Below are 72,089 nucleotides of genomic sequence, written 5' to 3' on the forward strand. Positions count from 1 at the left end.
ATACACTTTCTCTCTCCCTTTTATTCTCGCTCATGTCCATTCTCTTTCTTGTTGTCTTTATAGAATCATTCTTACCTGAATCTTAAGAGACAAATGGACACAGCCTGAAACAGGCAGAGGTGAGCTCGGGACTCTGTTGTGGCCAGAAACGGCCCAGTGACTTGAGCTCAGCCCTGGGCATGCAAACGGGAGATCTGTGGCGTGCTGGGAACCGCTGACGACGGCTTATCATACAGCAGGGCCTCCCAAAAGCTCATTTACTAGCTTAATGGTCACATTTCCTTCTACTCCCCTTTTTAAGCTTAAAAAAAAAAAAAAGGACTCTGTCAAAACAACAGGAGGCATCACAGATGCAAATCTTCAAGTCTTTCTGAGCAGGCAAACCATTCACTGGCTCTCAAGATGATTGCAAATAATTTCCTTCCCACCTTCCTATAAGCATCAGCTCCTCCTTCCCCCTTGCACAGGGAGGGACTCTGTCCCCCCATCCTGAGTGGACATGTGGTCAGACATCTTCATCCACACTCAGGCTGCAAGCTCCTTGCCCAAACATCACTTTGTTTTATTGTGGCTCAGCAGTAAAAAGAATCTGCCCATGATGCAGGAGAGCTGGTTCAATCCCCTGGGTTGGGAAGATCCTCTGGAGAAGGGAATAGCAACCCACTCAGTATTCTTGCCTGGAGAATCCGCACGGACAGAGGAGCTTGGTGGGCTACAGTCCATGGGGTTGCAAAGATTCGGATGCTATTGAGTGTCTAACACTTTCCCTTTTCAAGGACACCAGGGGTTGTGTTCTTTTATTCATGAAACACCTATGTGATCTGAGAGGGTCAGTGATATGCAGGCTGGGAGCAGACACAGTTCCCAAGACCGTGTCCTGTCTTGGGGGCCAGGGCCCCCTTCACCACCTTCTCCCTCCTCACTGGTCTGGGTGGTACCACCTTCACTGTTCTCCCCCCTCCCAGTCAGGTGCAGGGAGGCACCTGCCAGGTGGCTGCTCTGGCTCTGTGGGACTCTCAGGCATTTTCTTTGGCCTCTGGTTGCTCTTGATAAATACCCCTGTCCTGCTTTTGAGGAAGAAGCCAAGCTGAGCCTGAATTAAACCTGAGTGGAGGTGCTTGAAATGAGAATGGGGTCTGAGATATTTGTTAAGGTCCATAGGAGGAACGGAGCTCAGCCTCTTAGGCTCTTAGCCTGTAAACCTCACTTTTATTTCACTTGATGTTCTGATATTGCCATTTATTAGCAGCTTCATTGGCGCTTCCCAGGTGGCTCAGTGGTAAAGAATCTGCCAGCCAGTACAGGAGACCCAAGAGGCATGGGTTTGATCCCTGGATTGAGAAGATGCCCTAGAGAAGGAAATGGCAACCCACTCCAGTATTCTTGCCCGGGAAATCCAATGGATAGAGGAACCTGGTGGGCTACATTCCATGGGGTCGAATAGAGTTGGACACGACTGAATGACTGAGCACACACAGCTGCTTCATGAACACACACCTTTGCTGAGGGCTTGCTGTGTGGGGCTGGTGGCGAGGCAGTGTGGACGGCTCAGGGTAAGAGCAGCGGGGCCTCTGAAAGGCCAGAAGGGCACGTGTGGTGCTCTCGAGACAGGAAGGAGGCTTGGGTTCGGTTGCAAAGGCAGGAGCTGGGAGGAGTGGTCGGATTCAGGTTTGTTCTGGAGGCAGAGCTGATGGCATTTGCTGATGGCATTGAGTATGGGGTCAAGAAGAGATGAGTTTGGACTGGTAACAGCATGTCTATGCGTGTACACCTGGAAAGCTTCTGTGATCTTCATCACCTGGGGAGATTCAAATGCAGGAGGCTCCTGGCAGGAGATGGGCCATCAGAATCAGGACCTTCTCTGGAGCCACTGCAGCAGCTTCCTGGCTGGTTTCGAGTCTGCTTCCTGGCTTGTCTTTCTAAAGGATGGTTGGGTACTTTCCTTTCCCCCAGACCCGCAGGTTGTCCCTGTGGCTTTTAGACCAAAGTCCAGACTAGCCCAGGGACAGTCACGGCCTCATGCTAACTTCCCACCCCATCTCCAGCCACTTCTTCACCTGCATTTACTGGTGTTCCAGACACATCAAACTCCTCACTCCTGCTTCTGCGCCCCATGACGTCACAGTCACACCCCCTGCCTTCCCTTATTCTCTTCCCATGCCTCTGCCTTTCAGGAGCCTTTGCAAGGTTAGTCAGAATTCTGCACTTCCCAAGCTCATACCCCATATTCTTCCTGATGGAATTATTTCTCTACTGAAACTTGATTTGTACATTTAGTCACCATTTACTTTTCCTCTGTATTACAGTTGTATATCTTTAAACATGTATTATATATCCTTCTCCAGGGGATCTTCCTGACCCAGGGATCGAACCCACGTCTCTTATGTCTTCTGCATTGGCAGGCGGGTTCTTTAAAATTAGTGCTACCTGGGAAGGCCCTTGGATCCCGGCTCCCTGATCAGGGATCAAATCCACATCCCCTACATTGGAAGGTGAAGCCTTAACCGCTGGGCTGCCAGGGAAGTCCCTCTATTCTCAAGGGTGAAGCTGAGTCTTACACTGTATTTCAGTCTAACCTAGGTTTTTAGACCCTCAGTAAATGACCTGCATTGTATTGATTCAGTGAAGACAGACAGGAGCTAAGAGGGCAGTTCAGAAGCATCAAGTGCCCTCTGATTACAACTATTGCTGGTATACATGGGTGACAGTAAAGAGCTTATAAAAACCTGGAAATCAGGTAGCTTTCTATTTCAGAGGCAGCCAGCTCTCTCCAGATAATCCAGTGGCTCCTTTGCACTTAGATTGGTCACATGACTGGCTCTGGTCCATGAGATGTGGACAGGAAGTCAGGTGTCACTTTGAGGCTCTTAGGAATCAGCACTCTCCTCCATCTTTGTCTCTGGCTGCTGCAGTCAGCCCGTTCAGTCAGTTCAGTCACTCAGTCGTGTCCGACTCTTTGCGACCCCATGAATCGCAGCACGCCAGGCCCCCCTGTCCATCACCAATTCCTGGAGTTCACTGAGACTCACGTCCATCGAGTCCGTGATGCCATCCAGCCATCTCATCCTTGGTCGTCCCCTTCTCCTCCTGCCCCCAATCCCTCCCAGCATCAGAGTCTTTCCCAATGAGTCAACTCTTCGCATGAGGAGGCCAAAGTACTGGAGTTTCAGCTTTAGCATCATTCCTGCCAAAGAAATCCCAGGGCTGATCTCCTTCAGAATGGACTGGTTGGATCTCCTTGCAGTCCAAAGGACCCTCAAGAGTCTTCTCCAACACCACAGTTCAAAAGCATCAATTCTTCGGTGCTCAGCTTTCTTCACAGTTCAACTCTCACATCCATACATGACCACTGGAAAAACCATAGCCTTGACTAGATGGACCTTAGTTGGCAAAGTAATGTCTCTGCTTTTTAATATGCTATCTAGGTTGGTCCTAACTTTCCTTCCAAGGAGTAAGCGTCTTTTAATTTCATGGCTGCAGTCACCATCTGCAGTGATTTTGGAGCCCCCCAAATAAAATCTGACACTGTTTCCACTGTTTCCCCATCTATTTGCCATGAAGTGATGGGACCAGATGCCATGATCTTAATATGTAGAACACAGAATGGATGGAGCCTGGATCCAGACACATCTGATGGAGATGGGTCCTGCCATCTCACATTAGACCTTGCAAGGATATGACACAAATGTTGTACTGAATCGATGAGGTTTGGATTTGCTTGTTACCTCAGCATAGCATATCGTATCCTGACTATCATATCCTCTCACTGTGGAACTAATAAAATCTGCATGTGATGGTTTGATTAGCGATCTGAGAAAACGGAGTCAGAAATGGTCTGTTTGTAAACTTGCAGGCATCAGATATCACACCCAGGATGATTCAGTGAATGAGCTCATGGAGGCAGAAATAGAATATGATTGTAAACAAACACACAAACAAACAGCAGAAATCGAATCCATTGTGATGTACTGTGATTCAGAAAGGGGGCACAGAAAGGGCGATGGAGAACCAGAAGTCAGTCATGTCCTTGAGAGAGGATGTCTTGGCTGCTTGGAGGAACAGCATCTGGGCCTTTTGGACTGTACTACAGAGATCCAGGCATCAGCCTGTTGGGGACCAGATGTCAGTTCACATTCAGGTTATGTAACTTCCTGCTTCTGATATGAAACCATGCTTGCAGTTTGTGTATGCTCAGTCGCTTCATTTGTGTCTGACTCTTTGAGACCCCATGGACTGTAGCCCACCAGGCTTCTCTGTCCATGGGATTCTCCAGGCAAGAATACTGGAATGGGTTGCTATGCCCTCCTCCAGGGTATTTTCCCGACTCAGGGATTGGTTCTGAGTCTCCTGTGTCTCCTGCATTGCAGATGGATTCTTCACCCACTGAGCCACCTGGGAAGCCCGTGCTTGAAGTATCACTTCCAGATAATATTGAACTTGCCATTAATTTGTTCAAAAGGAGAGGGGACCCTCTGTGCTATCACACATACTAGCTGATTTAATCGACAGATGAGTTTCACTGCCAATGAATTCTCTAGCAATCTAGTTATGTGCATCAGCCTCTGTAAGGCAGTAAGTTCATACATGGAAATCAGAATGAGATGGATCAGAATCAGTCTGTTGAAACTGTTGAAATTAGACCCAATTTGCTGGTAAGCCACGTTGTGAGGTCTTTAGGCAGCCAGGTGGGCAGCCGGGCATCCAGGTCTCAGACCCCCTCTGGTTCCACCACTCAGCTTTGCTGTGGGAGTTGTGCTTGCTACAGTGTGTATCCTTACCATGTAACCTTCAGGGACTTCCCTGGTGGTCTGCTGGTAAAGAATCTGCCTTCCAACATAGGGGATGCGGCTTCAATCCCTGATTGGGAAACTAAGATCCCACTTGCCTCAGGGCAACCTGTGTGCCACAGTTACCAAGCCTGTGTGCTCTGGAGCCCAAGCACTATAATGAGGAGCCACATAAATGAATAAATTAAAAAAGAAAAAACATGTAACCTTCACATGCTTCCAGAAATGGAGCTGACTGGGAAACACAGTTAGCTTTGTCTGTATAATAGAATGAATCTTAAGTGTAGATTCAGTTCGGTTCAGTTCAGTCACTCAGTCATGTCCGACTCTTTGCGACCCCATGAATCGCAGCATGCCAGGCCCCCCTGTCCATCACCAACTCCTGAAGTTCACTCAGACTCATGTCCATCGAGTCCGTGATGCCATCCAGCCATCTCATCCTCTGTCGTCCCCTTCTCCTCCTGCCCCCAGTCCCTCCCAGCATCAGAGTCTTTTCCAATGAGTCAACTCTTCACATGAGGTGGCCAAAGTACTGGAGTTTCAGCTTTAGCATCATTCCTTCCAAAGAAATCCCAGGGCTGATCTCCTTCAGAATGGACTGGTTGGATCTCCTTGCAGTCCAAAGGACCCTCAAGAGTCTTCTCCAACACCACAGTTCAAAAGCATCAATTCTTTGGCACTCAGCTTTCTTCACAGTCCAACTCTCACATCCATACATGACTACTGGAAAAACCATAGCCTTGACTAGACGGACCTTTGTTGGCAAAGTAATGTCTCTGCTTTTTAATATGCTATCTAGGTTGGTCCTAACTTTCCTTCCAAGGAGTAAGCATCTTTTAATTTCACGGCTGCAGTCACCATCTGCAGTGATTTTGGAGCCCCCCAAAATAAAGTCTGACACTGTTTCCACTGTTTCCCCATCTATTTCCCATGAAGTGATGGGACCAGATGCCATGATCTTCGTTTTCTGAATGTTGAGCTTTAAGCCAACTTTTTCACCCTGGAGACCCCCAAACACCCCTTTAAAGAATCTCCTTGAAAATAAATTTGATTGCTGACTTGAAAACGATAGACCCAACCATGAACAGAATTGATTCTTGTTTGCTTAAATAAATTTCAGGGAGAGGAGTCATACAAACATACTCTAACTCTGCCGTTTCCCCCAGAAATCTCAAAGACGGTTTTGGATCATCAACAATATATATATCTGCAGCTGTGTGTTTGAAAGCTACCAGCAAATTCTTATTCAAATAGTTTCTCACATAAGAATCATGTTTCAGAGATTTTCAGTTCCCTTTAGTCTCCTTCCTGGTTCTAGACTTGAAGTATTGGTTATGTCTCATATCCCAAACACCTAGTCCCCAACTAAAAATAGAACACAAATCTTTGTTAATTTTTTGGATTTATTTAAAATTTATTTTTTGTTTTATTAATTTTGTTTAATTTTAATTTAACATTTTAATTAAAATTAATTTTAATTAATTTTGTTTAATTGATTTTGTTTCATTAATTTACTGGCCACGATGCCTGGCATGTGGGATCTTAGTTACCTGACCAGGCATTTAACCTGAGCCCCTGGCATTGGCAGTGTGGAGTCTTAACCACTGGACTGCCAGGAAAGATCCTGTTAATTTTTTAGAAAAGTTATTTCTTCTTGGCTGTGCTGGGTCTTCGTTGCCTGCGGGCCTTCTCTAGGGCAGCAGGGGCTACTCTAGTTATGGTTCTCAGGCTTCTCTGTGATGGCTCTTCTTGTTGCAGAGCAGGGGCTCTAGAGGATACAGACTTCGGTAGTTGCACCTCCCGGGCTCTAGCGCACAGACTCCATAATTGTGGCGCATGGGCTGAGTTGCTTTGCGGCATGTGGCATCTTCCCAGATCAGTTATCCTACTCATGTCTCCTGCCTTGGCAGGCAGATTCGTTACCACTAAGCCACCAAGGAAGCCCCCTTTTAATTTTTTTTTAATGGTAAAAATAGTCATATAAGAAGAATTTCTAGAAGTATAGAAATAATAAAAAATAGAAAGTAGGACCCTTCCTAGTTCCATCCCCCAGAAAAAGCCACTGTGACTAGTTTGGTGGATATTATTCCAGATTTTTTCCCTACACATATACAACCATATGTTTTATTATTTACAAAAATGGAATAATTTTATGCATGCTGTCTTACAATATGCTTTTTTTCTCTCAGTAACATATCTTGGGCATATTTTTTATGTCAACGCACATTTGTATTTTTTAGTGGCTGTGGAATATTCCATTTTATATGTGTACTATAATTTATTTAACCAGTTCCTATTGCATTGCTCTCAATTTTTCACGTTTATAAACAATCCTGAAATGAATGTCTTTATCTACAGATTTTTGAGTACCATATGGCCTTACTATAGTTAAGTTTCTAGATGAGAAAATATTAGACCAAAAGATTTCTATATCTTAAATTTTGATAGCTTTTGCCCAAAGGTCTGTACAGTTTACATATTCACCACCACCATGCTGACCTCTTGGTTGGATTTGCATTTTGATAGTCTTTGGTAATAGAAATCTCAGGGCTAGAGTCTCCTGTGCAAGGTAGAGGTGTAATTTTTTTGAATTACTAAAATGCAAAAATTACCCCATACAGTGCCATTTTGGTCGTGGTTTCGTAAGCACAAAATGGTAACCATGACTCATGAGTGAAAGGAGAAGTGTAGCCCATTCTGACATTCTCAGACGAGTTCCCACCTTGTGGCTCCCCCACCCCCACAATGACAACCGTACACGTGTGACGAGGTTTGTTGGGCTAACAGGAGTAGGAAGTGCTCTGCTTTAAATCTGCCTTTTACAGAGAAGTCAGTGGGCTGAGATGGAAAAGTCCTTAACTCCCACATTTGCTGGCTATGCACCCTTGGTGCGTCACGAATTCTCTCTGAACTGATTTCTTTATCTGGCTTATGGCATTTTGTGAGAACTAACTGAGAAAATAGATGGAAGTTCCTAACCCAATGCCTGACATGTAGCATTTGCTTGTTTTCTCCATCAGCTGAGCATCCTTCCTCTGTGGAAAATAGAGCTTCTGTTCAAGGACCAAACTTCACCATGACAAACGACTCTGGTTTTAAAGCATTTTCAAGAGAAGGGTAAGTCTTACTTGTTGGGAAACTCTATTCCTCTTGATTTGTTTGCAGTTTATTGGATGTTTAGATATGTTGTTGAACAGGATGCTTTTTTGCTTGTTTTTTCAGAGCAACTTTCTCTAATGGTCTTGTTTTTCAGCTGCTAAGTCGTGTCCGACTCTTTGCGACTCCATGGACCATGGTCTTAGCCATATCCATTTGGTTTTGCCAAGTGCATTATGAAATAGGTCATATTACTGTTTGGCCACATTATGTAGATACATACAGCTCATTATGTTTAAAGCTGCCTATTGTTTTCAAAGGTGGCTCTGTTGACAGTGGTTCCAGTGGGAGTGACTTGAGCTCAGTGAGACTGGTTGGGTCTATGAGGCTTTTCACTCTGTGCACATGTGAACTTATTTCCTGGGTGAGCTGCCCTACCTAAGATTGGAAGAATCTGTCACTCATGGTAATTTCCTTCTACCTAGTGGCTTAGCTAAACCCTTGCTATGTTTCTAGCCATTCAGACTACTCCTGCTGCTGCTGTTGCTAAGTCGCTTCCAGACTACTCCAGAGTGTTCTAGACTACATCTGTCCATCTGGAATATCCACAAGGTGGATATGTGGGAAATGCCTACGGGGGGGGGGATCATTCCTAGAGAAATGAGAAGAGCCCAGAAAGCTGGTGGCAAAAATAAGCCCTGGATTGAAGAGAGGCAGCACAGCTTAATTCATTAGCTTGCTTTTATTGAACCACCATCAAAGGTGGGGCAGGTAGTGAATAGTAACCTTAATTTTCAGATGAGGAAATGGGAATTCACAAATTTAATGACTATGTTTAATGAGATTTGTAAAGTTCCAGATTGAACTCAAGACCTGTGGTCCAGTTCTCTCTCTATTGAGGAAGACTGGGATGGTAGTAGCACCCCCCAAAACCGTCCCTGGGCTGCAGATCCAGGAGGCCCAGATTCAGCATCCACAGCAAAATGACAGGGTTCAGCCAGGTGAAACTCAACGGGGACATGACCTGGTGGTAAACTAGAGGGAAACTAAGGCAGACACTGAGTTCTATGAAGTGTGTTGCTGAAGCCAGAGATGGAAGGACCAAGGATGTCCAGGGGCTCACCTCCGAGATAACCAGTCTGGGAGAGGCTGGAGGCTGTTAACTTATCCTAGTTCATCAGATTTCACTGGGTATGAAGCCTGGCAGAGCTCAGGGGAAATGAGGCTTCATGATTTCTGGTCAGAGGGGCTGAGAACAGCAGAGAATGTATGCAAGGTTCGCAGTTTAGCCCCCAGAATTGCCCTGTTCCAGGTGCTGCTTCTGCCTTCCTTGCTTCCCCTCTGCACTGTTGATTGAGTGCGGCCAGCAATGCCAATGGTGCCGGGCTATGCTGAGCTCCATGCAAGTGTTCTGAGCCCTCTTGACTGCTCTCTCTCCTTTTCTGCTGGACTCATTCAGCTCTTCATTGACGTGTGTGTTGTTCACGTGACAGATTTCTGTTTCTAAGGCCGAGTGGAGTTTAGGCTGCTGCATGGCTTCAGCTTCCTTCAAATTTATACCTGTGCATAGCTCTATTTAGTTTGCATCATGGTTTGTAGATAACAACACCTTTTCTCTGTTACCTTCTCCAACGATCTAGTTACTCTAAATCTCTCCATACAGGTTCATGATCTCAGATCATGCTCATGACCAATCCATGGGGAGATTTTCTGTTACCCTCTCTTCCCTGCCCCTACTCCTGCAATACTCTAGCCTCAAATTAATATCTGACATCTTTCTTGAAGGCTGATAACAAAGTATTTTTGTAAAGAACAAAGGCTTTTTTTTTTTCTTCTTTTTCTAAAGCTGACTTTTGGTTAACCACATTTGTTTTCTGTTGGGGCAGAGAATAACTATAGAAGGCACAGGCCTGGATGCTCAAATTATTTCTCTTAAAATGAATGTTTTATTGCTCTAGAATAGAATATGCTGAGAGTGATAGAGTGGGAAGGTCCAGGCAGGGCCTGCTGTTTAGCTAATCTGTCCAGTTTTTGCAGTGCTTTGGAGAAAAAGAAAATCATATGTTGAAGGGCAAGGGGATCTTTGCAGCGATGCTGTGCCATTTTCAGTCCTGTTTATCTCCTGGTCCTTGTTTTTATTTTTAAGGAGTTAAAGATTAATAATTTATACTGAAATATATAAGGATAAATATTGGGTAGAGCTTCCCTTGTAGCTCAGTTGGTAAAGAATCTGCCTGCAGTGCAGGAGACCTGGGTTCCATTCTTGGGTCAGGAAGATCCCCTGGAGCCGGAAATGGCAACCCGCTCCAGTATTCTTGCCTTGAGAATTCCATGGACAGAGGAACCTGGCAGTCTACAGTCTATGGAATTGCAAGCATTGGACACGACTTAGCAACTAAACCACCATCAAATATTTGGGCAGGGTGTTTCCAGACAACTTTTTTTTTTTTTCTGAAACTTTTGATACTTTTGTTTAAGGAAATCAAATATATTTCCTATGTTATATGAACTTGAAGAAATTGAAAGCCAGGGGAGAAAATACAATCAGTAACATTTGGATTAATCAAGCTTCTAGACCAAGTGACCAGTTTTTAGGAAAACAAATTTATAGGGAAACAAGAAAGAGGAGTGTATTAAGAGACATCATGCAATTAGCAAAACTCAGATATAGGTACTTCTAAGAGTTTCTTGATGAGGGTGAAAGAGGAGAGTGAAAGGCTGGCTTAAAACTCAACATTAAAAAAACTAAGATCACAGCATCTGGTTCCATCACTTCATGGCAAACAGATGGGGAAAAAGTGGAAACAGTGATAGATTTTATTTTCTTGGGCTTCACTGTCATTGCAGGTGATAACTGCCTGCATGAAATTAAAACACGTTTGCTCTTTGGAAGGAAAGCTACAACAAATCTAATTAAAAAGCAGAGACATCACTTTGCTGACAAAGGTCTGTATAGTTAAAGCTATGGACTTTCCAGTAGTCGTGTATGGATGTTGGACCATAAAGAAGGCTGAGTGCCAGAGAACTGATGCTTTCTAACAGTCATGCTGGAGAAGACTCTTAAGTGTCCCTTGGACTGCAAGGAGATCAAACCAGTCAATCCTAAAGGAAATCAACCTTGAATATTCTTTGGAAGGACCAATGCTGAAACTGAAGCTCCAATACTTTGGCCACCTGATGCAAAGAGCTGATTCATTGGAAAAGACTCCGATGCTGGGAAAGATCAAGGGCAAGAGGAGAAGGGGACGCCAGAGGATGAGATGGTTGGATGGCATTACCGACTCAATGGACATGAGTTTGTGCAAACTCCAGGAGATAGTGACGGACAGGGAAGCCTGGCATGCTGCAGTCCATGGGGTAGCAAAGAGTCAGACACTGCTTAGGGACTGAACAATGATTGAACAACAAAGAATAGATAATCTAATTTCTTTTTCTCCTTTGATAACAATAATGACAAGAAGACATGGGAAAAAAGAAATGGAGTAACCCATAATTTAAAAGAGAATTAAGATCTATAACTAATAATAGTGTATAGACCTTATGTGGATCCCAGTGCTAAATTCTACATAATAAAAAAAAATTTTTTTTTTTAAGGATAGGTAAATGTGAACACTTACTCAATGTTTAATTATATTGAGTTAATGTGATTTTTAAAGTTTGTGGTCATTTCAATTTACACATTTAAGAAGATAAAATAGTTTCGGGGATTTACTTCACATCATAAATCATTGGTGTTTGTGTGGACAAAAATGAAATAAAAGGGGCCACTATTGTGTAAGTTTGAAAATTTCCTAAATTAAAGGTAACATAGAAAAAGTAAGCTAGACTGTAATTGAAAAAAAGCAAGGGCTGCAGCTTAGAATAATTAATGTAAAAATACCTTGTGTCCCTGACTAAGTTGGAAGAAAGCCAAATGTTCATTTTTATTATTATTTTTCATGCTAAGATTTTGGATCATCAAAATCAAAACCTAAGCACAAATGCACTTAAAGTAAAATTGATAGAAATATATAAACCTGTTGACAGTGTTCTTTGTAGCAATCCTGTAATAAAACAAGGAATTTCTCAGCCCCACTCCCTCCTCCTATATCATTTGAAGGTTAGTGACGCTGTTGTGATTGACTAAGATTTCTAGTGTCATTTATATACACTGCATGCTAAATCATTTCCGAAGTTAAACTTGACGTTTATCAGAGTTAGACTTTGAAATTCATACAAGAGAAATAGGTCAAATCACATATTACAAAAGAGAAAAGATAAGCACCCATTCGTTTAAGCTTTAAAATGTCCTGGAAGGGGTTGTTGTTGTTGTTGTTATTGTTGTTTTTTAAATCAAAACAGTAGGAGCTACAAAAAAAATATGACTTGATTATATAAGGTCTTCCATTGTAGATGCAGAAAAGTAGATGGAGGGAGTGGCAGGAAGACATTTGGCAAGGTCAGAGTCAGAATTTGTGGAGTTCAAATATCTTATTCATTCTCCATCCTACTCTGCTCTGGTTGGAGATGTTGGGAATCTAAAATTGATGCATGGCAGATGTCCTTGCGGTGAGGATTCTGAATGAGAATTATGTTCTTAAATTATACGCTCCTAGGCTTTGGAACTGGAAGGCAGAATGAGCTTTGGTTTTTCCAGTAGTCATGTACGGATGTGAGAGTTGGACCAAAAAGAAGGCTGAGTGCTGAAGAATTGATGCTTTTGAACTGTGGTGCTGGAGAAGACCTTGAGAGTCCCTTGGACAGCAAGGAGATCCAACCAGTCCATCCTAAAGGAGATCAACCCTGAATATTCATTGGAAGGACTGAGGCTGAAGCTGAAGCTCTAATACTTCAGCTACCTGATATGAAGAGCTGACTCTTTGGAAAAGACCCTGATGCTGGGAAGGATTGAAGGCAAGTGGAGAAGGGGGCAGCAGAGGATGAGATGGTTGGATGGCAACACTGACTCAATGGACATGAGTTTGAGCAAACCCTGGTGGAAAGTGGAGGACAGAGGAGCCTGGTGTGCTGCAGTCCATGGGGCCACAAAGAGTCGGCCATGACTGAGGGACTGAACAACGACAGAAGCCGGGGGTTGTAACCTTCCTGCCTTTTGGTTAGTTAGTAGGAGACAACCAAGGAAGAAGACCTGGGAAAAGGCTGTAAGGTACGAGTGAATAAAAGGAGACAAAGGGAAGTGGAGGTGAGCTGCTGGTGCTGGTGCTGTGGGTGGCAGAGAGGGCGGCACCCTGGTGATGCTCGCTGGGGCAGCGAAATCCTGGTGGGCCTCACGGTGCTGGTTTGTCTGCTGCTAGAGCTCAGAAGTAAGGCAGTAGATTGAAAGCTGCTGAAAGATTTGTTGTGACACTTAGCCTGAGCTGATTATTTCTGCTCACTCCTTTAATTCTATGATGAACCTCCCTCTGCAGTAAGTGAAGATGCTTCTTTCTGATCCAGCAAACCCCACACAGCTCAGCCAGGCTGCAAGGTTGAGGCCTGGACCCCTGTCCTTTCCCTGTGTGTAACTGACCCTCCAGTCATAGACTTGGGCCTCCTGTGTTCTGCTCTGTAACTCTGCTGGCTCCAAAGAACCAACATGTGACTCCGTGGGTGCTGTGTTTCTTCCCCTTCCCCCTCCCGACCCTCAACCAACGGGCCTGGGAACCAAAAAACACAGCTCCAAAGGCCAGTTCTGCAACCTTCTGTCTGTGATTTTGGCTCAGTTTTGTAACCTCTTTGAGCCTCTGTTTCCTCATCTCTGAAGTGGGGGGAAATAGCACTACTTCACAAGGTTAGAATGTGGATAATAAAGTGAGTTAATTATCTAGAATATGGCAGGTGTTTGTACACAGTATCCATTATATATGTTGTACACACTCTGAATGGAGTCAGTGCATCATTCCACTTGGGGAAACTGATGAGAGAGCAGGTTGGTATCAAAGGGCATTTCTTCACTGATCACAACAGACTTTCCATTGAGAAATTCCCTCTCACACATGTGCAGAACAGTCCAGTTCCTCTCAAATGAAGTGTTGTTTTTTTGACTTGGCAAGGGCATGGTGTACTCTGAGCCGCTTACTGTCTTGTGTCAACAACAAAACAAAACAACACAAACAATTGGTGTTTGGCCTTGGTGACTTTGATCTCGGGTTTCTGCCCACCACCTGATCCAGCGCTGAAGTCTTGCCTCATGTAATCCTTAGGTAAATACAGTATTATTTCCTCTTAAGAGAGACCCATCAACCTAATGAATTATATTAAAGCAATTTCTGCTTACACACTTGCCAAATGTTAAATGCTCATAAACTATATTCTGAACAACGCAGGTGCCATTAGACTTAGAGTTGTTATAGTAATTTTGTCATCTCTCCTAGTTCATAAATGTTTGTCTTTACTTAAAAATAATTTACACAGGGACTTCCCTGGTGGACCAGTGGTTAAGACCCCTTGCTTCCACTGCAAAGGGCACAGGTTTGATCCTGGTTGGGGAACAAAGATCCCACATGCTGCATGGTACTGCCAAAAAAATAATAAAAACTTAAAATAAATTACACAGAGCTGAGAGCTTATATTTTCTAAAGGGAAGAAAAGCATAATCAATTGTGTATCTCCCCATTTCTATTTATAGACCATCTCACAAAATATCTAGATCTGAAACTCTACAAGATTGATGATATGAAAATAATCTCTGCTATCGGAAGTTGAAACTAACGTGTTTAAGTGGGTGTTTTATATGAAGTGCTCTTACACTTTTTGATTCAAAGTTAACAACTGGTAAATATCAGTTCTTTTTGAATATTTACTAGAGCCTTAGATTGATGATTCTAACTCATACTATGAACAGAAATTGTGTTTTCTTCATTTTGAGAGGGATTTTTTTTTTCTTTGCCATCCACTGGATATTGAGACTGTGTCATGATGTAACTTAAACATGACGTAACCTGGTGGGGGAAGGAATTATGTGGTGTTAAAGAAGGTCGGGTCGAATGGAATGTTCCTAGTTCCTGAAGGAAAGGAGATATTGCCTTTTATTGGTCTACAAGTTATATTTCAAGTGTTTTCTTTGAGGCTAGGAGTTAGGTCATCCCTTTGCTATACACTTAATAATTTGCTAATTCAGTCCCCAAGCTTCTAAGTAGTATTTAGACAATCTTATCTGTCTCCAGTCCCCATTATAAAGTGAGTTGTATGCCTACTTTCCAGGTGCATCATGGATATCAAGGCATACATATTTGCTGGGGGCTTATTTTAGCAAGAAATACACACAGTCATTAAGACATGGCCCCTACCTTCATAGATGTGACTATCAAGCCTTAGAGACAAAGTGAAAGAAAACATTATGAAATTTCTTTTTGTTGTTCTTTGGGGATTGGATATAGATACAGATGCAGCCGCTACTTCGGTGAGAACGTTGAGTGCACGTCCAGCTCCCTGCCTAGCCTAGCCGGGCTCCTTCTCAGCCCAGACCTCTTGAAGCTGTATGTTGGGTTTGAGATGACAACCTTTCCAGGTAAAGCAAGATCATTCTTTTTTGTCAGTATACATAGAGCTGGCCTCCCAAACCAGATGTTTCCAATAAGCACTCAAGATCCACTCAAGGTACAAGCATGTGAAGTGAAATCGGATCACAAGCTGCGGGTTGAGCTTTTGGGTCTTGAGTTGTGCTTAGTGGCTAGTTTCTGAGAAACCTTCTGCTCCCCCAGCTATAGCACATGTTGGTCTTCTCCGGGTCCCATCAGAGTTATGGTCTCCAATGAGGCAACTCAGTTTTTGATAAGGTAGTACGTGGTGGGTGGGAGTCAGGAAGCAAGGGCAGAGGATGTCCCCTTGAACTACGAGATAAGAAAACAAACAAACCCATGTGAGGCAGGAAGGACATTTGTTCTGATGCCTAATTTTAGAAGCAGACGTGAAGAGATGAGTTGGAACACACATTGGCAGCTGCAATAAAATGTTGAGGTGGAGTGTCCTTGCTCTTACTCTGAATGCTAGACTGTAGGACTGACATGTGCAGGGTTTTGCAAAACAGGTAATTGCTGATATATTATTGTTTTCTACTAGAAGGTCTGAGATCATCTGGCTCGTTCTCTGTGAATAAGGATATAGACTTGATAGGAACTGAAGGAAATGGCAACCCACTCCAGTGTTCTTGCCTGGAGAATCCCAGGGACGGGGCAGCCTGGTGGGCTGCCATCTATGGGGTCGCACAGAGTCAGACATGACTGAAGCGACGCAGCAGCAGCAGCAGCAGCAGCAGCAGCAGGAACTGAAAAGTAACTTTCCTGCATTAACCATGTAGGAAGCAACTAGGAGGGAAGTAGAAACTCCCCCCAGATTGAATCTTCATGGTGCTCTGTAATTAGGGGCCCTGACGGGGTGTCTGAACATTCAAAGGAAACTGGAAGGCTGAAGACGATCTAGACAAGGATGGCAGATACATGGTATAAAGACCACTCTCTTTTTTTCCCATGTCATGGCAGATCTTACCTGTGAACCACGGCATTTTTTTTTTTCCTGCTAAGAGTTTCAGTTCTTTTATGTTGAGATCTACAAAATTAGGAAGACCATCTCACCCTGTGTGAGTTCTCATTTTATACTTCTGGTTGTAATAAATTAGAAGTCACAAGACATCAAGAAACTGATATAATTCAAAAGGTTTCACTTCTTCTTTATTTTAATTTATGGTGGTGATCATGAAGTCTCTTAAAGTGAAGTTGATGTTGGTGATTTATTCTGGTTGAGGGACTGGTCAGATTTTTTTGTTGTTGTTGTTTTTACCTAATGAGATTAAGGTTAATTTTCAGAAATAGACTCATACTAACCAAGATTTCAAAAATTACATGCATGCTCAATTGCTCAGTTATATCCAACTCTTTGTGACCCCCATGGACTGTAGCTTGTCAGCCTCCTCTGTCCATGCAATTTCCCAGGCAAGAATGCTGGAGTGGGTTGCCATTTCCTCCTCCTGGGAATCTTCCCGACCCAGAGACTGAACCTGCGTCTCCTGCACTGGCAGGTGGGTACTTTACCACTGAGCCACCTGGGAAGCCCACTTAGGAAACTAACATTGTGTTATAATAAGAAATATACTTGGTCTCTGCTCCCAGTTCTCGGCACCATTTGAGTTCATGCCAATGCGGTGACTTAAGGCACATCCCGTGGATAGCCTGGGATGGGGCAGGTCATCAGAAAGACCGAGTGATTAGTGAGTTGAGACTTTCAGCTCCCCAGCCACAGCCTCTAGAATGCTGGAGATTAAATCTCTATAAAAGCTCTCAAACAGTGAGATTTGATGAGCTTCCAGGTTGGTGAACACGTGTTGGTGCTGAGCAGTGGTGCACCTGGAGAGACCCTAGAAACTCCATGCTCCTCCCCCCCATGCCTTGCTCCAAGCATCTCTCCCAGCTGGCTCTTCCTGAGTTGTATTCTTCTAGAATAAATCAGTAAATATAAGTAAATGTTTCCCTGAGTTCTGTTAGCTATTCTAGCAAATTATTGAACCAGAGAAGGAGGTCAGGGGAACCTGATTTATAGGTGGTTGGTCAGAAATGCAGGTGACAACCTGACTTGCAGTCGGCCTCTGAAGTGGGGGTGGGTATGGGTGGGAAGGGTGGCAGGGAGTCTTCTGAGACTGAGTCCTTAGCCTGTGGGATCTGCTATAATCTCCAGGTAAGTAGTGGTGTCAGAACTGAATTTGTAGGACATATTTGTGTCTGCTGAGACTGGGGAGTTGCTTGAAGTAGGGAAAGCCTCCACATAGGAGAGAAATAGTGTTTCCTTTATGGATAAATAAACAGAAATGTCACTCTATTTAAAATCAGTGAATACTATCTTTGCATTAGCCTGACCTGATTCTTACCTACCTGCGAAGTAGAATCATAATGAGAAAGTTTCTCAAGAATTATGGAACCGAGGGCTTCCCTGGTGGCTCAGATGGTAAAGAATCCGCCTGCAGTGCAGGAGACCTGGGTTCGATCCCTGGGTTGGGAAGATCCCCTGAAGGAGGGCATGGCAACCCACTCCAGTATTCTTGCCTGGAGAATCCCATGGACAGAGGAGCCTGGTGGGCTGCAGTCCCTGGGTTCGCAAAGAGTCGGACATGACTGAGCAACTAAGCACAGCATGGAACCAGAAGTAAAAGAATCCGTTGCATGAATTCCTTTACTTGTTTAATGTTTTGATCATTCTACACTGAAGACAAAGTGTCTGCTCTCTTAGGGCCTACATGGTGAGAAGGTGGCTGATGATCAACAAGGATACGATGAATAAACATGGTCATTTCAAATAATAATTGATACGAAGAGTATAAAACAGGATGTTGTGGTAGTGAATCAAATGTTTAATTGATTCCTGCTCTATTAGTGGACTGGCCTTTCTGCAGCTGGTAAACTCCTGACACCAGAAGCAGAATGACTAAGACCTTGGGAGGGACATGCCTTCTCCCTTGGACGGTACACTAACTGGACTGCCAAAACATGCCTCAGCAAGTCCACTGCTCATAGCCCCTTTAGACAGATCAGCAGTTCTTGATGCTGGGGAGCAGCACTAAGTCCTGATTAAGAGCAGGAACCCCGTGGTTGGAACAGACCTGTAGACATTTTGTGCCACTTGTAGACATTCAACAAATGTCCACTGAGCTTCTGTTATGTACCAAGTGCTGTGCTGGTGCTAAAGACGGGCCATGAACAAATATGAAACATGCTACCTTTGGACACCCATGTTCACAGCAGTATTATTCACACTAGCCCAAAGGCGAAGTGTCACAAGTGTCCACTGATGGATGAATGGTTACACCAAAGGTGTCATAAACACAGTGGACTATTAGTCAGCCTTAAAAAGGGAGGAAATTCTGATACGTGCTGCTGTGTGGATGAAGCTTGAGAACACTCTGCTAAGTGAAACAAGCCAGCCCCAGAGGAACAAATACTGTGTGAATTCACTTATAGAAGGTCCCTAGAATAACTCACATCAGGTTCACATAAGTTCACAGAGATAGAAAGAAGAAAGGTGCTTGATGCAGCCAGGAGAAGAGATGGGAGCTGGTGTTTAATGGGCACAGAGTCTCAGTTTTGCAAGGTGAAAAGAATTCTGCGGATGGATAGTGATGGTGGCATGACAATGTGAATGTACGTGAAAAGTAAAAGTGTTTGTGTTCAGTTGTATCCAACTCTTCATGACCCCAATGGACTGTAGCCCGCCAGACTGAATTATACACTTAAAAATCATTAAGATGGTAAATTTTCTATTATGTATATTTTATGACTGATGCTACTATAAAAACAACATAAATCCCAAAGGGGTGATGAACACTAAAAAGAATAAAGCAGGCACTAGGGATTGAGAGTGGCCTGGCGTGGTTGCCATTTTGGGAAGGATGGTTTAGGCACAGCCTCTCTTAGGACAAGACAGAAGAGACCCAAAGGAAATGAGGGCACAGGCCGTGAGGACGTTTGAGAGAACATTCTAGGTAGAGGGAAGAGCAGGTGCAGAGAGCCCGAGCTGGGAGTGTGCTTGGCGTGTTTGAGATTAAGCCAGGAGGTCCTAGACCAGAGTGGAGTGGGTGGGGTGAGCAGACAGGAAATGGAGTTTGAGAGGGAGACTGAGGCCCAGCAGGTCGCATCCTGTTACCGTGGTAAGGACCTCAGGTTGTCCTCCAAGTCGATTATGAAGTCACTATGCTATGCTAAGTCACTTCAGTCGTGTCCGACTCTGTGCGACCCCATAGATGGCAGCCCACCAGGCTCCCCCGTCGCTCAGTCGTGTCCGACCCTCAGCGACCCCATGGACTGCAGCCTACCAGGGTCCTCTGTCCATGGGATTTTCCAGGCAAGAGTACTGGAGTGGGGTGCCATTGCCTTCTCCGATGAAGTCACTGGAGGGTTTTAAAACTGTTTCTTGGTTTCTGTGTTTATTTTAGCTTTTAGTTTTGGCTGCACTGGGTCTTCACTGCCCAGTGGGCTTTCTCTAGTCTCGCGTGGTGCATAGCCTTCTCATTGCACTGGCTTCCCTTGTTGTGGAGCATGGGCTCTAGGCGCTCGGGCTGGAGTAGTGGTGGCACATGGGCTCAGTAGTTGCTGTGTGTGGGCTTAGTCGCCCTACGGCATGTGGTATCTTCCTGGGCCAGGGATCAAACCTGGGTCCCCTGCATTGGCAGGCGGATTCTTAACCCACTGGACCACCAGGGCAGTCTGCTGGAGGGTGTTGATTGCAGAGCTGACATGGCTTCAGTTATTATGTTAAAGGGATCACCTGGGCTCTCTGGCGAGGAACAGACTTCAGGGGACCAAGAGTGGAGGCAGGATGACCAATACGGAAGCTGATGCAGCTAGAAAGCAAGTCAAGGTGAGATGAAAGGGGCTTGGACTAGGGTGGTATTGGTGGAAGTGACTTGATTTTGCCTTTTCTATATTGAAGGTAGCCCCCCAGTGGGATTGTAGTAATAAAGCAGCCTTTAGGCAGCACACTGATGGGCATGTCTTCTGGTCTAACTGTCTCCCCACTGTGATGTCTTCACTGACAATAAGATCGGTGCCCACTCAGCTGCCTCTCACCACCTCTATTTCTTATCACCCGAAGGCACAGGGAACTCCTGGTCCCTGACATACAGTGCACCAGCCATGCAGATCCGGGGTGCTGCCTCCAACTGTCCAACAACCTGCCTCCCTGCCACTTTTGCTCCTGCTCCAGGGGGGCAAAGGCCAACTGCTGTCAAGGTCCCTAGAAGGTCCCACCCATATCTGACCTGATGCATCTTGAGCCCTGTCGCTTTGAGAGATCCTGGCCTTTGGGGTGTGGGGTTTGCAACCTGTAACCCCTTCTTCATCTTCCTTCTCTCATTCCTGGAGGGGACCTCTCTCAAGGGGAACTCCAGCCTTGCTGCTTGAAATGTTAGAGGCGATAAAGGGATTTTGAAAAACCCTTTTCTCTCTTGACAAAGCGTTTGCATGGGTTTGATAATCTTATTATGGATCTTAAAGGGTGAACTTGAATCTTCCTTTTCCTTGGCATCCTTACTTGAACATCCTAATGTTCTCTGCAATACTTCCCAACTCAACTAAGATGGAGGTCTTTTGGAGACAAAGGCCAAAAGGAAAAGCAGAGCGATAGATTTCAAGACACTACGCTTCTTATGTAATTGAACTTTAATAACCTGAAGCAGTTCCCATAAATTTCCTGGGGCGAAGTGGCCTGTGCCCACGAGCGGTCTCCAGGGCCGAGGGGAGTGACGGTGACTGGTCTCTGCCCAGAGCTGGGTGGGCGCCAGGCCCAGCCCTTTCCCTGACGGTTTGGTTGAGGACATTTTTGGAAGCTCTCCAGAGAAAATTGTCAAGGCTAATCTGAAACAGGTTGTCACTGGCAGGCAGCAAAGCAGGAGGTGTGGAAACGGGCGGCTGAGCTGTCAGATGCGGGATTCTGAAAGTTCGAGGGAGCCATGGTTACCAACACCGCCTGTAAGGTCAGGCCCTTGGGCGCAGTGCGGGGACACTGGGCGGGAAGAGAAGGACCCCAGACTCCTGTTGGAACCAGGTCGGTCCCCATTTTCAGAACTGGATAGGCCTCTGGTCCCAGTGGGCTGGAAGTGAGTTCAGAGGGTGACGAGGTGCAGCCCTTGTGGGCTGTGGTATTTATTGCCCCTCATGAACTGTGTGGTTAAATTCTGAGGTACAGTTGCTTATAAACTCAAAAAACAAATTTATTTTTGGCTGTGCTGGGTCTCACTGTGGCTGTGCTCCAGCTTTCCCTAGTTGCGGCCGGTGGGGGCTGCCCTTTGTCGGGGTGCACGGGCTTCTCACTGCGGTGCTTCTGCTGCAGACCATGGGCTCTGGGCACACGGGGCTCAGTAGTTGCGGCTCAGGGACTTAGTTGCCCTGCGGCACGTGGAGTCTTCTCGGACCAGGGGTTGAACTCGTGTCCTCTGCATTCGCAGGCAGATTCTTAACTGCGGGGCCACCAGGGAAGTTCAAGACTCAGTTTCTTTATCAGTAATATAGAAACAGTATTGTAATCACCTCTGTCCAGCCAGTTTCACAGACCTCCTGACCACTGAGGTTGGGACAAAGGAGGGATCAGGGGCAGAAATTACCCGGAAGGCAGAGACATTGTGATTCAGTGTCCTGCTTGGGTTGATCACCTGGGTCCAAGGGCTCAGTGGGCTGCTCATCCCTTACCAGGGGCAGGGGGACCTGGGAGAAGTAGAAAGCTCTGTGTAATGGTCCCTGGGAGGGTCGTCTGGGGCTGCTGCCTGCTCTTGCTTAGTGAAAGGTGTTTCAAATGCACAGTGCATGATTGTAGCCCCAGGAATACAGCATTTTTGAGCAGCTGTGTACAGGATGCCAGCTGTAAAACATTGCTATGTTCATACTAGCACTCAGGACATGTGAAGAGAAGTGACTATATTATTGCTGGAATACTTCTCTATTGAGGAGAACCTTGCCATTCCCCTACGGAGCCTCTGGAAGAAATTAGGATCATTTTTAAGAGGCCTGCTCACAGTGAAGCATTCATGCCTTTTATTTTATTCCTGATGCATTGACAATTGGAAAGTTTTATTATTCTGAAATTATTAAGTAGTTTTGGGGGAATGATTATTTATTTTTAAATTTATTTTTGAGAGCTCTTTTCCTTATTTCTTTTCATGTTTAAAAAATGTATTCTCTCATAAGCCAATTTGTGTGTGTGTGTGTGTGTGTGTGCGCAAGTGTGTGTGTCTAAAAAACCTTGGCCTGAGCATGAGAGGCTGACCTTTAACTTCAGAGGAGGAGGAAGTGCGGTTGGGGCAGCTGGGGAGGGCGAGAGGGAGGGCGGAATGAGTCAGAGGCTTTGCAACGCCCTCCCACCCTGCCCTCCACCCCCAGGCAAGAGCCAAGCCCGTCAATCCAATGCTCAATCGGAAAAAGGAATCCCGTGGAAACGACCGCTGTGGTGATGACAGCGTGAGTGGTTCCTCTTTTGAAGCCTTAACGCTCCCAGAGCCGTGGGAGCAACAGTCAGCTGTGAGGAGCCGGGTGTTTCCTCTCCAGGACGAAGGAGAAGGGCCATGACCGTGAAGGAGCGTCGGCCTTAGCAGCCGAGCAGGGTGACCCTAAGAGGTCGAGGAATGGAAGGCGTTTCAGGGTGGGCCGTGGGTCACAGTGACCTGGAACCGTGACTTCAGCTGTTGGCAACTGCCTCTCCAGAAGCGGGGCACTGTGTTATCGTCTGAGAACCGTGGTGTCCTGTCTGAGCAGACCGGCCGTGTCCACTCGGCAGCCTGCAGTGGGCACGCTCTACCGGGGGACCAGGGCCTCGTCCACCTGTCACCTCCTCCGTGAAATGGTTCCTGTCCAGCTTGAAACCGACGTGTGAGCTCCCTGCTCTTACAATTCTGAACTCCCAAGTGACATACCCACTGTCTTTCCTTTTTGACTCCATAACAGTGATTTCCTGCATTGGAGAAGGAAATGGCAACCCACTCCAGTGTTCTTGCCTGGAGAATCCCAGGGACGGGGGAGCCTAGTGGGCTGCCGTCTATGGGGTCGCACAGAGTCGGACACAACTGAAGCGACTTAGCAGCAGCAGCAGCAACAGTGATTTGGGGTGATGGTTTCCTCGTTCTCTGCAATGGCAAGCCAGCAAATGAGGAGTGATTATGTGTAAGCTAGGTCCTAGGCACAACAGATGGAGAAAGGGAGAGAGAGAGGAAAAAGAGGAGAGAGAGAGAGAGAAATCTTCCTTTAGGGTCTTAAAAAATATTTGGATTCTTTCCCCTAAATGCCACTAAAACTCTTCCCACCTGGGTCACACACGACCTCCTAACCATCAGTTCCAGCAAACACTGCCCATCGCCTTCACTGGTCTGGAAGAATCAACCTTGTATTTGGAGATCTTCTCTAGAGCTCCCAGGACACCACTCTGCCTTGGCTCCTCTGTCCTCTCTCACCTACGTGTTGGGGTCCACTGTTCTTTACCTCTGTCTCATGAATGAAGCTGCTGTTTCTCAGAGTTCCACTTTTTTGGTCTTCTTCTCACTCCTCCCATTTTTTTTTTCCAGAGCATGTAATTCTACATTTTATTAAGCTTCCCAGGTACACTGATTCCCAAGCTGTTTTGAGCTCAGAGGTTAAAGCGTCTGCCTGCAATGCGGGAGACCTGGGTTTGATCCCTGGGTCGGGAAGATCCCCTGGAGTAGGAAATGGCAACCCACTCCAGTATTCTTGCCTGGAAAATCCCATGAACAGAGGAGCCTGGTGGGCTACAGTTCATGGGGTTGCAAAGAGTCCGACACGACTGAGCAAGCGAATTAACTTAACTTAACTTAACTGGACTTCTTAATCCCTCTGGTTCTTAGCTTCCCCATCTATAACACAGGGACAGTCATGGTACTTGCCTCCCTGGACTGTCGTCAGCATGAAGTGGGTTCATATATGTAAAGCACTTAAGCGGTGCTATGCTCACAGTCAGGTGTTAGAGAAGACTCTTGAGTGTCCCTTGGACTGCAAGGAGATCCAACCAGGCCATCCTAAAGGAGATCAGTCCTGGGTGTTCATTGGAAGGACTGATGTTGAAGCTGAAATGCCAATCCTTTGGCCACTTGATGCAAAGAGCTGACTCATTTGAAAAGACCCTGATGCTGGGAAAGATTGAAGGCAGGAGGAGAAGGGGATGGCAGAGGATGAGATAGTTGGATGGCATCACTGACTCAATGGACATGACTTTTGGTGAACTCCAGGAGTTGGTGATGGACAGGGAGGCCTGGTGTGCTGCAGTCCATGGGGTCGCAAAGAATCGGACACGACTGAGGGACTGGACTGAACTGAACATGTCAGTTGTTGTTTAGTTCAGGACCAAAAAGAAATCAGGAGAAAACAAAAGCCTCAGGAATATGTCCTTTTAGGACTCAGAGGAGGAACAGAAATCAATGCAAGCAGAAGAAACAATAGGAGAGATAGTAGGGAAATATGGGGAAGTTCTCTACCATGGAAAAGAGGAGGAGACAGAGAGACCAGGGGCTGTGGATGAGCTGAAACAAATGCGGCCTCAGGAAAAACTGTTGACTTTGAGGATTAAGAAGCCATCGGAGGGCATTTTATAGAAGGACTGTTGGAAAAGCCAGATTCCTTCTTTAAAGCTCGGGGCCCAAGAATATATGAAGCTCATTTGTACAGCATCCAGCAAAACTTCTGGTGCGTTACAGGCTATAAATAAATGCACTTTGATGCATTTTATAAATTGAAAGTACTTTGGGGATTACTTGACTGTGTCTAAAGAAATTGGGTCATTTACTGATCTTCAAAACTGTGTGGAGCTGGAGCGACTTAATCTATGATGAGAGGAAGAGGATATTGGGGTGCTGGGGATTGTATATGGGGCAAGCATCTTGGCCCACTTGATTGAATTGCCATCCACTGATGAAGGAATTAAGCCGATCTCGATTCAGGGACGTGTATGTGCCTCAGGTTGTCCTTTGATTTGTAGATGCTGCTGCTACAGTCCAGTCTCGTTTGCTTCGTGGCTCAGTCCTAGCCCTTGCCTGCAACAATAATTTTGTCTTCGGCATTCTGTGTTGGTCTCTATGTGCCCCAACTGTGGTGATGCTTTTCTGTAGTTCGATGTCCTGAGAGTTATGCATGAAAGTCCCTCAAAATATTTCTCCACTTCATGACTACCACCTCTTTTGGGAAAATGGAGGATGGTATATTGGAGGAAGAAGGAGAAATCAAACTTAAAGAATGCCCACTATTTCATTTTTTAATTAAAAAATTAATTAATTTTTTTTTTTGCCACACTGTGAGGGGCAGGTAATCACTAGACTGCCAGGGAAGTCCCAAATGCCCATTATTTTAAAAACTCATTTAGCAACTATTTATTGGGCATCTCTAGTTGCCAGGCCTTTCACATGCCATATCATTCTTCCAAAAACTTTCTGAGAAGTTATCATCCTGCCGATTTACAGATAAGCTCTTCTGTGTCCACTCAGTGCCCTGCAGGTGATTTCTAGAACTTTATGATGGGTAGGGCTTTCTTTTTCTTTTTAAGCATCACATATGTTTGATTCAGAGTTGACCTATGAATAACAAAGTTCTCCAAGGCTCTGGATGTAACATCCTCAGTGAGTCCTAGAGCTATGACTGCATCTGCGATTTGGGCATTAAGAGACCCAAGCCAAAAGCAGGACCATCTCCTTGTGGATCTGGCTTCCAGTCAAGGGCCCCAGTTGTTTCTATACCTGGTTTCTTGATGTAGAAATATAGGACTTGGAACACTGGCTCAAACTGTCACCCATTTTGCATTCATTCATTCAACAAAAATGTGATAAACTTTCACTCTGCTAAACACTGGGATTGCAGAATTAAATAATCTTTTGTCCTTGCCCTCAAGGAGTTTGTTCATTGCAGAGCAAGCCAAAGATCAGAAAGTAGGTCATTCTCAGCCAAGTCAACATCAGTGATCAAATACCTAGTACTACTTTGTTGTGTAAGCTGTGGTTTCTGTGCAATTATGTTCTGTGGTTATCCTTATAATATTTCCTCCCGTTTATTTCATATGACGTCAACTCCTACGAGGTGTAAGTGCCTTGAGAGCTGGGACTCTATCTCGTATGACTTTGTATCTGCACCAACTGGCACAGTCTCTGGCATATAATCTGTGTTCATCAGATGCTCGTTGAATTGATTGATGAGGTATAAGGACTTTTTGTTAATTAGCAGTAATATTCCTGTATATCAAACAGGAGGCTCTAAGACTGACTTAGTAAATTTAGAACGTGCTACAATTCAGATTTTCTGTTAGTCTTAATAAAATAATTTTCTCATTTCATTTTTGACCTTTAGTGTACAGAGTTGAATTTAGTATACTTCTTGAGTCGTGTTTCACCAAAATCATCATTCTGTGCAAGGCCTCTCTCTTTGTTCTATTTTGTTCTTTCCCTCTTACTTTTCTCATTTCCTGTGCCTGCCCCCTGACACCCACTCTGGCTTGTTTGAGTCCTTAGATATGCTTGTATTAATATTTTTGATGAGTAAATATTGTCTAGATTATGCACGTGTGGTACTTAATTCCCAGCATTTAGAGATTTTCTATTATTGGTTAAAGAATGTACATGGTAAGATTTCAATCCTTTCAGGTTTACTAAGGCTTGCTTTTTGAACTAGCGTATTTTGCTAAATTTCCCATGTATATTTCAAGAGGATGTACTGCAGCTGTTGGATTCAGTGTTTAATATTTCTCAATTAGGTCAAGTTTATTAATTATGTCATTCATGTTTTGAATATTTTTATTGCTTTTGTCTGCTTGAAGAAATGTGTTACAATCTACAATGATTATGAAATTCTAGTTTTTTTGTTTTTGTTTTTTTCCTTTTGCTTTATATATTTTGAGACTATGATGTTACTTGCTTAGAAATTTAGAATTGCTATATCTTCCTAGGAGGTGGAAGCTTTTATGATCATGAAATAACTCTATTTCTCTAAGTGCTTCTAAATCTATATTCTCTAATATTGATGTAGTTACGTTAGTTTTCTTGGGGTTAGTGTTTGCATAGTATGTATTTTTCATCATTTTACTGTTAACACTTCTATTTCTATATATTGAAAGTGAGTCTTTTGTAAGCAGCCTGTAATTGGGCTTTGTTTTGATTTCTCAATATTTCAATTGAAGTGTTTAGTCATCTTGCATTTAATATAATTACAATATACTTGAGATAAGAAATATCATATTTCCATATTTCTTTTTCAGTGTGTTTTACCTTTTCTGTATTCTTTTCTCTCCTTGTTTGCCTTCTCTTTCATAGAAGTTCTTTTTGAAGAAAATATTCCCTTCTTCTGTTAGCTTATACATGCTTTTACTAATACCAACACTTACTCTGGAGATAGCAACATTCTTGACTGTGTAAAATCTAACCTAAGTTCATATTGTTACCATTCCCTAGACACAATAAACCTCAGAACATTTTAACTCCCATTAACCCCACTTTCAACTTATTTACTATTTGTCATGTATTTTAATTTTATATGGATTTTAAACCCCACAAGACCATTACATAATGTTATCACTGTTTATTTAGATAGTTATGTTTGTTATGATTTATGTAAATTGTGTTTATAGATTTACCATTTGTGCTGCTTTTTATTCTTCTCTGCATTTCTAAACTTTTATCTAGGATCATTTTCCTTTGGTCTAAAGAGAAGATTTTAGTATTCTCATTAGATTTGATGTTCTGCTAATATTCTCAGTTTTTGTTTGAAAATATGTTTACTTAAAGCTTTATTTTTGAGGGATTTTTACTGAATATAGAATTCTAGATTGGGAGTTATTTTCTTTTAGTACTTTGAAGATACTATTTCAAAGTTTTCGGGATTCCATTGTCTTCTGGATTCCATTGTTTCTACTAAGAAGTATTGTGTCAACAGTTTATTCTTTCCCTCTGGCTGCTTTTAAGATATGTCTTTGGTTTTTAAGTAGTTTCACTATGTGCAAAGATGTAATTTTCTTTGGTATTGGTTTCTGGTGTTTATAGTACTTACTGAGAGATTAGCTTGATATCTCATCACTTTTGGGGAATTCTCAGCTATTCTATCTTCCCTGGGATTCTATCTACATTTAGGCCATTTTCTTGTACATGTTTCCTATACATCTATACTTCTTTACATTCTTCTCTATTTTCTTCCTTTTTCCCTTTCTTGCTTCGGTTTGGATATTTTCTTCTAATATCATCTAGTCCACAAATTTTCTTTTGAGATAATTTCAGTTATTGAACTTTTCATTTCATTTGATTCTTTTAAAAATAAACCTTCCAAGTTTTTGGCTGAGCTCTTGGCCCACATTCTCTCTCTCTTTTAAGCTCTGAAAACATACTAAGCATAGTTATTCTAAAGTCAGTGCTTGATAACTCCATTATCTGAATTTCCTCTTGGCCAGTTTCTATTTTTCAGTTTAGTTCATTGGCAAGCCCTTGATGTAGGCAGTGCTGGCCTGAGAGAGGCTGTTTCTGTCTAGATGAGAATTCTGTGTTCTTCATTTGTACTTAATGTCCTGCTCCAGATGCAGACAGGGAGTTGGTGAGCTTCCCAGAGAAGCCCCAACTCTGTCAGATTTAACAGTGCCTAAGAAGCACTAGGAACAAGAATTTAAGAATTCTTATTAAGTGCTATAGTTGGTGAGCAAAGCTGCAAGTTATACATAGAATCAAGAGTGAAGTGATTTTTAAGAAATTCTTTTATCTTCCCTTCATATCATATTTTAGGTCTATAACAATAATAATGACAACTAACATTTATAAGAACTGAATTTGTACCAGACAATGTGCTAAGTGTTTGTCTGCATTATCTCTTCAAGGCACACAAAAATCATGAGCTAGTCACAGTTATTAATCCTATTAGATGCATATCCAAGAATTAGTCCAAGACTGACTTGTCCTGGGGTCACACGGAAGCAAGTGGCCAAGTTAATCTGACTGACTCGGGATACCTGTGCTGAACAGCTATCCATATTGTGGCTTAGACTTTAGGCCCTTTTGTTTTGAAAGGTAAACTTTTAGTATTCTCCATGAGAAGATGTGCTCTTGTACCTTTTCTGAGTTGCTTACTTAATGGGCCTTTATTAGCATAAGCATCTGGTTCTTGAGGGATTTAATGTTAAAAAAGCAGCAAAGGTAATGGAGAGGGAGAGACATTTAACAGGCTTCCTTTCTTCTGCTGCCACTATTGGCATTTTGCTTCTGGACCTGTTTCATTTTCCCTTGGCAATGAGATCGACTACATCAGTGGGGACAGACTCCGCCAAAGTGCAGCTACCCCGGGTTAGTGGGTAAAATGGCCAGACCTTGGCAGCCGAGGGGGACAAACGGAGACACAGGTGACCTGCAGAAACTCAGCTGCCCGACTGGCTTCTCTGAGCACCCCCAATGTTAGCAAAAATGCAAGTTTCACTTAGATTTCCTTTTGCCCTTTTAGTGTTTTGCTCATCCGGGTCTGATGACCCCAGGCTGGTGTTTCCTCGGCACTTTGCTGATTCACGCTATTTCTTTCTGAAGCAGATGAAGCACAGTGTTGGAAACACTGCCTTTCCATTTCTCTTAAGCCAGATGTGTTTATAGAGAGGTGGAATCATGTGCTTCTTATTCCTCTTAGATTTACCTTCGTGGACTCCCCACATATCTCGAGGAAGCTGGCAGGACCATTCCACGCATTTTCTCTTTGAACCGAGAAGTTATATTTAGTCCAAATGAGATGGCACAGTTGCTGGAGGCAGAGTGGGGCTGAACGAGTGAGCGGGGATATTGTGAAGTTCATTCTGCAAAGCTGGCCCTAAACCCGAAGTGACCCCTCCTGACCCCTGGCGCTTACTTGGAAACATTTGAAGGACGCTCCTTTCAGGGCCTGAACCCAAGCATGAGAACAGAGGAAAAGAGAAAATAAACCCCAACTTTATCACTTAAGACCTGGAACTCAGAAAAACTTTGACTCCAGTTTGGGATGAAGTCAGAATGGATTCTTTTGCTCATATCTGCACAACCTCCTTTCAAAGCAGAGAGGGGGAAAAAGTCCATTTGTATCTTTTTTTTTTTTTTAGATACTGCAAATAAACGTTATCATGTGATATCTGTGTCTCTCTGTCTGACTTACTTCACTTATGTTAATCTCCAGGTTCATTCCTGTTGCTGCAAATGGTGGTAATGAGGGGGTGGGAGGCTGGGGGAAGTCAGGGGGAGGGAGAGATTGGGAGTCTGGGATATACAGGTACACACTGGTATATTTAAAATAAAGAACAAACAAGGACCTACTGTATAGCACAGGGGACTTTATTCAATAGTCTGTAACAACCTAAATGGGAAAATAATTTGAAAAAGAATTTGAAAAAGAATACAAAATAATTTGTATATGTATAACTGAATCACTTTGTTGATTGTACACCTGAAACTAATACATCTCTGATCAGCTACGCTCTAATGTGGTGGTGGTGTTTTTGTTTAGTCACTAAGTCATGTCAGTCTCTTTTGCGACCCCGTGGGCTGTAGCCTGTCAGGCTCCTCTGTCCGTGGGATTCTCCAGGCGAGAATACTGGAATGGGCTGCCATTTCCTTCTCCAGGGGATCTTTCTGGACCGGGGATCAAACCAATGCTCCTGCATTTGCAGGTGGATTCTTTACCACCGAGCCACCTGGGAAACTCAATACTCCACTATGAAGTTTTTAAAAAATGAAAAAACAAAGAAGAGAAAAGATAAAAGAGCCTCAGTGAGGTGATGTCATCTTGATTCCGTTTGCAATTGAAAATCTCAGTCTTTTTTCATGAACCAGGTGCCAACCTATCAAAACTCTAGAAGCGGCATGATGACATCTCCTCTCAGTTACAGGGGTGAAGTTCAGGGAGACTCTGTTCATACCATTTCTCCTGATAGGTTTTCAAGTCACACACACCACTTGGGGTAATAAAGATAAGGCTTGAGTTCTGCCAGGCTGTTTTCTCGAAGTCGCTGACTTTCAGGTTGTGCTAGCTAAGCCTTGCCTGCAGGCCAAGCTTGGCTGATTGTCTTGCTGGCTCACAAAAGAGAGAAAGTAGGTGTCTTGGTGGGAGCAGAGGACAGCCATCATCTCCCAGGGTGTGAGTGCAGGGGACGTGAATAGAAGTGGTTTTCTGTGGAATCCTTATGATTGGGTTTTTTGCTTTTGTTCTTTGGTTTCCATGGGAAGTCTTTTCAGAACACTAAGATAGCAGGGCCTTTACAAGCCCAGTAGAGGAGTGTGGACGAGGCATCAGCAGAGGCTGGAGAATTTACAAAGCAAGTTTGTGCACAGTACTTCACTGGGTCCTCACAAAGGCCCTGTGATGAAGGTAAGGATTGTTATTCCCATTTTGCAGAAGAGAAAACTGAGGCCCAAGGAGGGTAAGTGGCTTACTCCTGGCAACACAGTGAGAATGTCATTCATCAGGGGGAGTCAGGGTTTCCCATAGGGGCTTTCCCAGGGCTCTCGGCATCCCTTAGGCTCAGGGCCATCCTGTCAGGATCAATAGCGGCCCTCACTGGGCAGATCTAATTGTGCAACCGTGATTAGGTGCATTCTCAAGTGGGATGGGTACCTGCCGAGGGCATTTGGGAATGTGTGGGGGCTTTTTAGTTCCAGTCGCTTGGGGTGGAGGGAGCCACTGATACGTAGAGACAGGAGCCAGGGCTGTCAAATGTCCTACCACGTGCAGGACCATCCCGCAAAATGAAGACTTGTGCCCACAGTTGCAATAGCATCCCTCTTGAGAAACACAAAAGAGCATCTTTTTCTTCTTTTTAGAAAAATACTTATGGAATTTCAGCCATAAAAAAAGAGTGAAATACTGCCATTTGCAGCGACATGGATGGCCCTAGAGATTGTCATACTGAGTGAAGTAAGTCAGACTGAGAAAGAGAAACAGACTCACAGAGAACAAACTTATGGTTGCGGGGGAAAGGATGGGGGGATGGGACAGTTAGGGAGTTTGGGACGGACACACTGCTGTACTTAAAATGGATAATCAACAAGGTCCTACTGTATAGCACAGGGAACTGTGCTCAGTGTTGTGTGGCAGCCTGGATGGGAGGGGAGTTTGAGGGAGAATGGCTGCATGTATATGTATGGCTGGATCACTTCACTGTGCACCTAGAAGTATCACATTATTAATCAGCTATACTCCAATATAAAGTCAAAACTTAAAATATACATATGATTCTATCTGAGATGAAGAGGTTTCCCCTGCTGAAAGGAACTTTTGGAAATGACTGGGCTGGCTGTCCTCTAGGGCACCTCCGGCTTAAATCGCCCACTACTCTCTGCATCCTCGTTTCTGGAATTCCTTAGAGTACCACGGAGAGGGGCGGTGGTCTGCTCTTGCTGGTCTAAAATCCCTGCGTGGAACCATTTCAGCCTTTCCAGCCAAATACTGCAAAATGTTTGAGTGGCTTGAGCCCTGTGCAAAGGGATTGACCCTCACTGAACTGAACTGCTCAGGTCAGGAACCCTAGGTCCTCCCCACCCATGAGAGGGAATCAAGCTGTCTAAAATCGTGAGATTCAGTCGTCCGCCAGGTTAGAGACAGGGCGCCAGCGCTCCTCGCTACCCTGCAGAGAAGACCTGGATCCCAGCATCCTCCATGGCCTTGGGAGACGCTGTTTTGTGCAGCTTCAGATTTTCCCCGTTGAAAGTGTTGAAGTTGGGGGTGGCAGCAAGAGGGTGTCGCAGGCACCCGTCTGTCACAGCCAGAAGCTGGTGAGAGCTGAGCTGTGACAGTTTTTTTTCACAAACCCCCAAGAGCGCTGCTGGCAGCATTTCAACCCTTCTCTGATCGTCCTGGCTGCAGGATTTCCTTACATCTGCCTCCCCACAGGAACTGGGGGCCACTGGAGAAGCCTGGCATCATTCTCTTAGCAACTCCTGTTCCCACTCAATGACAGAAAGAGGCTTCAGTGTGGATAAGGGTGGAAAGAGAAAGCTCTTCAGCTGCGTCAGAATCCTATCAGACGTCATAGGCCCTACAGTAATGCTGGGCTCACAAGAGCCCTGAGGGTGGGCATGGTTATTTCCAGGTTACAGATGGGGAAACTAAGTCTTGAAATAAAGACTTAAATCATCAAGACCACATAGCTTCAAGGCAGGACAACTAGATTACTCACTGAGGTCTTTACTCATTAATTTGTGGATTATTCTTTGCTCTCTAGTGCCCCAGGAGGGCAGTTATTTTCATTTGTCGTGGCCCAACGTGTTGTTTGATGCTCAATAAATATTTGATGCACGAAAGAATGAATGAAGATGGTGAGTGGGTCTCACTGATGAGCAATCTAAAAGCCATAAGGAGGAGTTTTAATCTAAGGGACAGTAGCCACAGTCGGTTTCTGGAAAAGGAAATAACTCCCTAGCTCTGACGTATATGGGCAGACACTGTGCTGGGCGCTTTCTATAGATACGTTTATCTCTGTGGGTCCTCCCTACCGCCATTGTCGTCATGTTTTACAGATGAAGAAAGCGAGACAAGAAGAAGTTAAGGGTCGTGTCCAAGTGCAGGGGCTTTGGATCGACACCTAGATCAGTCTGAGCCTCAGTGAGGACTCTTAACGACTGTAGGATTGTTGGGGAAGGAAGTTAGAGACTGGAAGCTGGTGGAAAAGCAGAGAAGGGGTGTGTGAGATGAAGGAGGTGGGATGTGACGCTGTGGAACACTCTTAGGCCATCCACTGTCACCCCGCCACGGGGCCACCCCGTCTCCCTGTGATCAGGCCACAGATCTGGGGAGGACCATGTGGGCTTCTTGCCAGTCAGTGGAAAGAAGGTTGGGACCAGTCTAGGAGGGGCTGGAGGACAACTCTGCTGGGAAAAAAAAATGTGTTCAGGACTTTAAAAAAATGTGATTTAATCAGATTAGCAGTGTCATCTTTCGTAATCACGAACAAACGTGTACTTGTTTGTGGCTCCAGCTTACTCTCAAGGTCCTTGCTGGCAGCCCTCAGACCTAAGGGGGCCGTCTGGTCAATCTTAGGGAGCTCTATGAGGGACAAGGGCATTATCAACTGGAAAGGGAGAACTCTTAGGAACCCAGAGAAACCTGGGCTGACGTCCTGATTCTGCAGACGTCACCCTTCTGAGTCTGAATCTTGAGGGCTCTGATGATTAACCCCTTTCTCCCAGGCTGTTGTAAAGGTTAAAGGAGATGATTTATACAAAGCATCTAGTGTCTTACCTGGCACCAAGGAGGTACTACTTGGATGTTTGTGTCCTCGACTTTTTGTCTTTTTTTTTTTTTTAAGTTATTTGTAGACTGGTCAGTGGGAAAGTAGGAACACGTGGAGGACGAGAGCTGGAAGTAGATGGACACCTAGGAAACACTGAGAAATAGGGATATAGATGACCTTCACTAGTGCCACTTGGTTATACAAGCACACACTTAAAACCGGTACATGATGATAAAACAGTTTATAAAATGCTATTTCTCTAAGGAATTCAAAGCACTTTTATGCACGTGATTTCCACAATCCCAGCAGACTCCCTCAGCAGGTGCTATCATGTCCATTTTCAAGAGGGGACGGGAATCCTGGAAGCACCAAAGACCTGTCTGGTCCCCATATTTACTCTGCTCTGCACTCAGCCCTGTATTGAGGGCCACCCAGCCAGCAAGGGCCGGCAGGAAAGTGGTAATACCTTCAGAGTGCCTTCGTGTACCCAAATCCTCTTAATCTTAAGCACCTTAATAAAGCTGTGCTTTCTTATGGGGAAAGTAGAGCTTTCCAGGAAAGTTTTCTTCAGGTTATTGGAAATTACTGGAACAGCAACTTCATCTTATTAGCCTGCTCTGATAAAGCCTATGAGGGGATTTGTTTCATTCCAGAGATTGAGGGGGCAAGTTGAGACATGACTGGTCAGTGTTAGCGGTTTTTGACTAATCTGCAGAATCAAAATTATCTTGAACCATTGATTTTTTTTCTCTTCCCACTTCTTTTTATTTTTTTTTCCATTTTCTGGGGGCAGATTGTTGATCCAGGACCATTAAAAAGGGACAGCTCTTGGGAGGGAGTTTGATTATGAAGAGGCACAGAGTTCAGAGCACAAACTTTCTCTAAACTGCAACTTTAGGTAGACTTCGTGTGCTAAGTGATGAAGATGACTATCGATTTGTCTTAACATTGACCCTAACTGCAGACAAATCCATCAGGAGGCCTCAGTATATCTTTTACTCGGGCTGTTGGATGAGGATCAGGCCTGTGTGCCGAGGTGTGTTTGGCTTGACTTCATCAGCCTATGTCCTGAAAACCAGAGGCGACAACCGTAGGAGGTGGATACTGACATGTGATCCCTATTGCACTGGACCGGCCACGCTTCCTGCAGCCATTCAAGTCCTTCACCCTAAACCGAAATGTTCAGCAAGCAGTCAAATAATAAATCATATCATGGAGTTTTAAATTCATTCCCTCAAAAAACACTCCAGTACCAGGTACTGAAGATTTCCCAGGTGATTCAGTGATAAAGAATCGGCCTGCCAATGCAGGAGACACGGGTTGGATCCCTGGGTCAGGAAGATCTCCTGGAGGAGGGCATGGCCACCCACTCCAGTGTTCTTGCCTGGGAAATCCCATGGACAGAGGAGCCTGGCGGGCTACAGTCCACGGGGTCACAAAAAAGTTGGACACGACTTAGCGAATAAACGCCAAGAACAACCACCAGGCACTATAAGAGATGCACGTGATGTAAGGATGAGGGCAGCGCAGAGCAGATTCACAGATTTTCTCTTAGTCCTCAGAGCAGTCTTAATGTGGATAAACATACATTGCTCCCACTTTGTAGGCGAGGTGACTGAAGCTCTGGGCGATGACTAACATTCACTCAAAATCTCACATAGAGGCAATAGACAGAAACCAAACTCATGTCTTCTGAAAACCAATCATTCTAACAACTAATGTTATTTAACATTTGCTATGTACGTAGTTGCTTTATATGTACAGGATTGCTTCTAACTCTTTAAAACAATCCTAGGAAGCAGGTGCTATTTTTATGATGCCCAATTCATACAAAAAAATCCTATTTGCTCAAACAGAGGCACAGAAAGTTAAGTGACTTATCAGAGGAAGGGAGAGATGGAGCCAGGATCACACCCAGCCAGCCTGGCTGAGTCTTTGCTCACAGCCCACTCTGCTGCCAGTTACAGAGGGGACTCCGTAGCCCTCTGTGAGTGGGGGGGAGGTGCCTTTGAGTTTCCTCTTGGGAGGAATGAATTGGATGTTATGTTCCAAGTCTCTCCGTTTTGACCTGTCCACAGAAGTGGTCCTTTTCAGGCTGTGATCAGTGCCCAGCCTGTGGGAGAGAGGTGACCCCGAGAGGGAGGGGTGTGAACTGGTTTGGTCAGAACTGCCTGGTCCAACAGGAGCCTCATGCTGCAGACTCAGTTTTCTTATGAATATTCAGTCCCAAGGGCTTTCCCCACATTGGGACTGTCCGCTCTGCCCGGAGCCCCTGCTGGCTCCTGATGACCTTGAGCATAGGCTGTTCAGGGGTTTGGAGAAGCCCTTTCTGGAAGAACAACTCTGGGGATTTCTCTTGTGTGTGATCCTGCAGGGAGGCCCCCAGGGGAGGTGGCTACTGGCTAGGGGAGGATGAGAGAGGGCAGGTGGGCATATGGGTGAGGGATGTCTGTGTCTCTCTCTGAGTGAGTAACTCAGTTAACTTATGATGCCACAATTAGGCCATTTTTTTTCCTGGTTTTATTCAAAGAAAGATATTATTCTGGGGGCTTGGGGAAAAGGCAGGGAGATCCAGAGGGCTTATTTATCTGAAGCTAAAGGAGCAGCCTTAATGTTTTGAATTTATGGGACCCAGGCTATAGGATTGATGGGGTTTCCCTGGTGGATCAGATGGTAAAGAATCCATCTGCAATGTGGGAGACCTACGTTCAATCCCTGGATTGGGAAGATCCCTTGGAGAAGGGAAAGGCTACCCACTCCAGTATTCTGGCCTGGAGAATTCCATTGACTGTACAGTCCATGGGGTTGCAAAGAGTCAGACATGACTGAGCAACTGTTACCCCACATCTGTTGATTTGCCTTGGCCAAGATAACCAAGCAGTGCAGACTGGGAGGCTTAGCCAACAGAACTGCAGTTTCTCCTAATTCTGGAGGCTAGGATTCCAAGAGCAAGCTGTTGGCGGGGTGGTTTCTCCTGAGGCCTTTCTCCTTGATGTGCAGACGGCTGTCTTCTCCCTGCATTTTTAAACAGCCTTCCCTCTCTTTGTGTTTATGTACAATTTTTCTCTTTTTAAAAGGACATCAGTATTATTGGATTAAGACTTGCCCTTACAACCTCATTTTACCTTAATTTCTACTTTTTAGGCTTTAAAAAGAAAATGACATCTTACTGTGCTATGATGTTAGTATTTTGGGTACAATTTCTCCTCTGTTCACCCAATTTTCTATAATGTAGTTATATCTTTAACCGCCCCCCACCCCCCACGAATTATTTCCTTAAAGGCCCTACCCGTCAATATAGGCACATTGTGAGGTCCTGGGGGTTAGGAATTCAATATGTGAATTTTGGGGGCATATGATTCAGCCCAGAGCTGTCCCTGGTGATTCTGACGGTAGAGAACCCACCGGCCAATGCAGGAGATGTGGGTTCTATCCCTGGGTTGGGAAGATCCCCTGGAGGAGGACATGGGAACCCACTCCAGTATTCTTGCCTGGGAAATCCCATGGACAGAGGAGCCTGGAGGGCTACAGTCTGTGGGGTTGCACAGAGTTGGATGTGCGACTAAACAACAACAACAATTCAGCGCAGAGCAATAGTGGAGCAGCAGGTTTCCCTGCCAAGGAGCAGCTTTAGTTTCTCTGAGTCCTAATGAAATGAGAGAATGACAGGCAGTGGGCATGGCTGACTGACAGGTGGGGAGGTCAGGTGAAGCCCCTTCCCAGCTCTGGCTGCCTGAACACAGGCTGCCCAGCTAAGGCTTCAGAATTGATGGCCGGATCCGAATCGTCCTTGGCTTCTCTGATGTGCACTGCTGGGTGCCACCTGCCTTCATCCTCCCCCAGAGCCAAGTGTGACAGTGGGCACGGGGCTGGCCCTGGGAGCTGGTGCTGAGACCATGGAGCCCCGCTCCCATCTCCACACTGAGGCTGGTGCAGGGCTGGGCCAACACAGCCTTTGTTTAGGCCCAAGGGGATTGTTGGTTCCCTGGGCAAAGATGGGGCAGCAACAGGGAAAGTTCCCTTTCCTCACTTGATGGGGTAAGAGCTGGCAGAACACACTGTCCCTGGGGAGGGAGTAGAGGATCCGGGGCAGAGGTGGATAGAGGTGATAGGGGAGAAGGGAAGAGGCAGGAGCCGCTCCAGCCTTGGCCACCGACCCTCAAGCCAGGGATGGCCTTCAAGTGGCCTTTTCTAGCCTTTGTTCCGTAAAGAACTGGAGCGCTTGTCACATGGGGCACAGCACTGGCGCCTATGACACAATTTAGGAGACACCGGAGAAGCTCGACAGGCTTGGTTTCCAAAATGAAGACAGCCTTGGTTTTGAGCAATGCTTTTAAGACTTGCTCATGAACTTGATGCTTCAGGCTGGACTTTTCTTATTACCTCATCCTTTATCTATTCCCAATTTATTTAAAACATATATATATATATATATAGACCAATATAGATAATGATAACAATAAGTAGATATTTGGATTGTTTTTTCTGATTATAAAAACACATATTGTAAAAAATGTGAAATGTATATATACTCAAAGTCATAGAGGAGAGAATTTAAAATCACTCATGAAGTCAGAGATAATAATTTTAAAGAGTTGGTATTTAGTTTGCTAGTGTTATCCTTTGTTTATATAAATACATATATATACAAATACATATAAATAAATACATACCATATGTAAGTATATAAGGTTGTTATATAACTATTTTTACAAAAGGAGACATTCAGTACATACTTTTCAGTTGATATATATTGAACATTGCAGACAAGTTTGTATATCATGGTCTTTAAATAGCTTTTTAGTCATCCATTGAAAGGATTTACCACAATTTATTTAATTCTCTATTGCAGGAGAATTTGTTTCCTCTTTTATAAACAGGACAACATCTCTGTAGAAATCTCCTGTTTTGTAACAGATGCAAACCTCAGCTTGGATTCCTTTGATTTTCTGAATCGTGTCTGGGAAGGAAGGTGTATTGGGAGGCTTAGCTGGCTGATGGAAATCAAGGTGGGATCCTGGAGCCTACGGCTTCATGTGGCTATGTCCCAAATTGATTCAGGTTTATTCAGAATGAATTGACACAGTGTCCAGAGCATAAAGTGTCAGACTGTACCTGGGGAATTGTGCAAAAGCCTAATGTTATGTATAACAATGGAAATGGCAAACGGGAACTTGTTTATAGAAGGTCTCAGAGTGTTAAGAGATCCCTCCAAGCAGTTATAAGTTTATAGATTGAGGCTGCTCCTTTGACCATAGAAAGTGTGGACTTGACTTTTTTTTGCTCGTAACGGGCCAAAACATGGGAGAAGGAATGCCATGGGGCTTAAGTTCAGTGGCTTTCTGTAAAAGAAGTCCAGATGGCAGATTAGGTGGCTCCATCTTCATCAGATGCCTAGATTCTCCCTTGTCCCCTAATTAGTGTCTGGCTGCCATCTTGAAGACGGTACTTCATGGTCCTGAATGGCAATTGGAGCTCCAACCGTTACATCTTTATTTTAGGCAGGGCTAATATTTACTAAGAAGTTATAGGGGTAACCAACTCGTTGTTAAAATATCCACGTATTTCTGAATGTATGGGCAAATAGCTTCTGCCTCTTGCTGTCTCCGGACTGTCCCCCAAATCCAGCAACTAAAGAATTAATAGAAGTTGCAGAAGTATCCTGTAGGACTCTGCTCGGGCTAAGGTTGATGTCCATTGGAATGGTTGAATGTGTTCAAAATGGCCCCCAATTCTAGGGGGGGAGGGGCAAGCAAAAGGGCTCACTTCCCAGGTAAGCTGGCTTCCTTTACACAGTGTTTCTCACAAGCCCTGTACATCAACTTCACTTACAGCTCATTGGCCGCCTCTTCCTGCAGTGCAGGCTGGGAAATGTAGTTTTTTAGTTGTCAAGATGTCATCCTTCCAACACGATAAAGTTCTCTTTCTAAGGAAGCAGGAGTGTTGATTAGGAAACCCTACTCAGAACAACAAAGTCTCTGATGGCCACAGTGGAGAAGGCTTAATATTTTTAAACTGTAGTATGAATGATGTCCTAAATCAAGTCAGCAGCATTTTAGAGGCAGATAATTCTTCCCCACTATTATTACTGTTGCTTTGTGCGTGTGTCTGTGTGTGTGTGTGAATATGTGAGATGTAGGGAGGAAAGGGGTGAAAGATAAGAGGAGGAGGGCTTATGCAGCTGGGATGTTGGATCTCCAGGAAAAAAAAAAAAGGAACAGCATTTGTAGCTGTTTCTGTTTGTCAGGGAAAAACATGACTCTTTCCTCTGCCTAGACTAACTGCCTGAGAAAACCCCTCCTACAGGTTTTGAAAACAAAAACAAATAAATAAAACAAAAACAAACCTCCCCCCAAAGCTGGTGGGAGTGTAAATTAGATGACAATTAGGCAGTGTTCAGCAAAACAAAAAATTCACACCCCATTTGACCCAGCAAATTCACTTCCTGGAATCTCATCTAAGAAATATTCATCTGCTTGTAAGAAGATGTCTGGACAAAGATGTTGATTGTGGTTTGGCCTCCAAAGGGGGAAGATTGGAAACTTCTTGCACATCTATCAATAGGGGATTTGTTAAACCAAATTAGGGTATATCTATTCTGAAGGATTAAAAAAAGAAGTAGATGTACCATCATAGAAAAATCTCCATAATATGTTTGGAGAGGAATAAACAAACTGCATAATAATTCGAATGCAAGTCTAGCATGATAATACTTCTGGGGAAAAAAATGTATACATATCTGTCTGTGTAAAAGGGAACTGAGGGAGGGGTTCTAAGTTGACAGTTAAGAGGGGGTGAGGAGTGAGTGTTGAGGAACTTTTATGTTTTGTTCCATCGGTAGACAAACTTCAGAGATACTTTGGGTTGGGTTCCAAACCACCACAATAAAGCTAATAATTATGTCACAATAGAGATAAAGCTAGTCACAGAGCTTTTTTGATTTCCCCCTGTGTATAAAAGTTATCATCACACTATACTGTAGTCTATTAAGTGCAATAGCGGTCGCACAGAGTCGGACACGACTGAAGGGACTTAGCAGCAGCAGCAGCATTACGTCTCCACAATGTGCATACCTTAATTAAAAGTGTGCTTCATTGCTAAAAAACGCTGACCGTCATCTGAGCCTTTCGGGAGCTGTACTCTTTTCACAATAGTGGCATCAAAGATCACTGATCACAGATCACCGTAACAAATACAGTAAGAGTGAAAACGTTTGAAATATCACGAGAAGTGCCAAAATGTGACCCAGAGACATAAAATGAGCAAACACTGGTGGAAAAAGTTGGTGCCAACAGACACAGTGTGGCTGAAACACAATCACAGAGAGAGTCGGCTGGCTGCTTCCCTAACCTATAGGTAGCCCGAGGGGAAGGCTCAGTGACCCGGGAAGAAGGGAGAGGGCTGTGAACTCTGCTGCAGCCCCTCCAGCCACACTGGCCCCGGGGCCCTTTTTCTAAAGCATCAGGCTCCGTCTTTGGCTTGTTGTTTCCTCTGGCTGAACATCTTTCTCTCAGCTCCTTGGGTCTTTACTCCATGGTTCCAGGGAGGCCTTCTGTGTCACCCTCTAAAATGACACCAGTTCCTTGGGCCCCTTAGCACTTGGCGCTGGTCAACATAGGAAATGCTTTACTTCTTCGTCTGGGCTCTGGAGCACTCAGGCATGGGCACTGGACCATTCACTGGGGCAGAAGCACTGGGTGATGCCCTGAGGCATGAGCTCCAGGGCTGAGGCCGCTCGTGTTCCCTGCTCTGTCTCTGGCACCACATGAGTCTTGCCACATGAGTAGGACTTCCGGTTGCTGCTGGTTGAGGGACTGAGAGGGCAGGTGGGAAGGGCGGCCTGGGAGGGGTGGGGAGCCGAGTGGAGAGCCTTGGGTTAGGGACCACAGGGCAAGGCTGAAGAGGGTGGGAGGAACCCTCTACACACGTGTTCCAAATACGTTTTCACGCAGGCCCGTGGCCCCTGGCCCTCCCCCAGGCCTTACCCTGCTGGGGGGATAGTGGGTGGGCCGGCTTCCCTGTCTGTGTGGGAAAGGGCTGGGCGGGCAGTGGGAGCCACAGAGGGGTGTGGGTGCTGGGCCAGCTCCCCACAGCCTGGCCCCCGGGGGCCAGGGAAGGCCGGGCACACAGCAAGCTCTCTGTCACTCCGCGTGTGGGCTAAGCGTTGTCCCCTCTGGCCTCTGGTGCGAGAGGGTAATTGGCATTTCCTGCTCCCTCGCGGCCCTTGGCTCTCCAGGGTCCTGCTCCGGTCTCTGACCCCCGAGACAGGGACATCCTTTCCCATCAGAGCTCCAGAGACCCTCTGGCTTCGGGTCACCACATGTTCCCTTGTCTTCTGTAACTGCTGCTGGGCTCCCTTTCCTGGCCCGGGGTGTCCGGTCCCTTAGAAAATCCCCAAGAGCCACCCTTTGTCTGTCACTTAGCCAGGCCCTGAGCGTATTACCTCTCCCAACCCTCGGACGCCCTTGTGAGGCTGATGCTGTGATTTCCCCTTTCGACAGGTTGATAGGAACGGTTTTCATCATTTCTGGAGACTTCTTCCAGTGCCAGGCAATGTCCCAAGCACTTCATCTTTGGAACAGATTCTGTTCTTGTTCCTGAGTGCTCGCTGCCCCTCCCGAGGGGCCAGTCATGTTCCCCACCCCGAGAATGACTTGCAGGCCTGGGTCAGTCAACGAGACGGGATTGGAAGCAACAGACTTCAGCATCGAAGTTCCAGGAGCCATTGTCATTGGGTCCTGCTTCTCTTCCCTCCGAGCCGGCCCCGCCGGGCCCAGAAAGGGGTGGGTCCAGGTTGTGTCTGGTTCCCAGAATAAAGATACGCGGCCAAACCACAAAGAACATGTAACAGGAACAAGAAATCAACCTTTGTTGTTGTAAGCCTGAGATTTCGGGTTGTTTGCAGCATAATCTAGTGAAAGCTGGTGGTTACGCCATGCATCACCACATTTAATCCAAAGACTAGCCCTGGGGGGTAGGTATTCATATACCCATTTTCATCATTAATACTCTAACCCCTTGAAATCCTACAGAAGTAGTCTGAACGGCTCCGACTCCAAACCGAGTCAACTTTAAAGAAATGTGGGACGAGAGCCAAACTAATTAAAAGGGAATTTTATTCTTGTTCCTTTAGGAAAAAACTGGAAAGGGGTCCACATGAAACTCTTAATTGAATTCCTTCTCCTTCCTGTCCTCTATCCCCCCACTCCCAGCTGCTCCCCAGCCTGTCACGGGTTCCTCAGATTCTCTCCCACCTTTCTTCTCCTCTGCTCTCCTCTCTCCCTGCCAAAGCAGGCTAATTTTTCCCCCCATTAGAAAAAGATATTGGAACCCCCATTGTGTGGGGAACGCCAAATCTCTGCTTTTTCAGGATGGATCCTTTTTGCACACCCTGGAGATGATTGATCAAGAGGCCTTCCTTCCACCCCCATTGGCCCAACTCCATCATCCAGGAGAGATTGGATGATTCATTTAGCTTCAGCCTCAGAGAATGAGCCTCTTTTTCTTGCAAAAAGGAGAAAGAAAGTGGAAAACCAGCACAATTCTCTTGGATGGGCAGGGGGAGGGGCAAAAGCTGTGGTCATATGAAGCTAATAATATTCATTAATAATAATAATAATATTGCATTCTTAATAATAATGGTAGTAACAGCATTACATATTTATTAAGAGTTTACTACATCCTCAAACCTGTGCTAACCATTTTATGTACACTCATCTCATTCATTCTGTATTGTAACACTGTAAAGTTCACGAAACCCTCATTTTATGGAAGAAAACTAAAGCCTAGACCAGTCGAGAAACTTGCCCAAGGACTTACGCTTAAAAGTGAAAGAATGGAGGTTCAGAACCGGTTCTGAATCTACAATCATTTTTGGTTCCTGGTGCCATGCTAGGTCGATGTGGCTCATTGCTTACAGACCTCAGAGCTGCTGGACCCTGGACATGCGCCCAGCCCCGAGCACGCCCGGAGGTTCTGCAGCCCCGTCCCTACCTCCTTCAGCAGCTTCGTCTTCATTTTCCCCATCTTCATTTTCCCTGTCTCAGCCCTCACGGCATCTCTCCAGTTTCTCTGCATCCCAGGGGCACATCCCAGGCCCTAGATGGGGTGCGTGCTCAGTAAATATTTGTTTAATGAATGGCTGATTGATGTTTATTTATTCAGTTTACATGAAGTGGATGGTTTGGTTGCTTTTACTGTTTGGTGAAGGTTCCAGGCCACATCTGGATTTGATAATCTGTCGTCTATGGCCTGAAAGCCCCTTGATGAGCAACGTCTTCCTTCCTGCCCAGGACTCGACTTTTTCATATTTGCCACATGACATGTTTCACCTTTGCCACTTCCAGAGCAGACTAATTTTTTTTTTCCATTAAAAGAAAATCTTGAAGATCCCTTGTCAGAAGGACTCGATCGTGTTTTTTGTTTGTTTGTTTTCAGGATGGACTCCGTCCACACACTCAGAAATGACTTGTCAAAGAGCTCTCTGCTCATAGCCCATGCCCCAGGGTCCAGCCCCTGTCTTCTCACATGAATGATGGGAAGGGTTCCTGGGCCCGAGAATGATTGACTGGCATCCCAGATTTGTCATGTAACATTTTTTTCCAGACCTCAAACATCCATGGCAACAACAGGGATATTGTTCTCATGAAGGGATAAAAGAAAATTCTTTCACAGCTTGCAGCCAAAGCAAAAGAGCCAAATTACCAAAAGAAATGGCACATTGGAGGCCTCACCTGAGGACCTTTCAGATTTCCAATGCAAGGAAGGAAAAAGCAGGCAGGCATACAGTAAGCTCCCTACATATGAACAAGTTCCCTTCCAAGAGTAGGTTCATAAGTCCAATTTGTTTGAAAGTCCAACCTAGTTAGTGTAGGTACCCAACTAACACAATCAGCTATATAGTACTGTGCTGAAATAGGTGTATAATACTTTTCACACAAATAATACCAACATAAAAAATGCAAATAATAAAGAAAACATTTTTAATCTTACAGTGCAGTACCTTGAAAGCTACAGTGAGTGCATGCTGCTCACTCACTTCAGTAGTGTCTGACTCTTTGCGACCCCATGGACTGTAGCCTGCCAGGCTCCTCTGTCCATGGGATTCTCCAGGCAAGAACACTAGAGTGGGTTGCCATGCCCTCCTCCAGGGGACCTTCCCGACCCCAGGGATCGAACCTGTGTCTCCTGTATTGCAGGAGGAGTCTTTACCACTAAGCCTTCGAGGAAGCCTGAATCACCAAGACGGCTGTAAAACAGATTGCAGGACCCCATCCCTAGGGTTTCTGATTCAGTCATTCTGGGGCAGAGGCCCGGGATGTACATGTCCAACAGTTTCCAGGTGAGGTTGATGCTGCTGGGTCAGGGAGCACACGTTAAAAATCACTGCCGAGTGTGCATTCTTATTCTATCCTCGCAAGACTTGAAGCCCATGAAGGTGAAGCATCTGATTCAGGGTGACATCACCAGTAACCGGCAGAGTGGGGAGTCTAGCCCACTCCCAGCTCTTTCTAGAGCTAGTTCTCTTTTCCATGGCCCTTCCATCTTCCCATCACACTTATTTGCCCTGGGAACCTTGCCCCAAGACAAACCAACACACCACAAAAACAAAATTACAAACACTTAAAGGGCCTGTTCCTTGGGGAGCCCACTGCTATTTTATTTCTGTGATAGTGTGAAGCTTGAGAGACTTAGAGGTACAACAAGCAAGTAACAATCCATGACCACAAATGAAATGCACTACAGAGCTGGGGCTTGAGAGTGCGACTTCTGCCTGGTGGGGAGGTCCCAAGGTCACAGCGTATTTTAATCGATGTGCAGAGTGATCAGGATGTAGTTCTGAATCAGTCTTTGCAGAGTGGTGACACGGCAGCCTTCCATATTGTTTCAGCCCTCCAGTAAGCATCTCTCAGCATGGCAGGAAATAGACGCACAGTTCTTGCTCTGAAGTGGCCTCGAGTACGGCCTTATATGAAGCCTTGGCATCCTAGAAACTTGCTTACAAGCTGCTGAATTTGTAAATTTGCCAGACAACTGGGCATCTCCAGCTCTAACCCAATGGACCAACAGTGAGAGATGTGGAAAGTGGACTTTTGGGGTAACTTCACAAGGCTGAGCAAACAGCATGCCCCAGTTGGCCTTGAAGATGGTTTCTACACAATGCAGGCATCATACTGAGAAAGGTCTAGGGGCACACAAGCGTCTTTTGAGGTCACTGTGGAACCCATGGTCATCTACCCTGTCAGTCACATCACCTTCCATTTCTGGAGCAAAGGTTGTTACATCAGCACTCTGCTGCTTTGGACCCAGCATCCTGCATGAGGACCAGGGATCGGCACCCCCACTCAAAGATGCTCTGAGTACCTTTATTTACCAAAAAAGATGAAAGTATTTCTAGTGCACAAGAGGTCTTCTTACCTAGAGACAACAACTACAAGCTATCAGAGGGGTTTGGTTCACTTTTTTAAGTGATCAAGAGAGTTTTATGATGTTTCTTGATTTCCTTTGCAAAGATGTTCTTCTCAAAAAATGACAGTAAGAGTAAAAATGATAATGACCAAAAAGACAAGCTAAACTCTATGAAGGAACAAAACTAGCATCTTGGTTAGACATTAAAAATAATCCTGAAACATACTCAAATCTTTCAAAGCTTATAGACTGCATAAAAGCTTGAAGAACTCTTGGGAGAAACTTCTCCAAATAGGTTTAAGAGCTCTGCTGAGCTGAGTGATGGGAGCATGTAGACATAGATACATGTTTTTTTCAATGGGAGGAGAAAAATGTACCACTATTCTGGGTTCCAGAAGAAACTCTTTTCCTTAGTTGGAAGGTACCATTTTCCCTGGGCTTCTGGGGCCTTCTTTTCCTTGAGCTTTCTCTGGGGTGAACCCTGACAATTCAGAAATACTGGCTTTTGCTTTTGAAAAGCCAGTAACGAGTGATAAATGAGGAGATGCACAAAATCGCATGTGTAGATTCAGCACGTCTCTTTCATGAAGGGTGTGGAAAGGACCAGGAGTTGTATCACCATCCGCTTAGAAAATCGTGAGTTCCCAGCATGCCCCACTGTCGTTGCCCCAGACAAGCATTGTCCAGTTGCTAGTTTATTTTTTTGAGCATCGAATTTTTTTCTCTTGGTCTTATTGGCTGGGTATCTTTCTAAGAGACCACATTACTGGTCTGCCTTTTGTTTCTGTTCCTTGTGTGTGTGCATGCTAAGTTGCTTCAGTTGTGCCCGCCAGGCTATTCTGTCCATGGGATTCTCCAGGCAAGAACACTGGAGTGGGTTGCCCTGCCCCGCTCCAGAGGATCGAACTAGCATCTCTTCAATCTCCTGCATTGGCAGGTGGGTTCTTTGCCACTAGCCCCATGTAGGAAGCCCTTGTGTTCCTTATGAGCAGAAATTATTTATAGTTCAGGGGTTATCCACAAAAGCCCTGGCTTGTCCATCTTTGCTGGTTGGTTTGACTTTTGCCTAGTCTACTGCTGTGAATTTTTCCTAAAGGAAGGAACCTCTTACCGATCTTCCTTGTTCCTATGTGGGAGGGTATAAGGGTGTGGAGGTGATAAGGTAATTTCAGGACTAGGATTTATTTGCCGACCCATACGATGATTCGTCACCCGTCACAGTGTGAGTCAGGCAACACTTAACTGCTCTAGAAGAAAAAACTCAAGAGACTCATTGTTGTTGAGGGCTAGCACTTCTAAAGATGATTTTGCTTAGGAATTTGAGGGGAGGAAAGCTCTTTTTGATTTTCTGTCCTTAAATGTCTGTGGTCCATCAGATGGTTACAGAGTGGAGCAGAGCTGAGTGTCTGCCATCACCATTTATTCGCCTAGAGCCGGGACCCCTAGCGGTGGTCTTGGAGGCAGCTGGCCTTCATTTCTGAGGCAAGAATGAGGAGTAGGTGTGGCAGACCTGCCCCGAGGGCCAGGAGGTGAGAAGGCGGCCATCCTGTCTTCCCGACTCTTCCAGGTCAGTTGCCTTCCCTACGCTTCCTCGGAGGCCACGGTTTCCTGACCCTCCCTCCACTTGTTTGCCAGCTCAGGATTTTCAGCCTTCAGCGGCTCAAGTCTGAGTCTTAACAGCAGCTCTCTGAGATGCTGCTTCCCCAGCGTTGTTCTTCCTTCCTTGACAGCGATGGTCATGTAAAGCCATTTTCTGACTTCATATGTGTTCCCCGTAGACTCTTGTGCTGTGTGACAGTCCTCTTCAGAGTGGTCTCTAAACAGCGTGTGAGTTCATCTTTAGAATGGGAGTTATTCATACAGCAGGCTCCCAGGGACAGGGAAGGGGAGGATTCTCTCCAAGGCTTACAGTCCGTGGAAGATGAGCAATCTGAATTCAAATGACTCAACTGAGAATCGCATAATTTCTGACCATAAATAGCCTGTGGAAAGCCTTTATTTTACAGATAAGGGCACAGAAGTCGGGAGAGAGAAGTTGATTTGCCTGGTACCATTTAGCTTGTGGGTGACCAGGGCTGGGGGTGTAAGCTGGCTTTTCTCACCCCAGGTGGCAGTTCTTCCTGCCCCCTCCCTATCTAATTCTCTTTTTCCTAATTTTCCTTTGGTCCCTGGGGGTACTTTCATTTCCAGTGGAATAATTTCTTAACTACTGTGGCCTACCAATTTGGGAGGAATGAAAAACATACCAGCATGAACATCAGTGGTGGAAGGGTTTTCAATAAATATAAAACATAATGAAATGTCCTGAAATATTCTTAACTTTTCACTTCCCATCCCTCTGCTAGGCAAAGCTTATTAAAGACTTAAACATTTTGAAAGAAGTACTTAGCTTTTTACCATGGAAACTATTTGGCACTTCCAAAACCGTGATTGTTTTTAACTTCAAAGAGTATTATAAATCAGACAAAAAGTGTTTTACCTGTTCTCAAGTTAGAGGGAATAAAAAGGATGAAAGAAAATGTGTGTTGAGGGTTGGTTACCCTAAACTAGGCAACAAGAAGTTCAGGGTCAGTCGTGTTTCTTCATTGTGAAAGAGCGGGTCTGAACCTTGAGCCCAGATTACAGATGAACCTTGGCCCCTGATCTTAATAACTAATTTCTCCTAAGTTAACTTTCCCTCCATTTATTCCTTTAGTACTAGCAGAGCATTTTTTAACATACAGATTATGCAGGGATTTCTCTAGGTAGATAGGGACATTCTAGCTCAACATTCAGAGAAAAGCTAGGGTTTAATTTGATCCCTGGTTTCATTAATTTCCCATAACACTCACAATTTTATTAATTCACCTGACTAGTGATAAGTTTGTTTCTGATCAGTTTTTCCTTTCTTAACATAAAACTTGGTAGGGATATTAAATTATAAGTCATGCTTTGTAGTTAGGGTTGTTAAATAATAAATGAGATATATTTATACTTAAAAATTATTTCTTGTTGACATGAAATTCAAACTTAACTGATTATCCTGTATTTTAATGTGCTAAATCTGTTCATCTTATTTGAACTATGTAATAGATACCCTCCTGAAATTTTGCATTTGGATACAGTTTTTTTTTTTTCTAAATAAAATCAGACATTTAAGTATTTTAGGGAGCTAAATGTCTATTTTTTGATAAAGATATGCATAATAAATCTGGATTTTTATATATCTGGCTTGCTTTCAGTATGATATACCCATATGTGTATTATAAATTCAGTTTTTAAAATGTTCATTTTGTATATCAGCCACTGCTCACTCTCCCTCCTCCAAGCACACATTGTATACTATCTCATCATTTATAGATTCCAAGGCACAGTTCAGAAGTATATCAGTTTCCACTCACTTCAATGCCTACATTTCATGGTTTTTGAGATCTGTTTCGGGAAAAAGACTAGCCTGTTATGAATGCTATGAGGTTTTTTTTTTTTTTTTTTTTTTTTAGCTCTGAGCCATTAACCCAAAAGAGTTCCACCAAGGACTTTGGTATCCACAGTGAAAGTGAAAGTCACTCAGCCATGTCTGACTCTTTGTGACTCCATGGACTGTACAGTCCATGGAATTCTCTAGGCCAGAATACTGGTGTGGGTAGCCTTTCCCTTCTCCAGGGGATCTTCCCAACCCAAGGACTGAACTCAGGTCTCCTGCATTGCAGGTGGATTCTTTACTAGCTGAGCCACAAAGGACGCCCACGAATCCTGGAGTGGGTAGCCTATCCCTTCCCCAGCGGATCTTCCTGACCCAGGAACCGAACTGGGGTCTCCTGCATTGCAGCTGGATTCTTTACCAACTGAACTATCAGGGAAGTCCTATCCACAGTAACAACATTTATTAAATGCTTACTGTATACTGTGTATATGTGCTTTCTGTATGCATTGTTTCATTCAGTTTAAATGATCTTATGAACTAGGTACTGTTAGCATTAATATCTCCATTTTACAGACGAAGAATCAAAAGTACCAATAATTTGCCTCTGGTTTCACAACCAATAAGCTAAAGTGCTAGGATTCAGACCCAGATCTCATGCTTTTAACTCTTACCCTAAACAGAACATTTCCCACTGGAGGACACAGTGGTTGCAGGGCTTGCTGTGGGCCTTGTGAAATACGGAAAGTGCAGAGGCTTACTGAGAAAAGGGAGGAGCTAGGATGGTTCATTGTGTTCCACTGGCCAAGTCTGGTTTTGTAGCAGCTGACAAAGGGTGGAGTTGGTTGTCTCTGCTCTCTTAAGAGGTGGGTTTGCAATCCAAAGCCCAGAATTTGAAGGCTTGTCGGAAAGAAAATCACCAAGTATTTACAAACGCTTTGAAATTAGAGTGTCTGTTACTTTTAAGTATCTAGTAATAGAACCGGCAGAAGAACTTGTATGAAGAGTGCTCAGCCCACTCAGAGATTCCGATGAAGTTCTAATATGGTGGTTCTGCATAGAATCTGAAAACTCAGCTTGCTGCCTGATATTTGCAGCAAACTCCTAGGAGCCAGGTGTTCCAAGTGGGTGCCAGTGGGTACACACTTTGAGAAGCCCTGCTTGAGCTGGTGAGTTCCCAGAGGGCAGGACTGTGTCTCACCTATCTTTGCATCTTCAGACCCAGAATAGAGCCGGATTCGAATCCCCTATCGGCTGAGATAGTATCACAGGGAATGCCGAAAGGGAGTGGTTTCTGTTGACATTTCAGGCTGCTGAAAGCAACCAATTATAATTCTAATCATAATGGAAGAACTTTCTTCCAGTCTTTATAAGTGCAAAGTGTTGACTTTGATCTCCAGGGTCTACATTTCTAAGGGGTTAGTGGGGGGCAGATGGTGGGGGTGAGCATATATTTATGAACACAAAATCCTTATTATGCTTTATCAGTGAAGCCAGAGCACACGTGTCTTTGTATGTGAATATGCATCCATGTCTTCGTCCCTTCCGCAGCTGACACTGGAGATTAGACTCAAGCTTTAAGCTCGTAAAAAGCCTTTAAGGGAAACCCTTAATGAGGAACTGATCCTTTTCAACTCAAGTCTAATTACTTTTACAGCAACGTTTCTATTTTGGATGCTTCCCACGAATAAAGTCTCTTTTATGCCACTGATGCCAGGCTTGCCCCTCAGTTCCAGCAGAAAGAACACCTAGCACGTGGCCTGACTGAGAGACCCCAATGAGAAAGCCAGTGACTCTTTTCTGCTTCAGCAGCTGGCTGGATTTCAAAGACCACCAGGAGAGAAAAACTTGGATTCCATGTTTATAAGCCCTTGAAAATGTTTCTGTCTTTTCTTTGTTGTTTAGCCATGTACCTCCTCTTCTCATGGCAGGTGACAGGCATCCTGAGGTCATGAGCCTTTTAGAATGATCTCTTACGGGACCAAAGAAGATGGGAGGGGTTATTCTGGTCATTTCAGCCGCATGGATACTTGCTTTTTCAGTGTTCAGTATTTAATGGAAGTCATATGGCGGCTTCCCTGGTGGCTCAGCAGAAAAGGATCTGCCCACAATGCAGGAGACTTGAGTTCGATCCCTGGGTGGGGAAGATCCCCTGGAGAACGAAATGGTAATCCACTCCAGTATTGTTGCCTGGGAAATCCCATGGACAGAGGAACCTGGCGGGCTACAGTCCACGGGGTCACAAAAGAGCTGGACACGATTTAGCGACTAAACAACATATGAGGTCACCCTGACAATTGCACTTTTACAAACTGGACTTGGGGACATCACTCTAAGGAGATCCTTGGCAGGTGGTTCCCTCACCATTGTGTATGTAAAAAGACTAAAAAGCCTCCAGGTTGGTATAGGGGAAGTTAGATCTGAATTTGTCTCTACCAACACACCCTGGCAACACAGTTCCAACTAATTTATTTTTTCCCACAGAAAGTTCATTTTTGCCTAGAGATAGCAAGGTCAAGTGAGAAGTATACTAGATTAGGAATTAGGAGGCTTTCACTAATTTACTGAGTTCACCTGAGCTTCGTAATGAACAAACCTCCATGACTTATAAAATTTCAGTGAATGTGAGGTGTTGTAATCATGGCATGAGTGACAGAGTGTAGGCTGAGGTGTGGGTGAGTAGATGTCACAGGGATGAATTCCTGTATCCTGGGAAAAACCTGCCCCCTGCAATCCCACCAAGCCCCTGGGGTAGACAGGAATGTTGCCTTGACCACCCTTTGTTTGGGGTTCTGGAGAAAACATGGCCAGAACCCTTCAGCTAGTAAGGTGGGTGAGGGCAGGGAGCACAGGCTTGAGCTCAGATGGGGGCCCCAAGAACACAGACCCCACATCTACCACGTGTGGCCGTGTGACTGTGGGCGAGTCAGTGACTCTCTCTGAATTCCCGTTTGCTCATCTGCTAGTGCCATGTTGCAGGGCACCTGGTGCTAGGAAGCACCTTGCCCACTGCAGGTGCTCATCAAGTCAGGGTTGTTATGAATTACGAGCTGTGGGTCTCGGGGTTGAGCTTTGTCTTGGGGTTCCAGCTGCCACAGTCTTTGTCCAGTAATTCCAGCCATTGTTTAGTTAAATTAAGTCAAGCTCTTTTTAATGCCCTATCCCTTAGCTCTTCCAAACTGTAAAGGTGGTCCACTGGGACACTGAGATCTTTCTCCCATTCTTAGCATCAGGATTGTTCTCATCTGTATTGTTGAATAGTTATTAAGGTGGTTGAAGAAAAATGAGAGAAAGGCCAATAAGAGCATTAAGACCTTAAAAGTTAATCAGTAAGTCTGGTGTCAGACTGCCCAAATGTTGATACCATCAGTTACTTACTGGATGACCCTAGGCAAGTTACACAACCTCTTTAAGATGTACTCATTCATAAAATGGACATAATAATGTTTATAGAGTGTAGGAGATGCTCACAGTGATAAGAATTAAATGAAAAGATATGTACAAAGTGTGTAGCATAGTGCTTGAAATATAGCTACTGTTTGATAAATGTGATCCTCTATGAAAAAAGGGTTAAAAACCTAGAGATAAAAACCTAAAAGTTTCTCAAAGACTATCTTCAAGTATATTATACAGCATGTAGAGAACGATAGAAAATAAGGCACAATCATGACAAGGACGATTTAGGTCATCATTAAGAATAGTATGATGCTAAGGGTGATTAAACACTTGGGTATAATTTCTTTCTTTTCATTTTTAAGGAAACTTTTCATTTTGTATTAGAGGATAGCCAGTTAACAATGTGATAGTTTCAGGAGACAGCGGAAGGACTCAGCCGCGCATATGTGTGTATCTGTTTTCCCTCAAACTCCCTTCCCGACACTGGGATAGAATTTTATCCTTCTTAGAGTTCTCTCCTTCTGGTTCTTAGCTCTCCCGGAGCTGCATATTAATAGAATAGCAACCAAAACAAAGGGTTTAAAAATATAGTTAGAGACATTTGCTTCAAATACAACTCCTAGCAAGTAAAATTACAGTCAATAATACTTTAATCATAGAATTTAAAAGTTCTCCTGTGGCTCAAACCAGCTTCTAAAGATCTCACAGGGAATGGCTGGAATGAGGCTGAGGATTTAGCATCAGCAGTTGGCATCCAAGACAAAGCACACCTGCTGTAAGCGTACAGCAGTATAAGCCAAGAAGAACAGTCAAACTAGAGAGGGGATGTCAAGTAGGCAGGGAAGATGGGAACACTGGTTATCTATCTAGTGGTTTGTGGAGAGTGTACTGGGCTCCTTATATTGATTGTTCTTTTATTGTTCATAATAAATATATTATTCCCAGGAAAACAGAGCTTAGAGACTAAGTTAAACAACACGCCAGTTACAGAGTTACATAAAGGTGGAAGCAGTGTTCACATCCACACCCTTCTGATGTCCTGGGTGTTTCCTGATGCCGTGTGGCCATGCACATCTGGTGTGTGTATATATTGCTCTGAGGGCTTCGCAGGTGGCACAGTGGTAAAGATTCCACCTACCAGTGCCGGAGATGCAAGAGAGTCGGCTTCAATCCCTGCGTGGGGAAGATCCTGCATGCCTCAGAGCAACTGAGCCCCCACACCACAACTACTGAGCCTGTGCCCTAGAGCCTGGGAGCACCAACCACTGAAGCCCCACATGCCCTGGAGCCCATCTTCACAAGAAGGGAAACCACAGCAGTGGGCTGCCTGAGCGCATCAACTAGAGAGTAGCCCCCGCTCGCCGCAACTAGAGAAAAGCTGCAAGCAGCAACCAAGACCTAGCACAGCCATAAATAAAAACATATTTATCCACAGAAAGACTGTTAGCAGGATCATCCCAACATTTCTCTTATATTGTCTTAGGTCAGCTTTGTAACTCTTTTTGCGATCACTCATGAGGTCACCTGAGTTACCTACTGGCTAACTTTAAGCATGAACTGTGAGGGACTTCCCTGGTAGTCCAGTGGTTAAGACTCTGTTTCCAGTGCAGGGGGCTGTGAATTGATCCTTGGTCAGGGAATTAAGATCCCACTTGCTGTGGGGCGTGGCCAGATCCACCACCATCACCATTACTAACAGCAACAAAAACCTGATTGTGAGTTTCTCCTGATTGGAGGATTAGGTAGGTGAAGCGGTAGACGATGAGGTTGGGGGCAAAGGTGGGGTGGGGAGAGGTGAGAGGAAGCCCTTAGGAGTGGAGGCGGGAAGAAATGTGGGGCTATGGACAATTGAGTTCTTCAGATTCGGGGTGAAAAGGTCACTCTCAGTCTGGGCAAGGAGCGTTTTCTGTGGAGGGACGAGAGTGCTAGGATGCAGTCTCTGGGTTACTGATTATAGCCAGCATTCTGAGCTCCTGACCTCTCTCCTGCTTCTTGCTGATTGAGGAGAACTGTAGCTCAGCTATCTGGTTAACCAGACTCACGGAGGCTGGGAGGACACAGCCACAGCTGGGGAGAGTGGGTGACCTGTGTGGGAACTGACAGCACCTTTGATTTATCTGTTCCACTCAGTGCTGAATGAGAACAAGCCAGGTGCAAGAGGGAGGTGCTTCCCCGGTCTCAGGGTGATTGGGGTGGTGCAGGGGGAGCAGATAATAAGTCTTGTGTTTGAGCAACAGCAAGAGCACCTGTGCTGGGCTCCCGGGCCCCTGTGTGCAGTTGTGCTAGTGTCTTCCAGACTAGAAAAGCAGGGAGAGGTGCTAGCGAGGTTGGGGATGGGGAGGATGCTTCTAGGTGAGGAGGTATGGTACCCCTCTTCCCTGATGGGTGGGTATGTTTTAGGGGCAGCTGGCAGTGTTTCTCTAGAGGTTATAGTCTTTGATCTACTGCCTTATTGCTGCAACTGCCTCCATGGATTCTGTTCAGAGAAAATTCCCGTGTTAATATCTCAACCAATGGTTCTCCAACTTGAGCTTGCAGCAGAAATGCCTGGAGGGCTTGCTAGCACACAGATTCCTGGGCCCCACACCCAGACTTCGTGATTTAGTGGGTCTAGGGTAGGGCCTAAGAATTTGTACGTCTAGGAAGGTCCTGATGCTGTTGCTGCTGCAGGTCTGTTGACCACATATTGAGGATGACTGTTTTAGACATGGCTTTCTCAGTTGTCCAGCGAGAAGGCTGGGGTGTTCTTGGGGCAAAAAGACATTGAACCTGGTGGGAGAGCCAGAGGATAAATCCTATTAAAGGACCCAAAGTAAACTCACTGAGGGGTGCCGGGAAATTGGGGAAACGGTGAGATTTGAGGCCTGCAACTTGCCTGGGGAAGAATATATAACGTTTGTTCAGTTCAGTTCAGTAGCTCAGTCGTGTCTGACTCTTTGCGACCCCATGAACTGCAGCATGCCAGGCCTCCCTATCCATCACCAACTGCTGGAGTCTACCCAAACCCATGTCCATTGAGTCGGTGATGCCATCCAACCATCTCATCCTTTGTTGTCCCCTTCTCCTCCTGCCCCCACTCCCTTCCAGCATCAGTCTTTTCCAATGAGTCAACTCTTCACACGAGGTGGCCAAAGTATTGGAATTTCAGCTTCAACATCAGTCCTTCCAATGAACACCCAGGACTGATCTCCTTTAGGATGGACTCGTTGGATCTCCTTGCAGTCCAAGGGACTCTCAAGACTCTTCTCCAACACCACAGTTCAAAAGCATCAATTCTTCGGCGCTCAGCTTTCATCACAGTCCAACTCTCACATCCATACATGACCACTGGAAAAACCATAGCCTTGACTAGACGGACCTTTGTTGGCAAAGTAATGTCTCTGCTTTTGAATATGCTATCTAGGTTGGTCATAACTTTCCTTCCAAGGAGTAAGCATCTTTTAATTTCATGGCTGCAATCACCATCTGCAGTGATTTTGGAGCCCCCCAAAATAAAGTCTAACACTGTTTCCCCATCTATTTCCCATGAAGTGATGGAACCAGATACCATGATCTTCGTTTTCTGAATGTTGAGCTTTAAGCCGACTTTGTCACTCTCCTCTTTCACTTTCATCAAGAAGCTCTTTTTTAGTTCTTCACTTTCTGCCATAAGGGTGGTGTCATCTGCATATCTGAGGTTATTGATATTTCTCCCGGCAATCTTGATTCCAGCTTGTGCTTCTTCCAGCCCAGAATTTCTCATGATGTACTCTGCATATGAGTTAAATAAGCAGGGTGACAATATACAGACCTGACGTACTCCTTTCCCAATTTGGAACCAGTCTGTTGTTCCATGTTCAGTTCTAACTGTTGCTTCCTGACCTGCATATACGTTTCTCAAGAGGCAGGTCAGGTGGTCTGGTATGCCCATCTCTTTCAGAATTTTCCACAGTTTTGTGATCCACACAGTCAAAGGCTTTGGTATAGTCAATAAAGCAGAAATGGATGTTTTTCTGAAACTCTCTTGCTTTTTTGATGATCCACATTTGTTAGCTTGTCTTATTAAAGTGTCCTGCCCTCTTGTATGCTATGACACGGTAATTTCTTTGCTGTATGTCATGTAGAGAGATTTCTCCTGATTCCTGGGAGAGACCTCACTAAGAAAAGATAGGAAGGCAAAGAAATATGCACCTACTACACTGAGACAATACAAGTGTTTTTAGTAAAGGGGCGGTTGTAGAGCATTCACTAGACGCTGGGCCCTGGGGTATTAACACTTTACACACATCACCTCTGTGCTTTGTCTGTATTATTTTTCACTTTATAAACAAAGAGACTGAGGCTCAGTAGCATTAAGAAAAGCTCCCCGAATCATGAAGCTAGTAATGGGCAGAGCAGGACTTAAAAATATGTATCATTCTTATTCCAATTCTGTGTTCTTTTGATTTATTGTTGTAAATTCAGAGATCTTTATAAAAATGTGCAGTTTTAATTTATTTTATTTTTTAAATTAATTTTAATTGGAGGATAATTGCTTTACAATGTTGTGTTAGTTTCTGCTGCTGCTGCTAAGTCGCTTCAGTCGTGTCCAATTCTGTTCGACCCCATAGACGGCAGCTCACCAGGCTCCTCTGTCCCTGGGATTCTCCAGGCAAGAACACTGGAGTGGGTTGCCATTTCCTTATCCAATGCATGAAAGTGAAAAATAAAAGTGAAGTCGCTCAGTTGTGTCCAACTCGTAGCAACCCCATGGACTACAGGCTCCTCTGCCCATGGGGTTTTCCAGGCAAGAGTACTGGAGTGGGGTGCCATTGCCTTCTCCGGTATTAGTTTCTACTATACAACAAAGTGAACCAGCTATAATATACATGTATTCCCTCTTTTTAAAAAGTTTCCTTCCCATTTAGGTCACCACAGAACAATGAGCTATAGAGTAGGTCTCATTAGTTCCCTATTCTATACATAGTATCAGTAGCATATATATGTTCATCCCAATCTCCCAGTTCATCCCATCTCACCCCCGCTTCCCTCTTGGTGTCCATATCTTTGTTCTCTGAGTCTGCGTCTCTCTTTTTGTTTTGCAGTTAAGATCATCTATAGTGTAGTGTCTAAAATGAAATATTACTTCTTAGCTTAAAAACAAGAAGACTCAGACAGGAAGGAGTGTAGATTATAGATGAAGAGATAAAGAAAGTAAAACACGTAGAATCAGGACTTCTAGAGATATGTACATTGATCCAATCGGTTATTCTAAAGCTTCTTCCCCCTGCTGCTCACCTCGCTGGCTCTCCTCAGATAGGTAAGAGTTCAGAAAAACTGAAGTAAGATGCAAGTGTTTAGAGCAGTGCCTGGCACATAGGCAATGCTCAAAAAAGGTTAGCTGGCTTTCTCCTCCTCCTCCTCTTCACCTGCATCATCATTACTTGCCTGCAGGTGTGCAGGCATGCAGGTGTGCCCGCCTGCAAGGACTGTGAGGTTGGGAATTAGGTGGGCACCACAGCAGTGGGTGGAATCAAAGAGGAAAAGATGTATCACAAAGAGTGGATTGCTTTAGTTATGGATGCTGCTACTCACTCCAGTATTCTTGGGCTTCCCTTGTGACTCAGCTGGTAAAGAATCCCCCTCCAATGCAGGAGACCTGGGTTCAATTCCTGGGTTGGGAAGATCCCCTGGAGAAGGGAATGGCTACCCACTGCAGTATTCTGGCCTGGAGAATTCCATGGACTGTATAGTCCATGGCGTCACAAAGAGTTGGATATGACTGACTGACTTACTTTCACTTTCCTGAAAATTCTGGGCTCTGATTTAGAAGGCAAATATGATTTTGCTGAAGAATGGGAACTGAAGGAATTTGAGAGGGGGCACAGAGGCAAGGAGAGGAGGTCTTTAAGAGAAAAAAGTGGATCAGTTGGTAAGAATGACTGTCAGGAAGGTAATTTGAAATTTGGGTTCATCTCTCTGAACTATATACTGCCTGATGAGAAGACTCTCCCTCTATCCAGCAGAAACCCCAGGTGGTATGTGCATGTTGGGTACTTAGGTAGTTCTTGAGAAGGCAGGCTTGGCAGGAAAGCTAGATGAAGAGAAAGCTGCTAAGTGAGCAAGAACCCAGGTGAGGCATGCGGGTATAAACTGGGGAGAAAACACACCTGTGGACTTTTCAAAGCATAAGTTTAGAAGGTAATGGAGACCGCAAGGGCATGCATACTCAGTCGCTGTCATGTCTGACTCTTTGTGAGCCCATGGACTGTAGCATGGCAGACTCCTCTGTCCATGGGATTCTCCAGGCAAGAATACTGGAGTGGATTGCCATTTCTTCCTCCCAGGGATCTTCCTGACCCAGGGATTGAACCCCGGTCTCCTGTGTCTCCTGCATCGGCAGGTGGATTCTTTACTGCTGAGCCACCTGGGAAGCTCAAAGGAGACTGCAGGACCTTTATGCAAAGAAAGGGAGCTCTGGGAGATCAAGGCATAGAAGAGGTGGCAGGCTGGGGAGATAGAAAGAATTAGGATAGAAACAGTTGTGACTGCACGTGTGGGGACACCCAGGAGAGGAGCAGCCTGGGTGGCAGGAGGGGGCCCATTCCGCAGCCAAAGCCAGGCTGTTTCTAATTGATTTCCACATGGCAGAAGGGAGAAATGCTGGGTGGGTGGCTGGACTCCTCTTTTTAAGAGGCCTGCGGGAGCCGAGGACAGAGAACTGAGCACCGGGAAGCTGCCGAGGACATAAACAACTGGCCAGATGTTTTGAAGACAACCCGGGTGGCAGCTGGAACACATGCCAGTTATCAAGACCCATGAGTCAGCCGGAGCCAGCCGTGGGCGTGGCGCTGCTGGTTATGACCTCCTGGGCCCTCTGTGCCCTGGTTGCCGACGGCACGTGAGACCGTGAGACAGGCCAGGGATGCAAGTGAAAGCGATGCTCGATTCTGTAGAGCTAAGTAGGAGCCTGGTAACAAAAACAGGAGCCCAGCAGAGAGGTGAGAGAGGGAGGCTGCAGGAACCAGTCGGAGCCCCAAGCTCGATGTTCCGTGCTGTGATGGATGAATCGCGGGTGCTGGGGCGTACCCATCTGAGGACATCCTGTTCCTGTTGGCTCTGAGAGCAGGGAGGCAGTAACAGCCTGGTGATGTGGCCTTGGTTTAACTCTTTTGTAAGGTTGGCCTTTGCAGCCGGTTTCAGCATTCTGTGACCATGGGGCATGCAGTTCTTGGCGCCAGTCACAGAGGTCCTCCCTGCTGACAGACTCTCCTTGGGATTCTCATACCCCAAGGGAAATCTCCATGGCAGTTTTTTGGCCTTCAGATCTGCCCATCTCTGAGGACAGTTGCTGGGAAAGAACCGAGCTGCATCCTGGAGCCAGGCTGGGAATTACACACCTTCTGTCCAGCGGAGGCAGTTTCGAGGCCCCCTTTGGCCATCCCTATGGCTATAGCCAACCTCCACTGAAGGAACTTCCTTTCCCTGCTCCCAAGGGTGAGCTCAGAAACTGTCTTAATGTGAATAAACATGGAGGGAAGGAAAAAAGAGCCCAGCAAGTTAACAGACAAAAATTCAGCTGATGAGACTCAAGACCAGCAGACACTTGGGCAGTGCGAGACTCCTGGGATCACTTGTCGGTTCAGTCATCATGGAGCGTGTTTCTAGAAGAGGCATTAGTAATAGAAGAAGAGGGAATGAGAGAGGGAAAAGTAAAAGCCGGCAGAGGGGAGGGCTGCTGAGAGGAGAGGGAGAGACGGGAGGCGCGATCAGATGGCTGGAGGCCAGGAGAAGACGGCTCCTGACCCCAGCAAGCTCGGGACCGCGTGGTGACAAAGGAGCCTGCCATCCCAGGACCACGCTGGGCAGGGGCACGAGACCTGGAGGCCAAGCAGACAGTGATTAGAGCCTAGCATGGAGGGTGCTGTGTGGAAGCAGATTATTAACAGAGACCCAGAGTACTTGCTGGGGAGCTGAGGGAGAGGTGTTGGGAACTGGAAAAGAAGCAGGGGACAGAGGGCTTGGCACAGCCACTGGGATATTTCAGAAGAGCCTGCAGAGTGCTTGCTGAGATCAAACTCCCAGGTCCCCATCTAAACTTTCTCGCAGAGTGATTAGAAAATCTGGCTTGGGTGGTCTTTGCCTTAAGAGAAACTGCCTTGGCAATTTCTTGCTCTCTCTCTCTCTTTTTTTTTTCCTCCTCATTTTGTTTTCTCACCTGAGAAACTGTTTTGCCAGCCAGTCTGGTACCATCTGGGTCCTCCAGCTCTATAGCATGTGTGTTGGTTGTTCAGTCACGTCCGACTCTTTGCGACCCCATGGACATAGCCCGCCAGCTCCTCTGTCCATGGGATTCTTGGGGCAAGAATACTGGAGTGGGTTGCTGCTCCCTTCTCCAGGGCATCTTCCTGACCCAGGGATCGAGCCCATGTCTCCTGCACTGCAGGGATATTCTTTACTGTCTGAGCCACCAGGGAAGCCCTCAGCTCCATAGAAGGTTCCCTTTTGAGTGACTGCCAGCGTCTGGTGAACATACTCCATGACTGGGAATTGTGGGTGTCCTGCTGGCCTCCCCTGCCACCAGTGGGCTCAGCAACGACCCTGCTCATCTGTATTGGGTATTTCTCCCAAATCCTTGAATAGCATTGAGATCGGGAAATTGTCAATGACTTTGGGTCAGTCTATCTGTTTAAGGCAAAGGTTTTGGGTCAGCTATTTTCGTGGGCTGGAGGGGGAGCCAAGGATGGGGACCTCATAGACTCAGTGGATAAACTCCATTTATGCTTCTTTTACTTTCTCCCCAACAACATGCTTGTCCTACAAACACACCCTGAGCAACAGCTCAGGCTTCTCAGGGCTACTGAGGTGAAAGCAGCCTCAGAAGCTCCATTCTTCTTTCTGCAGCAGGGCTTCCAGGAAGTGTTCAGGGAGCTTAACATCTAGTACTAGACCATAGGGCATTTTCCTGAATAATCATAGCATAAAATAGAATGTGATAAGTACACTAAGAAGCATCTAGATTTACTTAGAGTTCAAAGGAGGAGAGATTTGCTACGCACGTTGGGATTGTATTCAAGTACAGGTTGTACTGGGAGAAGATAAATAACCTATCCACATCACAGTAATATAATAAATAAAATATTATTGACATGGCTGGCAAGACAGCTAATACCTTTTGGGCGTTGCGAAAAAGTCTGATGTTCATGAATAACCATGGGTTCGTAGAATCACAGAATCTAGAATGTGAGCCGCCCTGCAAGCGAGCTTGGAAGACATCCAGTTCAACCCCCTCATTTTGCAAATTTACAAACAGATGTCCACATAGGCTAGGTCAATTGGCCAAATCATAGAGATGGCTCATGGCCGAGGCCAGGGCTGCTTTCTCACTGCTCACACCAGAGTGTTGGCTCCAGCCACTCTCCTGCCTCTGCTTGGCAGCAGGGAGATTTCTGTTCCCACCCCAGCCTTCTTACCACCATAGCTTTTTGTCTCCTCTTTTACAGAGGACTCAGGTGTCCTGGGAACAGCCCCGAGCAAGAAAAACAGAGATGGAGGTCTGGAATATGTGTTGATTTTATTTTCTTTATATTTTCTTGGCAGTGCCACATGGCATGTAGGATCCTAGTTCCCCAACCAGGGGTCGAACCCACACCACTTGCATTGGAAGTGCAGAGACTTAAGCCACTGTACTGCCAGTGCTATTAGTCACTCAGTTGTGTCTGACTCTTTTCGACCCCTCGGACTGTGGCCAACCAGGCTCCTCTGTCTATGGTATTTCCCAGACAAGAATACTGGAGTGGGTTGCCATTTCCTACTCCAGGGGATCTTCCCGACCCAGATTAGGTCGGGAAGATAGGTCTAGGTCTCCTGCATTGCAGGCAGATTCTTTACCGTCTGAGCCACCAGGAAGCCCTGGACTGCCAGTTCAGTTCAGTCATTCAGTCATGTCTGACTCTCTGTGACCCCATGGACTGCAGCATGCGAGGCCTCCCTGTCCATCACCAACTCCCAGAGTTTTCTCAAACTCATGTCCATTGAGTCAGTGATGCCATCCAACCATCTCATCCTCTGTTGAACCCTTCTCCTCCTGCCCTCAATCTTTCCGAGCATCAGGGTCTTTTCAAATGAGTCAGCTCTTCGCATGAGGTGGCCAAAGTATTGGAGTTTCAGCTTCAGCATCAGTCCTTCCAATGAACACCCAGGACTGATCTCCTTTAGGATGGACTGGTTGTATAACCTTGCAATCCAAGGGACTCTCAAGAGTCTTCTCCAACACCACAGTTCAAAAGCATCAATTCTTAGGCGCTCAGCTTTCTTTATGGTCCAACTCTCACATCCATACATGACCACTGGAAAAACCATAGCCTTGATGAGTGTCTCTGCTTTTGAATATGCTATCTAGGTTGGTCATAACTTCCCTTTCACTGTACCTGGTGTGTATCCCACCTTGTCAGGGATCTGATCCCCGACCAGCAGCCATGTGTCTACCACGCATGTGACTCAACAAGGGAGAGTTAGCCAATCAGATTTGACAATTCTCTGTCAGTCCTTACCTCTCTGTTGACCAGTCTGCCCATTAGTCCCTCTAGCTGCTGGTCAGTCTCTCCTTCCGTGTGTCCTCCTCTCTGTTCTTCTCTTTCACTCTTTTGAAAATTACTTATTAATTATGCCGCATAGCACGGGGGATCTTTGCTCCCTGGCAGAGGATGGAACCTTCACCCCCTGTGGTGGAAGCTCGGAGTCTTAACCACTGGACTGCCAGGGAAGTTCCCCCTTCTCTCTCACTCTTAATGACTGTATAATTTCCCTCCCATCACATTTTTCCTCCTCTCTGAACTGAATTTCCAGTGTTAGCTGCTGCTGCTAAGTGGCTTCAGTCGTGTCCGACTCTGTGCGACCCCATAGATGGCAGCCCACCAGGCTCCCCCGTCCCTGGGATTCTCCAGGCAAGAACACTGGAGTGGGCGGCCATTTCCTTCTCTAATGCATCTGCTAACAAAAGTCAGCCATGGCGCAACACTGCATCCTGACTTCCTTATAGTCTGTCCAAGCTTCTGGCTCCGTCTTGCCGCAGACATGTCCTCCCATCCCTCCTGTGCTGCAGCCAGCCCTTCTCGTCTTCTCTTTGCTGGACAATGGATTGTTGCCTTGGTCATGTGTCTCCTCTGGACCAATTGTCACTGGCCATCCTCAGTTGTTGTTGAAATCTGAGTTGTGAGGGCCGAGTGACTCCACTCAGTCGCTGAATGGGAACCCTGTCTAGTAAACTGCTCCCTTTCCTCTGAGGGCAACAGTGAGGGATAAACCCCCAAGTCCATTGGGTAGGGAATATTTTGATTGCTGGGTCAGGAAGATCCCCAGGAGAAGGAAATGGCAACCCACTCTAGTATTCTTGAGCAGCCAGGTGGGCTACAGTCCGTAGGGTTGCAAAGAGTCGGACATGACTTAGCACTCACACTTGCAATAAAGTAACACCGTGGGTTGAAAAAGAGTCAGACACAACCGAGCGACTGAACCATAACAACAACAAAGCGACACCACTAGCGTCCTCATCATTTATAGACTTTTCTGCCAGGCATGCTCCAGGAGTACTTCGTGTGCTTGCCCTCATGTATTCCTAACAAGAGCTAGAGAACTGTAAGTACTATTAAGCTCCTTTTTACAGATAAGGAAACTGAGCCTCCGGGAGTTTGAGAAACTCATCCAGGCTCACAGAGCTAGAAAGTGAAAGAGCTTTCCAGTGCAAACCTGTCTTGTGCCAAATCTAGTGTGAATTGTGGCAGAAGGGTGGACTGATCACCCTAATGTCTTATTTAATCAACATGGTGGTGGTGTAGTTGCTAAGTCATGTCCAACTCTTCTGACCCCATGGGACTGTAGCCTGCCAGGCTCCTCTGTCCATGGGCTTCTCCAGCCTAGAATACTGGAGTGGGTTGCCATTTCTTTCTCCAGTGGATCGTCCCAACCCAGGAATCGAACCTGGGTCTCCTGCATTGTAGGCCGATTTTTAACCAACTGAGCTATGTACAGTGTGTATATCAGTTCAGTTCAGTTCAGTCGCTCAGTCGTGTCCGACTCTTTGTGACCCCATGAATCGCAGCATGCCAGGCCTCCCTGTCCATCACCAACTCCCAGAGTTCCCTCAAACTCACGTCCATCTAGTCAGTGATGCCATCCAGCCATCTCATCCTCTGTCATCCCTTCTCCGCCTGCCTCCAATCCCTCGCAGCATCAGAGTCTTTTCCAATGAGTCAACTCTTCACATGAGGTGGCCAAAGTACTGGAGTTTCAGCTTTAGCATCATTCCTTCCAAAGAAATCCCAGGGCTGATCTCCTTCAGAATGGACTGGTTGGATCTCCTTGCAGTCCAAGGGACTCTCAAGAGTCTTCTCCAACACCACAGTTCAAAAGCATCAATCTTTGGCTCTCAGCCTTCTTCACAGTCCAACTCTTACACCCATACATGACCACAGGAAAAACCATAGCCTTGACTAGATGGACCTTAGTTGGCAAAGTAATGTCTCTGCTTTTGAATATGCTGTCTAGGTTGGTCTTAATTTTTCTTCCAAGGAGTAAACATCTTTTAGTTTCATGGCTGAAGTCACCATCTGCAGTGATTTTGGAGCCCAGAAAAATAAAGTCTGACACTGTTTCCACTGTTTCCCCATCTATTTCCCATGAAGTGATGGGACCGGATGCCATAATCTTCATTTTCTGAATGTTGAACTTTAAGCCAATTTTTTCACTCTCCTTTCACTTTCATCAAGAGGCTTTTTGGTTCCTCTTCACTTTCTGCCATAAGGGTGGTGTCATCTGCATATCTGAGGTTATTGATATTTCTCCTGGCAATCTTGATTCCAGGTTGTGTTTCTCCCAGTCCAGCGTTTCTCATGATGTACTCTGCATATAAGTTAAATAAGCAGGGTAACAATATACAGCCTTGACGTACTCCTTTTCCTGTTTGAAACCAGTCTGTTGTTCCATGGCCAGTTCTAACTGTTGCTTTCTGACCTGCATACAAATTTCTCAAGAGACAGGTCAGGTGGTCTGGTATGCCCATCTCTTTCAGAATTTTCCACAGTTTATTGTGATCCACACAGTCAAAGGCTTTGGCATAGTCAAGAAAGCAGAAAGAGATGTTTTTCTCGAACTCTCTTGCTTTTTCCATGATCCAGCGGATGTTGGCAATTTGATCTCTGGTTCCTCTGCCTTTTCCAAAACCAGCTTGAACATCAGGAATTTCATGATTCACGTATTGCTGAAGCCTGGCTTGGAGAATTTTGAGCATTACTTTACTAGCATGTGAGATGAGTGCAATTATGCGGTAGTTTGAGCATTCTTTGGCATTACCTTTCTTTGGGATTGGAATGAAAACTGACCTTTTCCAGTCCTGTGGCCACTGCTGAGTTGTCCAAATTTGCTGGTATATAGAGTGCAGCACTTTCACAGCATCATCTTTCAGGATTTGAAACAGCTCAACTGGAATTCCATGACCTCCAGTAGCTTTGTTCGTAGTGATGCTTTCTAAGGCCCTCTTGACTTCACGTTCCAGGATGTCTGGCTCTAGATGAGTGATCACACCATCGTGATCATCCAGGTCGTGAAGATCCTTTTTGTACAGTTCTGTGTATTCTTGCCACCTCTTCTTAATATCTTCTGCTTCTGTTAGGTCCATACCATTTCTGTCCTTTATCGAGCCCATCTTTGCATGAAATGTTCCCTTGGTATCTCTAATTTTCTTGAAGAGATCTCAAACTCCTGATATTCTGAAGGTACTGTACTTTGGAGTTTCACTTCTAAAATCCCTGCTCAGCTTATTGCCTCTGTCTCACTGCTGACTGGCTTCACTTTGGGTTGTGACACCCCAATCCTTGCTCACAGGTGAACAAACTCCTCGAGCACATTCTTGTCCAAAAGGAGTAGCAAGTGCTCTTTAGCTGGCTGCTATCATAATGTCCAGGTGGCAGAGCATTGTGCTGCCTCTCCACAGCATGTTACAGTGCTGTGTGAATACAGGATGTCACCCCCTGGTTCCGGAAGCTATGGGGCCACACTGTCAGTCTCAGACTCTGCTTGGATCCAGTGGCCTTATGAGGAACCCCAGATGAAGCTGTTTTCAGTCTGAAGTGACTGGCCTGAGGGCTGAGAGCTGAGCGCTTGGCTGCCTTTGCAGTAGCCAAGCAGGAACTACTTTGTGGCTTATCAGTGTTGTTGCTGATCTGTTGATCCACCAGTAGTAGCTGGCTGTAACTTCCCAGCTTCTTTCCCTGGGTCATCCTTAAGCTTCTCTAACCTTTGAACCAGGAATATGAGGAAGGGCCTTGGGTTTTGCAGGACAATCGTATGAGTGCTCAAGGTTTCTCTTGCACCCATCTTGTTTCTAATAGATTTGCACCCTGTCCCCTGTCCATCTCTTGGTCAACTTGATGGTATTACCCACAGCTGGTAGTACTCATTTTCTCTTCTTCCAGATTTGCCTTCCAAAAGAAATTATTAATTGCCCTGCTTCTAAAGCTTATATCCTACTCTTTGATTCCTGGCATCTAAATTGCCATTAAAACATCTCTTGGAATCGTTCCCTGTGATAATACAGACCAAGTTCCTGCAACATAATTCTACTGGCTGAATTTTTTCCCCTTACATCTCATTTAGATGAGGAATAGTCCCCTCACGCTCCTAGAATCTGCCTTCCTATTCTCAGGGGCTGACAGCATGGGTCCTCTCTGCCCTTCTATTGGCCCCGCTTGCCTTTTGGAATGGCCTGGGCTCACAGGTGCTTGCAAGGCACCTTTGGATGTTCCAGTTTGCCTCTGTCTCATTCTCTGTTTTCTTCTTCTCCACTCTGACACCTCCAGTCTTCACTCTGGCTTTTTCATGCTCCCTCCAAACTCTACCTGTGCAGAACTGTCTTCATCTTTCAGCTTATCCTTGGGAATGGCGACATAGCGCTCTTCCTTTCTTTTGAGGCTGCCTCCAAAATTTTCATTAGGTAACCCCTTCTCCTCGCCTCCTCCTCACCTCTGGTCATGGTGGAGGACCTCGCTCACATCTGTTTCTTAGCCTTATATGAAAGCAGCTGTCCTGCCCGTCACACTTTCCTTCAGCATGCATCATGTAGCTTCTATATGCCACGCTGTGTGGTTACAGAGATGGATAACGTAGTCTTAGGAATTTAAAAAATTTAAATAAACATTTTTAGAGCAATTTTAGACTTACCGCAAAGTTGAGTGTGAAGTACACAGATTTCCAGTACCTCCCCCACACCCCCACACATGCATAGCCTTCCCCGCTACCAACATGCCCCACCAGCGTGGTACCCTTGTTATAGCAGCTGAACCTACATGGCATGCAGGGCACGCACACGCTGTCATGTCTGAATCTTTGTGACCCCGTGGACTGTGGTCTTCCAGGCTCCTCTGTCCATTGGATTTTCCAGGGAAGAATACTGGAGTGGGTTGCATTTCCTGCTTTGGGGTGTCTTCCCAACCTATGGATTGAACCTACATCTCTGGTGTCTGCTGCGTTGTAGCTAGATCCTTTACCACTGAGCCACTTGGGAAGCCGAACCCACTTGGACATACCATTATTACCCAAAGTTCATATTTGACATTCGGGGTCAGTCTTGGTGTTATATGTTCTTTGGGTTTGGACAAACAAACGTATGATGATGTGTGGGCTTCCCAGGTAAAGAAACTGCCGGCCAGTGCAGGAGACTTAAGAGACTCGAGTTCAATCCCTGGGTAGGGAAGATCCCTTGGAGGAGGGCATGGCAACCCCCTACAGTATTCTTGTCTGGAGAATCTCAGAGACAGAAGAGCCTGACGGGCTATGGTCCGTAGTGTTCAAAGAATTGGACACGACTGAGGCGACCTGGCATGCTTGCACGATGACATGTATCCACCACTGCACTGTCATACAAAACAGTTTCACCGCCTTAAAAACCCTCTGTATTTTAGGAATTTTAAAGCCTGATAAGAGAGACTGGAACATAATAATCACCATACAATTTAAATAATGGTGAAGTAGAGTTAAGAACAAAAGGCCATTGGAACGTGAAGATAGGAGCAGCTAATACTCCTTAGTGAACCCATGGACATTTGGAGCCAGGAAAAACATTTGAATTCTATATATTTGCAAAGGATAAGGGTAGCGTGAGGCATGTGAGGCCAAGGGGCAAGTTGAACAGGGCCACGCAGGCCTGAGTACCTGGGCACGTTTGAAGGAATGCATGAGGAGCTTGGCATGCTGCTGCCCATGGGGTCTCAAAGAGTCAGACACGATTTAGCAACTGAACAACGATGTGAGTGTATTGACGGTGATCAAGAGCGAGACTGCTGCAATCTCATGGATGGAAATTTGGATATGACCTCTTCATGGTACTTGCTGTGGGATCCTGGCTAAGTTACTGAACCTCTGTAAGCCTCATTCTCCTTATCTGTAAAATGGGGATGATGATAATACTTGCTTGCAGAGATGCTCTGAGTGTTAAATGGCGGTTTAGTCACTCAGTCGTGTCCAACTCTTTGTGACACCATGGACAGTAGCCAGCCAGATTCCTCTGTCCATGGAATTTTCCAGGCAAGAATACTGGAGTGGGTTGCCATTTCCTTGTTAAATGGATACATTTAATTAGCCCAGTGTCTGGCCTGTGGCTTGAGGACTCAAATGTCAGCAGGTGAGGTAGAAGCAGAGAGGACTCTGGGAACAGGACTCCAAAGGCAGATTGAAAGGGCCCTGAAACCATATTAAGGACTTTGGACTCTTGTCCTCTAAGTCTATGATGTTCAGTCTTGAGGGTACATACGAGTCACCTGAGGATTTGTTCTAGTGCAGGTTTCTTAATTTTCCCCCCAGAAATTCTGTTTCTGTTGGTCTGTGTCAGGCCCAGGAATCTGCGTGCTTAGTGGCTCTGATGTGAGCGGTCCACGTCACACGTTGGACTGGGTCACTGGGAGGTCTTGTGTGTGCCAAGTCACTCAGTCGTGTCAGATTCTGTGCAACCTCATGGACTGTGGCCCACCAGGCTCCTCTGTCCATGGAATTTTCCAGGCAAGAATACTGGAGTGGGCTGCCATGCCCTCCACAAGGGGATCTTGCTGACCCAGGGATGGAACTTGCGTCTCTTACATCTCCTGCGTTGGCAGGCGGGTTCTTTACCACTAGCGCCACCTGGGAAGCCCTCTTGTCATAGTTCTGCTAAAGGAAATCCAGAGTTCACAGATTCAGAGGCTGCAGAGAGAGGTCTGGGACTTTAAGCTGGGCGGCAGACCGCTCAGTGGAGCCAGAGCCAAACCTCGGGCAGGCTTCTGGATTCCAAGTCTGGGCTCCTTCTTGCTTCCTCAAACACTGTCCACACAGGGCTGAACAGAAGCCCATCCAAAATCCTGGCTCCTCTGGTTCAGGGTCCTGCTTGAATAGCTTGTGTGCCCTGTTGGGATTCTGTGAGGGGACCGTGCTGTCGACATCTGTGCCCTGGACACCTCTGGTCAGCACGGCCCTCTGGGCACCACTTTCCTTCTACCCAGTCCTCCCCTCCCTCAAACACTTTATGGGTTATAAGTAAAAATGCCCCCTAGAGAAGGGAATGGCAACCCACTCCAGTATTCTTGCCTAGAGAATCCCATGGACAGATGAGCCTGTCAGGCTACAGTCCATGGGGTTGCAAAAGAGATAGACATGATTTAATCTCTAAAACAACAATAGTAGATATTCCATCATAAGTATATAATCATCATATATACACACCACATCTTTGTAGTAGAAAAATTTTGGTAACATAAATTTCGAGTATATAAAAGGCTATACAATAGCCTTTGAATATATTCTTTCTTTCTGCTTATAATAGAAATGTTAGTCTCAGGTCCTGGACCAAGAACTTTGTCTAGAACAACAGACATTGAAGAAAAATGGATCTTGTTTTCTGTGGAATTGCTAAAAGACACATAATATCTTTAACAGTATTGCTACTGCATGAAACTGGATATCAGGATTGGACTGATTTAAAAAAAAAAAAAAAGACTAAAAATGTTTATGAGTGTCCAGGTCCTGGAATTTGACTTTTCGGAGCTGCCTGAGCACAGATTTTCAGAATGGGAGACCAGGCGCCCCTTTTTGGGGGAGCACACGGCAGCCCCAGGTGAACCTTGCCGGACTCTCCCTTCTGGGTGTTGGGGACACCCTCCTCTCTGCTTGGCCTCTGGTGAGGATTGTGTCTTATTTCCTTGTATCCTGACAGCCCTGTCTGGTTCCTGTGGCTGGGAGAAATTGTCCCCACCTCTAATATGAGGGGCTCCATGCTGTTTGTTAGCCAGGAGTAGTTCTCTGAACTACCCAGCTTCATTAGCACCTGGTTTAGGAAGATAACCCTCTCCCTTCCTCCCTTTTTCTGAAAGGGG

General features: G+C 45.4%; 2 long non-coding RNA genes across 2 annotated transcripts in view; both read left to right on the plus strand.

Moving 5' to 3' along the window:
* Positions 1–7,631: 7,631 nt before the first annotated feature.
* On the plus strand, positions 7,632–30,436 carry LOC120883090. Its single transcript, XR_005725663.1, has 2 exons — positions 7,632–7,904; positions 29,969–30,436. It is a non-coding gene; the product is annotated as an uncharacterized LOC120883090 (long non-coding RNA).
* Positions 30,437–64,376: 33,940 nt separating this feature from the next.
* The window catches only part of LOC120883091, a 16,603-nt gene continuing 8,890 nt past the window's right edge, over positions 64,377–72,089 (plus strand). The window contains exon 1 of the long non-coding RNA XR_005725664.1: positions 64,377–64,460. This is a non-coding gene — a long non-coding RNA (uncharacterized LOC120883091). The remainder of the gene's footprint in view (positions 64,461–72,089) is intronic.

Source organism: Oryx dammah, unplaced genomic scaffold (assembly GCF_014754425.2).
Source record: "Oryx dammah isolate SB20612 unplaced genomic scaffold, SCBI_Odam_1.1 HiC_scaffold_24, whole genome shotgun sequence".
Taxonomy (NCBI): domain Eukaryota; kingdom Metazoa; phylum Chordata; class Mammalia; order Artiodactyla; family Bovidae; genus Oryx; species Oryx dammah.